The 72,089-nt window shown below is 41.4% G+C and overlaps 2 protein-coding genes across 2 annotated transcripts in view; both read right to left on the bottom strand.

Moving 5' to 3' along the window:
• Positions 1-25,125: 25,125 nt before the first annotated feature.
• Positions 25,126-39,952, bottom strand: GHRHR (growth hormone releasing hormone receptor; the record flags this gene model as incomplete). The annotated part of the gene is made up of 12 exons (XM_084204716.1): positions 25,126-25,248; positions 27,140-27,181; positions 28,610-28,739; positions 29,230-29,321; positions 30,853-30,922; positions 31,028-31,088; positions 32,615-32,768; positions 33,641-33,773; positions 35,259-35,356; positions 37,954-38,054; positions 39,231-39,338; positions 39,880-39,952. The coding sequence occupies 12 exons, from the start codon at positions 39,950-39,952 to the stop codon at positions 25,126-25,128; spliced, it is 1,185 nt and encodes a 394-aa protein (XP_084060842.1).
• A 31,373-nt stretch (positions 39,953-71,325) lies between these two features.
• Positions 71,326-72,089, bottom strand: part of AQP1 (aquaporin 1 (Colton blood group)) — an 18,326-nt gene continuing 17,562 nt past the window's right edge. The window contains exon 4 of the mRNA XM_084207910.1: positions 71,326-72,089. This exon is cut by the window's right edge and continues 1,183 nt beyond it. The gene's annotated coding sequence lies outside the window, so the exon portion shown is untranslated.

Below are 72,089 nucleotides of genomic sequence, written 5' to 3'. Positions count from 1 at the left end.
GAACCCATCTCACCGTGTCTGGGCAGAGACAGACAACAGCCGACCTGGACAGACACCAGAAAGGATTTCTGCACCAAATAAATGTTGTTAAATATTGGAATGTGCTGCCCAGGGAGGTAGCATTCCATTCTAAAATTTTAAGACCTTTAAATGAGACTGAGAGAAAATATCTTCTTGGAAAAAGAGGGACAGAGGTTGTGGTGTTTATTTTTAGAGGTGCAATTCAGGTCCTCTCTCTAAAGGTTCCAGAACTGTAAATTTAGGTGTTGCAGTCAAGACCTCCATAAAGGAGTTGGATGTTTGAGCTCCTCTCCAGGTACATAAATATCTCCAAATTCCTTTAATTTCTGATTAAATTAATACTGGAGTCCTCATCCCTGGAGGTGTCCAGGGAAAGCCTGGATGTGGCACTCAGTGCTCTGGGCTGGGGACAAGGTGGGCATCAGGTACAGCTTGGGCTCGATGCTCTTTGAGGGTTTTTCCAACCTCAGTGATTCTGTGAAATTCCATCCCATGATCCTTTCTGAGGCTTTTTGTCTTCCTGACCCCAGCATGAAGATGAGGAAGTGTTTGATACTGTCCTTTAGCCAAGAAGTGGTGGCTGACCATGTCCAAGCTGCTTTGACAGGTGTGCTGTGAAGTGGAACCCTCTGGGAAAGGAGCCTTTTCCTGATATTCAACCTAAACCTCCACAGAAATCACAGGAAAACTCTGTTTTCTTTTTTTAAAAGGCCAATTTGTCTTCCTTCATAGTTAGCAGGGGAAAAAAAAGAGTTATTTTAGGACATGCTTTGTTTTATCTATTTTAAATATTTATTTGGCAAGGGGTGAGTAGGTCACACAATCCACTGAATCTCCACTGTCAGAGGGAGTCAAAGGTCAAATATAAATATTGAAACTATAAATATCTACACTTTGCATATAAAACCCATATTCCACATTGAAAATCAGCCAGTCCTCTGGTTCCCAAACAGCCAATCTTGGGGGAAGCAGCAGGCAGCAACCACCATCAGCCCTCCCACTACCAGGAAAAGTTCCTTCAGTGGAACTCTTCCAGCAGGCAGCTCCCAGGAGCTGATAAATGCTTCCTTTGGGACATGCCCACAGCCATCTACATTTGGATGGCATGGAGCAGCCAAGTGTGTGATTCATATTTATGTGCTGTCAGGATTTAAAACCCAACCATTTCTCCCAATCCAGTGAAAAGACATACAGAAAGAAAATTTTTGCTGGAATTATATGTTCAACAAATTGAGGCATTTTCTTTTTTTCCTTTTTTATCCAGTAACTAGTGGTGAGATTTGAAATTTGTCTCAGCCAAGGAGAGCTAAACCCACGTAAACCTTTCCTAACCACTAGGCTGAAGTCTGGTGGGTTCTATAATTCTCCTGATAATTTTTTTTTTGTTGTTATTCATGCTAATTACCAGTTACCCATGCTCAAGGAAGGAATAGGATTTGTGGTTAGCTGATGCACCCAGGAGACAGGGAGCTGCATGTTCACCATGCTCTGATGAATGCATACATTACACATATTAATTGGAAGTGGGACTGAAACCTTGCTCCCTTTCCTCCAGTAAGTAACTGGCCTCTGGGGCTCAAAATCACATTTACTAATCTCTCTCTCTCTCAGTGGTCCAATTCATGCTGAATTATTTCATGCAAAGTGGAGCAGCTTGAGGAGAGAGTGGAAACATCTGCTTCCCACACACCAGACGAGGCCCCAGGAGCTGGGAGCCTTTTGGCTGGAGGATCTTGTGCACACAGAGGGTTCATCTTTGGGATTATGCCAGGGTTTCCACCATCAAGGGGGAGGTTCTGCTGCCCAGGTAAAGGGTGGCAGCATTTCCTCCATGGAAGAAAGGATTCCTCTCTGTTTTGGGACTTATTTTTGGTTTGTGTGTTTGATTTTTTTATGCAGACAAAAGATTAAGCTGTTAAATTCCAGGAGCATACATAAATGTGAATTCCCCACAAAGAGAAGGCAGGTCCTTACACTTCAGCATAAACCGCTAAAATCCTCCAGAGCAGTACAATTCCAGGGACAAACCTTCTTCAGAGTTACTTTTTGGCCAGCCAGCATTTTCCTATGGGCAGGACTGGCTGTTTTAGCTCTCCTCCTCCTGCAATTCCAGCTTGGATGCCTCTGGATTGTGCTCAGCAGCCTGGCACCTGAGGGCACTGTCACAAGTAGCACATTATCCACCATCCCACATGTGACACAGAGTGATTTATTAACTCTCACACAAGAAGTGTGTGGCAAATGGCAGGGCTGAACCTTTTTCCTCAGCCTTAATGTCATATCTTATCTGATGGACTATGCTTTCTCTGAAGGTTTAAATTCTGAAAGTTTTGACAGCCAGCTGCCTTTCAGCTACAATTTAATGTCTCAGAATTCAGTCATGCACATATTGCCCTGGTCAAATTCTGATTTGTGGTATCAAAGACAATTATTTTTCATTTCTTGCTTCCTGGGGAGGCAATTTGTAATGTGAAATGTAACTTGACTGTCCTATTTGATGTATTGATGGCTCCTTTCCTACTTCACCTGGAAAAGATTATTATTTTCCTAAAACATTTTTCACATGCAATAAAATAGAATTAGTCCTCTCTTTTTCTCCCCCTTCTTTTTCTTTTTTTTTCTAACACAGCATACAAGAGACTTCTCATTGTGGTTACTGAAGCTTGAAAGAGAAGAGCAATACCTCCAACAAGGCTCGAGCCCTCAATGGAAATAAAAGTAGCTGAGCAGGACTATTTAGACTAAAAACCCATGCAGTTACACTATTAATTTTATTCTGTGTGGGAGGGTTCAGTCCTCAAAAATTAAAGCCACTCTAATAAAATAGTATGATTATTGTTATAAATCTGAACAAACCAACTTGCCCTGCCTGGATCCAGTCAAACCAGCTGATTTACAGACTTCAGGGTAGCAAAATCCTAAATCAGGGGCAGGGAGAAGAAAAAACGTGGCCAGCAGGTAGAGGGAGGGGATTCTCCCTCTCAGCTCTGCTCTTGTGAGATTTCACTTCCAGGTCTGGGGTCCCCAGAGTCAGAAGGATGTGGAGGTGTTGGAGAAAGTCCAGAGGAGGCCCCAGAGATGCTCCAAGGGCTGGAGAACCCTTTTATGACTCACCTCCGAGGGATAATGAGTGAGGGTCTTGCTGATAGATCCCCTGGGGGAATTAGAGTGAAACAAAACTGAGTTAAAAGGCAGGTTTATTAAAAAAAAAAAAAAAAAAAAAAAGAAAAAGAGTTGCAATGGAAAGGAGGTATTTGGATGTTATGGATCCTTTCTGTAAAAAATATAAAAAATAATATGAATATTTATGTAAGAGGAAGGAAGGAAAGGAAGGAAGGAAGGAAGGAAGGAAGGAAGGAAGGAAGGAAGGAAGGAAGGAAGGAAGGAAGGAAGGAAGGAAGGAAGGAAGGAAGGAAGGAAGGAAGGAAGGAAGGAAGGAAGGAAGGAAGGAAGGAAAAGAAAGAAAGAAGAAAGAAAGAAAGAAAGAAAGAAAGAAAGAAAGAAAGAAAGAAAGAAAGAAAGAAAGAAAGAAAGAAAGAAAGAAAGAAAGAAAGAAAGAAAGAAAGAAAGAAAGAAAGAAAGAAAGAAAGAAAGAAAGAAAGAAAGAAAGAAAGAAAGGAAGGAAGTTAGGTGTAGAGTGGCCTTTCTTCCTGAAAAAAGAAAGAAAGAAAAAGAAAATAGTGCAGATGAAAGCTAGCACTACCCATGCATCCAGTGGCAAGGCTTGAATCTTGTTCTGTCATTTAAAATACACAAATTTAGTTGTCTAGACACAGATATTTACATATGTGCGAAGTATCTGAGCGCTCCTGCTGGCCAGTGAAGGTCTGATCGATGCTGAGGACTCAAGAGGGCTGTCCCAGGCACCAGGTGGAGGATGGAACACCAGGATCAACCTCCCAGCACCTCCCTCAGCAGGCTGAGCTTGGTTTTTTTGAGTTCTTGGTCCCTTGGGCCACCGGTGAGTCACAGTGTGGATGACTCAGGGTGGGCATCTCCAGGGCCACTTGGCACCTGTGTTATCACAACAGAATCAGGAGTGGGGGCTGGACACGGTGTCCACTGTGCATGAGCAAGAGGCTGTTTGGAGAGAGGGATCAGAGCTACAGCCTGTCTGCTTTCACATGGGAAAATATTTGCAGACCATTTGCCTCTTTGGGGTTGAACAATTTCCTTGTCCAGCAGAGCACGGAGAAAAGGTCACTCTGATTTTGAGATAATGGCTGCTATTATCTACAAGAGGGACAGGATGGAGCTCTTGCTTTGTGTATTCCAGACCATAAATTCCAGAGGGTACATTATTCTGAGAGTTTCTTACAGGGAGGGATACAAGGTTTCTCTTCTCTAATGAGCAGTGAAGGAAAGGAAGTTATGTAAGAGGTAAAAAAGTCACAGAATCACAGAATGGTTTGGGTTGAAAGGGACCTTAAAGCTCATTTTATTCTATCCCCTGCCATGAACACCTCCCACTGTCCCAGGGTGATCCAAGCCCTGTCCAACCTGCCCTTGGACACTTCCAGGGATCCAGGGGCAGCCACAGCTGCTCTGGGCACCCTGTGCCAGGGCATCCCCACCCTCACAGTGAGGAATTCCTTCCCAATCTCCCATCCATCCCTGCCCTCTGGCAGTGGGAGCCATTCCCTGTGTCCTGTCCCTCCATCCCTTATCCTCAGTCCCTCTGCAGCTCTCCTGGAGCCCCTCCAGGCCCTGGAAGGGGCTCTGAGCTCTCCCTGGAGCCTTCTCCTCTCCAGGTGAGCACCTCCTATTGTGATGAAGGAGGGAATGATGAATCTGGCTCCATCTTATCAGAAGGCTAATTTATTATTTTATTATACTATATTGTACTAAAGAATGCTGTACTAAACTATACTAAAGAATACAGCAAGGATACTTACAGAAGGTTTAAAAGATAATAATGAAAACTCCTGACTCTTTCCAGAGTCCTGACACAGCTTGGCCCTGATTGCCCAAAGAGTGAAAACAACTCCCAGCAGAATGCAATGGAACAATCACCTGTGGGTGAACAATCTCCAAACACATTCCACATGAGCACAACACAGGAGAAGCAAATGAGATAAGAATTGTTTTCCTTCTCTCTGAGGCTTCTCAGCTTCCCAGGAGAAAAATCCTGGGCGAAGGAATCATGTTCAGAGAATATGAATGCCCCAACCCCCAGCTGTCCCAGCCTGGCTCCAGGGCAGAGGGGCTCCAGCCCCTAAAGCATTGTATTAGATAAATATTTATCTCAAATATTTGAGACACATGGTATTCCTAAAGAACATTTATCCTTCTGCTACCCAGTCACTCTCTAGTTTTCACTTTCTGGTTTTGGTAACTGCTTCTAAAATCTAGCACCAGCTTTTAATTCTTATCTCACTTCCTCCTGCCTAAATTTTTTAACTCTGGAGTAACAACCAATCATAGTGCCAGGGATTCACGATTCCTTGTTGATCTGTATCACAACAGGAGGACTCTCTGGAGAAATGTGTTTAAATCTTGAGTCTGACATTGGCACGGTTTTGGGTAAATCCCCTTTTGATTTTGTCTTGGTTGGTTGAAAATTCTCATTAAATTTAATTTGTTTCGTGTCCATATTTCTGTTTCTAGTCTTAGGTGAGATTTATTTATGCAAGGTAGGCTGGTTGCCTTTCAAAGCCTGAACTATTCATCCTTTAAGATAAAAAATACCTTCTTACATGCCTATTTTTCCCCAGTGACTCTAAAAAATGGAAGGCTTGCATAGACTGAGAGATGTAACTCTTAAATATTTATAATTAGGTGAGGTGAATTTCATGTTTTATAAGTAGGACCTCAGGCAAAACCACTTTTAATATGTTGCTTATTTAAGTGGCTTAAATTGAGACCTCTCATGATAAAATTAGTTGTGATCAATTAACATACCAACCTGAATCCTTCTCTAAAGCTTGGGGAAGCATAAGATCTTGTGGTTTGCATTTGGCAGCAAAACCAGGAAAAAAAAGAAAAAAAACCCACAACTGTGGAAGTTTTGGGGTTTGTCAGCTTTATTTTCTGTCGTTTATGTGGTCAATTAACAAAGAAGAGCATAACAGAAATATTTTTATTTGTCCTTTTTGCTTTGGGATTTCGGCAGGGACACACTGCATAAATAGAATTATTTTATCAAAGAATATTTTATTTTATAATTTTTTATTTTACAATCATTTTATAAAATAATTCTTTAGGCAAGCAGGGCCTCCCTTGGAGAAGGAATATAGGCATCCTCTGGAGAGCTTCCCAGCTGCTTTCCAATGATCTTTTTGGTTTTGTGCTTGGCTGCAAGGAAAATCTAGAGAGCGTGTCTGTCAGGGCACGGCTTTCATTGAGAGGAAGTTGAAGGAAATCAGGAGCCAGGCTGCACACAGAGCTTCCAACCAGCCAGCTGAGCTCCTTGTTAGTGATACATGACTCAAAATGCACAATGACAATTTGGGAGGTTCGTTACAGCTTCAAATTTCATGTTTGTATGATCTCCCAAGCGGGTGTTGTTATTCCTCCGTTAGCCTCTTCAATCATTTAACAGCACAGAACAAATAAATTGGCTCTTTTTAGGCTACTTGGAAGATGCTTGACAGGGAAATGCCTGATTTCCTGGAGCAGCATGTGCTATGGATAAACAGGCGTGGAAATGGCTCCATTTTCTCATGAATTAATGGCAGGGGGAAGAGCTTTTCTGGCATTCCAGGCTGGGAGCAGACCCTGGGCTTTTCTCTCCTGTGCCTTCCACAAAAGACAGTCTGGAGTGGCAGAAGAAAGGTGGCAGGAAGAGTCCCTTCAGAGCAGAACTCCATCCACTTGATTAATGTGTGGAGAGATGATTTATGCTGTATATTAACAGCAACAGCTGTTTGCCATGGTATTTTTAGCGGCTGCATCTGCAGTGAAGTCCTGACCACAATAAAAATCAAGCACCCACCCTCAATATCTAAAATATTACGTATTTTAGAGAACACCTCTCCCATGCTGGGTTTCTGTTGTGCTTCCTTGCTTCAGCTGTCCCTGACTCAGCTCTTCTGAATGAGAATTGCTTTCATTTTCATCCAACTTTCCCTCTGCAGGGAGGAAACCATTCCAGGCTGTTCCACCAGGGAGAGAAAACTGCTGATGTTCAAGTGGTTTGAGCAGCTCTGTGTTTGCTACCAGCTGACAATGAGTCCTGCAGAGCAGTGACTGTCAGGTGATGGACAGATATTGCAGCCTGGAGGAGATGAACACGTAGGAAAACAGTCAGACAAGGCAGCAGATGAATAGATCTGCTGCTCCCTGATTGTTTCTGCTGCCAAGATTACAAGTGTAAGAGACTGACTGATTGATTATCTTCCTCCTCGATACTTAATGGTTATAATAATAGCTGGGGTCAATCTGCCAGCAGTTGCTCATGAAAAGTAATTAATCTGGTTCATACCCTCACCCAGGGGGAGATAAATTATGGATGTATCTTCCTCTGGTTGTCCTTTGCAGAATTTCCTGGCTTCTAAAGCACTCTCACTCCAGACAGAGAGTGAGGGTTCCTTTATTGAAGGAAATAGAAACTTAAAAATCTGTGAAAGCTCAGAAGGAAAATGTCAATCACCTAAAGGTGAAAGCAATAAACTCGGAGTCAACTCTTCACATCCTCTGCATTCACATCCTCTGGTACCCAGAAGGAATTGAGCTCTCTGTATGTGCCACTGTTCTGCACTACAAACTGCTCGTGGGGATGAGCAATCATCTTTTGAAAAAAACATTGTTTTTTGGGCAGACAGGTGAAACTGAGTTTATTTCATCTAAAGGCAAAGTGTCTTTTGAAGTGAATTTGTCAGAGGGTTGGGCTGGATCATCACTGTAGGTCACTTCCAGTGGAGAAATTCTATTCTGTTCTATTCTATTCCAGTCAATTTTTGAAGCCAAATTTGTACCTGGTCAGGGAAGATACAGAGACACTTTCAAAAGTCAGGTGAATCTCCCTCTGGGATGTGGCCAACAGAAGCTGGATGAAGTAGAGATGGGAAGTTCTGGATTCCATCTCCCTGGATTCCATTTTAATGACAGTAGAAATGTTCTGCACAACCAGCTGAGATCTGATTCCTAACTCCAGGCTAGCTAAAAGAAGGCAAGAGAACTTCCCCTGTTTACTTGTTTTGTCTGCACTAATTTATTTCCATCACTCACTGTGACTTTCTTTCTGTCTCTGAAGGTTTCCTGAAAGCATTCCTGACACCATTTCCCACAGCCTCCCCTGAGGCAATGTCTAAAAGTTTCAGTGATGTCTAAATTGGGGATTTAAAGCTTGCTCCAGCAATTAGCCATGTAGGTTTAATTGCCATGCACTCAAATTTATGCATCATCTGTTATGCACCTTTGAAAAATCTTTCCCTCCACCTAAGCAATAAAGATACACAAAGACTCTCTTCTGCTTTCAGCCTTTAGCAGCTAAGAGGACTAAACACTACAGAGATGTTCTATGGGGCCATGAACTTTGATTAATTCCCCTGTAATTTGCATATCTAACTAAACAGATTTCCTTCATCATCTGAGCTCTGCCACCAGTTCTTGGGATTGTGTTTGATTCTCTTTCCAAAGCTGCATTTTAACTTTAAAATAAATATTTCATAAAAGAAGATGCTGCTTCTTCAACTTTTGCTGTTCCAGTTCTTTCAGGTTTTGTTTTTCCTGAGACTCTGAAATGCTTGAAGTCTCTGTGGTTTTATTTCCATTCTCTTGAGGAGACACTACAGAGAGAGACCAGAACCAAGCCTTGCCTATGGCTTCTAACCTCCAGACAGGCATTAAAAATAAAATAAATTTTTTCTCAACTCTAACACTGAAACCCTGTTTCCATGGCAACAGTGTCACTGGGTGTGGGCTGAGATCAGTTTTTGTGGGGCCCATTCTAGCTGGCCATTCTGCACTGCCCTTGGTCTGCAGAGCTGCTCCTCTCACATATCCTCACTCCTTTCCCTGGAAGTTGAAGGTGGTTTTCCCCCCTTTTTAACTCTGGGATGCCAAAGTCATTCCCACTGTCACTGATGGTCTTGGCCTTGGACAGAGGCAGGTCCATGTTGGAGCCACATTGGACATGGGGGAATATCAGTTTATCTGAGTCTGGACTGAAGGCACTTGAGACAGCAGTTCATGTTCACACTCAGGTGTTTATTATTTCTTATCAGTAAAATAGTCTCACTGCTGGGAGTTCAGCAGCTTTTCATTAGAAGGCACAAAATGCCCAACAATCTCTTGTGCCAAGGCCTTTTAAGACTGAACTGTCCAATTAAGAACTGACACCTGGATTATTTTCCCTTTTAACCCAATAACTGATCCCACAGAGCTGCAATGTGGACTTTTCTCTCCAAGTACAAAACATCACCCAAACCCATGGAGAAAAAGGAAGATGGTGAAGAAGAACAACCTGCCTCCACCTCTATCTTGCTTCATATTTATTTCTATATTCTAAAATCCCAAAGTCTAAGTTTTCCACCCTGTGATATCACACACTTCTAACCAACTCCACACCCACAATCCCAGTGCTATCAATCAGTTTTGGAAGCCTTCTCCACATCCTCAGGTCAAATGCAGTGTTCTCTTGTGGGTCTGTGCCTTTAAAATTCTCAGGTTTAAAATTCTCAGCATCCAGGATTAGCAGGGGAAGCGTCACAGCTTCTCACAGAAGCCACATCTGTAACCCTCACCACCAAAACCTCATGTGCAAACCCAATTTTCATATGAAAATTGATACAACTCATGCATGAAATATACAGGGAAAGAATGTATGGAAAAGCTTGTTCTAAGGCAACTTTATTTTAGAGAATAACAGAACCTAGACAGCTGAAATCCTGAAGAATTCATGAAGCAGATTATAAGGTTTTCTTTTTGTTTATGTAAAACTTTATTTCATGAACACTGACCAAGCAGAACTGTAGAGAAAAGCAGATTGGAAAAATCAGTTCTAAGGACCATGTTACACATCTGCTTGATATTTTCAGTTTGCTCTCTGGAAGAATTCAGAGCATGCAGCAACAGGCTTCTCCTCTTCACAGCTCCACAGATCTGAGATGTGAGGGGAGTAAATTAAACATTTCACCTGTTGAACATGTCCAGAGCTGTCTCCTGAGTCTGCTGCAGAGGAGACTGAAATAAGCAGCACAGCGAACAAGAGGGGCAATGGAAGAGGATTTGATGCTTCTCAGCAAGTTCACTGTGTTTCACCTGCTGCAGAGAAACTGCCTGATTTTCTGTCTGATGTGTAGATCCATCTCTTCTGGTTTTCTTTGGTGGGCAGCTCCATTTGCCATCTCTTTTTCAGCTCCTGTGCTTTCAGTATTTCACAGAGTATTTCCTGTTCTTCATTCTGCTTCTCCCTTAACTTTCCTTCTCACTCTTGGTACCCTGCATGTCTTTTTCCCTTAGAAAGCAGTGGGATACTGAAAGGGTGAAGGGTGTGGAGGATAAATCCCATGAGGACCAAGTGATAGAGCTGGGGGTGTTCATCCTGGACCAAAGAAGGGTGAGGCCAGACTTTAGTGCTCTCTACAACCACCTGAGAGCAGGCTGTAGCCAGAGCAGGGCAGTTTCTTCTCCCAAGTCCTGAGGAACTTGGGAGGACTTGGCCTCCAGTTCCATCAGGGGAGGTTTAGATTGGGTATTAGGGAGAACTTTCCAGAAAGGGTTGCCAAGCAGTGGAACAGGCTGTACAGAGAAGTGGTTCAGTCCCCAGCCCTGGAGGAGTTTAAGAGACACAGATGTGGCATGTGGGGATGGGTTTTAGTGGTGAGCCTGACAGTTCTGTTGGACTCAATGATGTTAGAGGGTTTTTTTGCCCCCCTCCTAAATTATTCTATAGAAAAGATTTATCTCACTTTCAGCTGCAATTCAGTTACAAAAAATCACACATGTACGCAGTAGAGATAGGATTCAGCTGTGATTCTTGAATTGGGATTCAAATGCTGCAATTTAGACACTCTGAAAGTCAGATGCCTAAAAATTAAACTTCTAAATTAAACAGAGAACAATTTAAAAGCCACTGCTGTGTGATAACACATCTGCAGTGTGGTTCATCTCACTGTTTTACACATTTTGCTTAGGAAAAAATAACCAGCTACCTAGAGGTGCCTGTATACCCTGCTGACTCCCTAGGAAGCCTCTGACACACACCTTGATCTGGATAAGAGAAAATACAACAATATGGGACAGCATTTAGGATCCAAGACAGGTTTTTAACAATCATCAGATGTCCAAAGTTTAGCCATTGTTTAGTTTTGCTGAAATATTGTCAAGAGGATAAGAAGAGGGAACATATGAGACAGAAGGTCTGAGATAGTGATTTTTAAACTTTACATCCTTGCAAAAGGAAGAATACTCAGTGTTTCTGAGCTGCCTTCCCTGGCTGACTTTTACCAGGAAGAGCTTGAGTTGCACTCTGCTTCTTAGGCTTGATCTCATTTATATTTCATACTTTGGCTCAAAGATCCATCCTGAACCTTGGAGCTGAATTCCTGATGCACCTGTGCTGAAAATGGCAAGGCAGCTTTGGCCTGACTGGGACTTTTTTCTGGAAGTTTTGGTGACTTCTATCTCAGCCAGATTTTTAAGCACACCTTGCAAAAGAGACTGTTGGAGTCCTGGCTGCTGGGAATTTCAGATTTCTGTGCTGCCAGGCACTGACCCCCCAGAGAACACTGCATTGACCTGAGGTTGTGGAGAAGCTTCCAGAATGGAATGACAGAACTGGGATTGTGGGTGTGGAGTTTGGATAGAAGTGTGTGATACCACAGGGTGGGAAACTCAGAGTTTAAGGGTTTAGAATATGGTAATGGATATAAAGCAAGATGGAGGTTTTAGAGTGGAGGCTGGTCGTTCTTCTTCACCACCTTCTTCTTCTTCATTTTTGTATTCTCCTTCTTCTCCTTCTTCTTCTTCACCTTCTCCTCCATGGGTTTGGGCGGTTTTGTGTAATTGGATAAAAAAATCCCCATTGCAGCCATGGGTGGTTGGTTATTGGGTTAAAAGTGAAAATTTCTGGTTGGTCAGGGAAGACACAGAGATTCTTTCAAAAGTCAGGTGAATCTCCCTCTGGGATGTGGCCAACAGAGGTTGGATGAAGTAGAGATGGGAAGTTCTGGATTCCGTCTCCCTGGATTCCATTTTAATGACAGTAGAAATGTTCTGCACAACCAGCTGAGATCTGATTCCTAACTTCAGGCTAGCTAAAAGAAGGCAAGAGAACTTCCCCTGTTTACTTGTTTTGTCAAATTGAGGTTCCATTTCTTAATTGGGCAGTTGATCCTTCAAAGGCCTTGCAGAGAGAGAGATGGGGCTCCATTTTTAGTTTGTGAGAGTGAAGTGCTGCAGAACTCAGGGCTTGTGAGAGTGTGACAGAGATAAGACCTGATAAACATCTGAGTCCCAACACGAAACACCATCTCTCACATTTAATCCTGACCTTGGAGAAAAGAGAAAAGAATTGTCAGAGAGCTGCTCCCCAGCACTAACAACGTGCCCAGAGCTGAGCTGAGCCTGGGGCTCCCCTGCCAGCATCCCTCTGGCCCCACTGCTGCAGGGCTGACTCCTGCTCTCCAGCTGGGCACCCACAGCACAGCAGCTCGTGCCTCCTGGCCCTCTTGGGTTATTTATCCAGGCTCCCCAGCTGCACACCCCACAGCAAAGGGCTCTCACTCTGTGTTTTCCCCCAGCACGTGTCAATCCCTGCAATTCCCTGGCTTTCAAGGTGAGCACAGAGCAGCCACGGAGGCCTTGGACTGCCCTGCTGCTGATTCCTCTGCACATGTCTACCCAGTGGGAAACCAGCTGCTTGCTGTTTGCCCAATTTTGCTGCTAAAAGCCTTGTTTTCCTCATCAAAAAAAAAAAAAAGCCCTCAGCACTCAAAATCTCAAGAGCCTCATGTTTTTTATGAGGATCTTTTATCAGCATATGTTCCATCGTTGCTTGTATCTACTCTTGCTGATGGCACTTGCTGGCACAGACTGGTTATAATCTCTTTATTGAGATATTTAGCTGGTTACAGCTCCTGGAGATATTTTATAAGTGCTCAGGTAAACAGACATGCAGGGGGAAAATGATGTGGGATTAGAGAATTACAAAATCATGGAATGGTTTGGGTTGGGAGGGATTTCCAAGATCATCTCACTCCAGCCCCTGTCGTGGGCAGGGACACCTTCCACTGTCCCAGGTTGTTCCAAGCCCCATCCAGCCTGGTGTTGTGTCACAAGCAAAGCTAATATTGAGCAGATACCTGTTCCAGCTGCTCAGAGGAGCCCTAAGGAAAATGCCAAATAAGACATTCATAATTAGTCACAGTATGAAATTGCATTGGATTGTTCAGATCTGACATCTGCATCTGAATTTTAGTTTTTCAGAGAGATCAAAGATATCAGCATGGACTTGATAATCTTTTCTCAAAATCAACAATCTGTGAAAAACACCTTGTTTTGATTAAGGGAGGATTTTTGACACCCACATTGAACTGTAATGGGAACACTTCATTTCTCTTTTGTTGTTTTATAATTCATTGCTCAAATATGTGGCTATAAAGAAAGACAATTGGAGCACTCATAGAAGAGTAGTACATGACCAAAAGCTGAGCAGCCCCCTGTGAAGCAAAAAAAGCAGAAAAATTAGAGGAATTTAACTTCCTGTTGTCTCAGTCTGTCATTACATGAGTCACCAAATATTCCTGTCCATCACACATCAGAAGCTGAGGTACCAATGTTCTGGCAGTTCTCTTGCTGGGTACAGAGGTAACAACTTCCTTCTAAAAGCATCTGAATTGTTGTGAAATAGCTGATAAATGCAAGCATCAGAGAGGAGAGGAGGGGAGAAAGGCAGAAAAAATAAAAAAAAGAGAGAGAAACAAAAAGAACCCAACATTTTAAATGTGAATGGTGAATTAATCCAATTAAATGTCCTCCACCGAGTCTCTGGGAGGAAAGAAAATTACTGGTGTTTCAAAAGCTTCTACTTTATTAAAAGCCACTCTATTTTTTCTCCAATGCTTTTAAAGCAGAGACAGATGGAGATTAAAATATAACCAGTAGTTAAAAGCTACTTTCCTTTTGTTACTGAGGTTCTGAAAGAGCACTCAGAAAACAGATGCATAAAGCTGAGGGAGGAGGACAGACAGCACTTGCACCTGGTCACTTCAGTGTATTTTGTCCTGTTCCCATGTTTATGTCATGAAAAACAAAGCAAGTCCCATGTGCCAGGAAAACAGGTAAGTACATGCTTAATTTAATACTGTAAAAAACCTTCAGGATTGTCTGGGCTGTTAGGTGAGAGAAATCAAGGTGTAAAAGAACATTGGGTGTATTTAATCTCAAAATAAGCCTGCAGCTGCACTAGTAACCAAGCCTGGGGCATTTTCAACATGATCAGAAGAGCTTCTCCAACACCCAGGGCAGAAAGCAGGGAGAGCTGGGCTGCACTTTCTGATCTGTGACAAAGTTGGCTGCCCCAAAAAAAGGCTGTTGAGCAGCAGTGGAGCCAGGACAGAGAGATGGGATGAGCCCAGTGCCTGCAGGGCCCTGGGAGTGTCCTGGAGGTGAGCCCTGAGACATCCTGTGGGATGCTGACACATCCCAGGGCAGAGCTTGTGGATGCAGGAGGTGCCCTGTGGGTGCCCAGCAGAAGAGCTGACTGCTAAAACTGGTCAGAGCTGCTGGGAAACAGCTTTGAGGAGACTCCAGGGTGGTCTTGAAAACTGTAACTTTCAGAGAATTGGAGGATGGTTTGGGTAGGAAGGGATCTTAAAGATCAGCTCATTCCATCCCCTGCCATGGGCAGGGACACCTTCCCCTATCCCAGGTGCTCCAAGCCCTGTCCAGACTGGCCTTGGACACTTCCAGGGATCCAGGAACAGCCACAGCTTCTCTGGGAAACCTATCCCAGTACCTCACCACCCTCACAACAAAGAATTTATTCCTAATATTCCATCTAACCCTTCCCTCTGTCAATTTGAAGCCTTATTTTTGACCTGTGGAGTGTCAGGCACCATTTCCTGCCATGTGTGCTGGGGGGGCCCATCTGCCAAAACATCTACAGCTGATCCAGGTGGGATTCCCTTGAAAGCCCAGGAGACCCAGCAAGGGGAGTCTGCTGTGCCATTCATCTCATTTTTATACTTAAATTTCTAAAATTGATCAGGTAAATCGCACCTCAAAATGTTCTGTGCTGTCTATAAAGACAGCCTGGGTTGCCTGGACTGAATTTAGGCACCTACTTCTTAGACTACTAAATATTGTCAGATGAATCCCATCTCTTTGCACCTTCCTAGATGGTAAAAAAGGGTAAAAGTTTTATTCTCCTATTAAAAAAAAAAAAATGAGACACACAGCTCCTCTGACATCTCTTCAGCAGGAAGAAAATAAAAGGTAGCCAACAAAAGGGAACTTTGGGATATTTTTCTGCAGTAGATGAAAAATGTATTTTGATTTTAAATGTTTACTGCATTTCCTGATTAAAAATATTAGTGCAAATTTAACATTAATAAAAATGAAACCAAACGAGGGCTTTGGAATCATATAGAATTAAGCATGAGTTCAGCACTGAACATGGGAATGGGTCAATCTGGTTCCCACAGCTGGTGTGGACTGTTGCCCAAAGATGCAACAACCCTTCAGAAACATAACAGGGACTCTAAAATCAGTGAAAATAAAATGTTCATTTTCAATAAAATGTCAATATTTCCAAAATGCTCCATCTAGCTCTGGGTATGGCACTAATAGGAAGTTACTTTTGCCAATACTTGCATTGTTGCAGCCCTTTTTTTATCAGGAGAAAATTGCAAAAGCTATTTTCAGTCAGAATGGGAATGACATTTTCTAATCCCCTTTATAAATTCTAAGAGCTCTGGAGATTGTGACAGTGGTATGTGGAACTATTTCATTAACATTCACCATTCCATAACATCCATCAACATTCATAAAACCTCTTCTCTTCTCTCTTCTCTTCTCTTCTCTTCTCTTCTCTTCTCTTCTCTTCTCTTCTCTTCTCTTCTCTTCTCTTCTCTTCTCTTCTCTTCTCTTCTCTTCTCTTCTCTTCTCTTCTCTTCTCTTCTCTTCTCTTCTCTTCTCTTCTCTTCTCTTCTCTTCTCTTCTCTTCTCTTCTCTTCTCTTCTCTCCTCTCCTCTCCTCTCCTCTCCTCTCCTCTCCTCTCCTCTCCTCTCCTCTCCTCTCCTCTTCCTCTTCCTCTTCCTCTTCCTCTTCCTCTTCCTCTTCCTCTTCCTCTTCTCTTCCCCACCTATCCACAAAAAAATCCACCTTTTTTTTTTCTTTAATGAAACCTAAAGATGTCCAACCACCTACCAAAATCAGAATCCATCTTCACTTCAGGTCCAGCTTTTATCAAAACTGATCCTGACAGAGGTCCCTATAAACCTATAAAGTTTTTTCTCCAAAAATCCACTGAAATGTATTTAAATAACATAAAATCTCTAAGGAAACAAAATAGCAGAGAACTGCTGAGGTTTGCCACAAGAGTGTAGTGTCACCTTGGGATTTTTAGAGCTGACATCATAAATGTGTTCACTACTGTCACAACAAAGTGACCAAGGGGACACCATGAATGAATTTCCCACAGCTGAGCAGCCAAGCAGCTGTGGCAATAAGCCCAGGCCAGCTGTTAATTTTTTTTTTTCTTGGCATCTCAGGTGGATTTAAAGCTTGAATTGTGCTCTGTGTAACCACAACAACCCTGCTGTCTGCACTGAGCTCCAGGCTTGTCAGAACCCAGGACATTCCTCTGGCTGCCCTCGAGACCCTGGCAGGGGGCTCAGAGACCTTGGCACAGAGTCAAACACACCTGAGCCTTTGATTTTAGCCCAGGGAAACAATTCCCAACTTTGGGTGAGGAGTTACAAGGCACAAGGGTTTGAGTAGAATGATAGTGAATTTATCACAGGGTGAAAAAGGAGAATTTTGGGGATTTAGAATGGGGGCTCAAGAGGTAAGATGGAGAAATCTTCTTCTTCTCCTTCTTCTCCTTCTTCTCCTTCTTCTTCTCCTTCTCCTTCTTCTCCTTCTTCTTCTTCTCCTCCTTCTCCTCCTTCTCCTCCTTCTCCTCCTTCTCCTCCTTCTCCTCCTTCTCCTCCTTCTCCTCCTCCTCCTCCTCCTCCTTCCTCTTCTTCCTCTTCTTCCTCTTCTTCCTCTTCATTGGTTCAGAGCAGAGACAGACTGTCTAACACAGATGATAGGTATTGGAAAATTATTGTAAATAAAATACACATAGTTTTTAGTATAAAAAAAGGCCAACACCACCCCAAGGGCAGGGGCTGTGCCACAACCCGACCTGCTGGACAGATCTCAGCAGGTCAGAGAGAGAATGTATGAGATAAGAGAAAATAAACAGCCTTGAAAAGCAGAGCTGAGGAATCTTGACTCTTCTTCAGTTGTGGGGCTGGGAAAAAAGAGACTTTCCAACACCTTGGGGGTCATCTCAACCACAGAAACCTGAGACAGGCTTTTGGTCCCACAGACCATCCCCTCCCAGGCACTCCACCAGCAATGCAAGGGAGTGCAATTTATTCCCACCATGCCTGGATTTGTGCGTCTGCTGCTATGGAATATCATCGGGTCCCCAAGGGTGGGCTCCCGTGTGGCTGGAAAAGGGAAGTGACTCATCTTCCACTTGGCTCTCAGTCACCAATGTCCTCGAAATCAGCTCCCAGGCTACGTACTGGGTGGTCCAGGAGACTCTGTGTCGCCCTGATTTTTTAGGATTTTCTAAGCCTTCTGATGTTTACATTCTTGTAGCAAACTTTCTCACACAGTTTTTGTAAATAACTCATTGTTTTGCATTCTTTTATGGAAGAGGAGAAATTTGATGGGCTGTTGGTTTGTCCAGTGTCATTGGAGAGGTGGCACTGTCACCCTCCAATCCACTGCCACTTTTGGAAATCTATAAGTGTTGGAGTCAGAAAAATAAAAGTCCCTTTTTTACCTTAGAAAGAGCAGTGAGTCCTCATCATGTTGTCTCGTGTCCTATAGTGACAACTCTGGGTTTTATTCAGGGATGAGTGGGAGCTCCAGCCATGCCTAAATCCACACCTGGGAATCTCCCAACCTGCACAAGGCTTGGCAGGCTGGCCTCAAGGATTCCTTGGGCTCATTCCACCAAGGGATGTCCAGCATAAATAGGTGGCACAACCTTCCTGAGGGACTTCCAGGTATTGTATTTGTGGGGTTCCCAAATGAAGGGAGCAATGATGCATCTGACTCCATGTTTTTAAAAGGCTAATTATTATTTTATGGTCCTATATTATATAAAAGAATGCTATACTAAAACTATACTAAACTATACTAAAGAATATAGAAAGGATACAGACAGAAGGCTAAAAAGATAATAATGAAAAATCCTGACTTGTTCCAGAGCCTTGACACAGCTTGATCCTGATTGGTCATTAAGTCAAAACAATTCACATGAAACCAATGAAACAACCACCTGTTGGATGAACAATCTCCAACTACATTCTAAAGCAGCAAAACACAAGAGAAGCAAATGAGATAATATTGTTTTCCTTTTTCTCTGAGGCTTCTCAGCTTCCCAGGAGGAAAATCCTGGTCGAAGGAACTTCTCCAGAAAATATGACTGCCACATCCAGGTGCTTTTGCAGCCATAAAATTGTCTAGATTGGAAAAGAGATCTAAATCATCGAGTCCAACCTGGACCAGCAGCAAGGGAAAGAAAGATGTAACGTCCTGGCTGTAGGATGGAGAGTGGAGTTTATTGGTGTGAAATGCTGAGGGTGTCACTGGAAGGGTGGTGAGATAATTCACCCGCTGGATGGAACATCTTAATTGGTGTGTGCAGAGGGAATCGGGCAAAAGGAGAATCCTGTGCCACAGGGATGGGCTCTGGGAAGGTCCTGGCTGCCATCTAGTGGAGTAGGGATGTGTCTTTTAGACTAAAATAAATATATAGGTAGCGCATATAACAGAGAAGCAGTTTCTGATCTGTAGGATAAATCTCGTCTTTACTCGAGAAAAAAGGCATAAAAAATGAAGCAGCCTAGAAACCAGTGAAACTGGGGGCAGAATCATGTTGTAATTGCAGGAAACAAGGGATAAAAATCAGGAGGTAAAAGAACTCCTTGTCACTCTTTTCTGGAACAGTTTGCGTCCTCCCTCTCACCTCCGTGGAAAACCACACGAGGGTTTTCATTCAAACTAAAGAAATTTGGGCCATTTTCAGAGTAATCAGCTGAAATTTCACTTCCCCCACCCCAATGTGTGGTCTACTGTGTGCTCTTAGCAATACAACTGCACTTTTTTTGCTAGGAAAGGGGGCAGATGTTTTAACTGGAAGTTCATTTTGGAACTTTCTGATCAGCACTTGGTTCATGCTGTCCATCAGTGGCTGGCAATGATCAAAACTCACACCCAGAGAAGAGGGGAAGCTCAGGGCAGGCAGGATCTGCTTCCCAGATTCTCCCTGGGCATTTTCCAAATTTTTTCCTGGGCATTTTCCAACTTTTCCATTCATTTCTCCAACCTTGTCTTGAACCCACTTAGACTTTGCCTCTCTGGCAGTGCTTTCAGTGTTGGGCAGGGTGTGAGGGAACTTAGCAAGGAAAAACCCTTTCACTTCCACCCTGACATTGTTTATAATACTTTGAAATACTTCATTTTCCTTTAAAATGCTTCATTTTCCCTTATTTTACCTTTTCACTGTAGGTCTCAGTGGCTAAGAAAACACAGTTAACACAGAATAAAGAGAATATCTGGTGGTTGTTTTCCCATCAAGCTGATTTGAACTCAGACTTCTGTTCTACTCATTGTCATTATCTGTTCACCCAGGAGATGGAGAAAATCCTTAACTTGTTTAGACACTCTGTGGATGAAGTGTGGGTATTTCTCTGGTTTCTAAAATCCCTTCAAATCATCAGAAATGAACTCTATTGCCAAAACCAGGTGTTTCTACAATTTCCTGTACACCTAATCCTCTGGAGCATGGGGCTTTTTCTGGCTGGAAGCCTGAGTTATGAAAATAAAGCTTGTGCTTAGGAAGGGGAGGAGAGGCCCTACCTCACCCTCTCATCATTTCCTAAACTTGATTTAGCTAAAATAGCTGGATATAAATCCTACTCCCAGTTTAAAGGTGTGATTTTAGTTTGTCCTGAACCACAGAATTCAAGAATGTGTTGGAAGAGACCTTAAAGATCATTTAGTTCCAACCCCTGCCTTGGTCAGCTCTGCAGAGGCCCAGCTACAATTTAGATAAAATGGTCTCAAAAGTTAACTGAGGGTTACAGAGGTAATGAATAAACACAGATCCATTGCAGACATTTGTGTTAAAAAAAAATAAAGATATATTGTATGTGTTCCCATCACTTTAAGAAAGGTATTTATTGTCCACTTTGACCCAGTGGTTTTGTTCAATCACATCCAAAATGACATGAAAATCTTATTGATCCATAAAATTACAAATAATATTTTAGCATTCTTTTTTCATATTGTTAGATTTTAATATATATTAAAAATTGGTGGCATTTGAAGCAAAATATAGTAGAAGCAAACATTCCAGCCATTTAATTTATGTCATGAAATATGAACACAATGTATTTTTATTTTCAGCTAAACAACATTATGTTCTGCAAGCCTAAAAATCATGAAATATTCATAGAAACCGCAATTCTTTTTTTTTTTTTTAAGCTCTTTGTATATGGGATTTTCATAGTGTGCCATAAAACAATTTCCACTGACCAAAAACTTCCCCATCATTCTGACAAATTTTGCAGTGGGCAGAACCTGATGAAAAGCTTTGTCCTTTAGGGACAATGGCAGAACTGAAGAGTGCCATATTAACATCTTAATTTGATTATACCAGAGCAGAACTGAAGCCAGACAGTGATGGTGTAAATGTGATTGTGTCTCCTGCTATCAAAGCTGATCTCAATTTCAGTTTCCAGAGCTCTCCCTGACCAGCAGGGAACAGCAGGATCATCACTAAAGGATGTTCCAGGCTTGTTCCCAACCCATCACAGACAGACAGTGACATCTCCCTTTTCCTACAGGCATCACATCACATCTGGGATCTTACATGGAAGAACTTCAGCTACAAATTGGTTCAGGTAACAAATGATGCCAGTAGAATTTTTATTACAATAATCAATCTAAAGGACCTTTGGGCCACTTTTAATATTTTTATGTTTTTTTTCTTCTCTAGTGTCCTACTCTAAGGTCAGTGTCATCACTGTGGGACATCCCTTGGAAGAGGGACCAAGGGTTTGCTGCACCACAGCTTGAATCATAATTCAAATAAACAAGGTATTGAGCAGTTATCCTTGCTTTACTGAAAATTGAAATTATTTCATGATATAAAAACAATAATAGTGACCTCTCCTTGATGTCAGATAAAGACAGAAGGACCAGGAGTATTCTCTGATAGTTGTTATGAGATACACTATTTTATTTTGTTCATAAAAAATATATACTGTTAGTAGGAGAGAATTTGCCATTCAATTTAGCAGTTACAGTGTGTTGGGAAGCATGTACGGCACTAAGCTAGACAGAAAAAAATCAGTGTAAAAGGGTTATTGCCTGACTGAGGGAAGATGAAAAAATAATGACAAAACTAGTGGGCAAAAGCCCAACAGAAAATGTCACCTGAACGTGAATGTAAAAGAAACTAACCAAGTGCTCCCACAAAAAAATGGGATATTTCCATTCAAAAAACTAATTGGAAGGTATTGCTTATTTTTAGGTATCTGGCAGGTGTTTTTGAGGATAGGAGCAGAAAATTTGACCAATATCATACAATGAGTTGTGGTAGTACATTATTTTGAGCCCAGGTGATTTAACTTACACCTAAGCAGGCAGAAACTTGAAAATTAACAATTTCTTTTACTTCTGCAGCCTGGAGTGAGATCAACTCTTACCCCCAGGCCTCAAAGCAGCTTTTTATTTCTGTCTTTATTCATTGCATTGTAAACCCTGTAGCAATTTGCACACCCTGGGAATAATTTTCTGTCTTCAACTCAGCTTTTTGTCACTCTGGCCCTGCTTCAAGTGAAAGTAAATAATACTTGACCAAATTTATTCTTCAAAGTTTAAGGAGTTTCTGCTGCTTATACTTTTCATACTTGTGTTATCAAACCTTGCATGTGACAGACAAGAACATGTAGAAAAATAATCTTATGTGATAAGTGTGCACATGCTCCTAAACTCATGTTAAGGCCATAAAAATAATCTAAATTCAATGGAATTCCCATCCTGAAAAGCTGAATTGCTTCAACGTTTGAATCCTGCTCAACATTTTATATTCAATATAGGATTATATTCAATATGCAATCCTAATCTCTATGTCATGCCTTGTCATAACTGATATTAATACTCTAATTAAATCATTTGAGTCATATCTTGTGATTTTAACCACTTCTGTTTCCAGTTTCAGCCATCCCTGAGAAAATATTCCCTGGATAATAGCTAGGGTTTATTTCAGGAAGAGACAAAATTATATCTTTAAGATTCCTGCTCTTTTTCATGCTAGAAAAAGCTGAGATGACTGGAGAAGGACAAAGACTCGGTGTGTAATAACCCTATTTAGGGGACAAAGGATGCCACAGGTACTGGAATGTAGCCAAATAATTGCCATTATAGATGATACAAAGCCAATGGAAATTATTTGGACAGACTAACTATTTTTGATGCAGAGGAATTTGGGGTCAATCCCTTAATCCAAATTTCTCTAAAAGCAGAGAACAGGAGCCCTGAGAAGTCCCTGTGTTCATGTGTCTTCCTATCTGTTACTAACCCATCCTTTTAAAGTCAGAGTCATCATGGAAACTCCATTTCAGAATTTCAGGGGCAAATTACAATCCAGAAGATCCATTTGATATGGTTAATATGACACTTTAAAACACTCTTTGAGACAGGGAGACCAGAAAGTGCCATCACACATTCAGAAATCAGCTGAGCCTCACAGCAATTGATCTGTTCAGCAGAAGAAGGAATTTTATTTGGTTTTTATTCCTTTTTGTCTTATGCTTTTAGAGCATGATGGTGTTCACAGTAAATTTGCTCATTTTCCCACCAGCAGCAATGCAGCAGCTGCACGAAATTTTCTATCTAAACATTTATGGGGAAAGATGGATAAAATGTATCTGTCCTGCTTGAGTTATTATCATTTTAGCTGATAGAGACCATGATCTTTGGGAGGCTGAAAAACATTCCTCTCCAGGAAAGAGCTCATGTTTGCTGGTTATGCCACTTTTCCACCAGAGCTGGGTGTGGTGGGACACTGAAGGCCACGTGAAGGCTTCTCTCTGTTAGTCCCTTTCTCTCCACCCAGATCAGCTTGAATTCTTCTGGATAATGGAAGGAAACCAGTAAAAAACAATGTCTTGGGCTCCACATTGTAAAATGTGTTCCAAGGGGTCACTTCAGAAATGGAAATAAACAGCTTTTCCCGCCCTCAGGTCTGAATCCAGTGATTGCTGTAATTTTCATGGGTAGAAGAAAAACAAGGAAAAAAAAACCACTTTTTTTTTATTTGGAAGAGGAAAATCATGGGCAGTGAGCTTTTATACAAAAACTAGGTGAAGCAACATTCCATTACTTCAGGTTTGCTGTAATTACCTGGATTCAGCAAAGGGAGATTTGTGTTTTTTAATCAGACTTGGCAGCTCACTGAAATGCCCAGAAGAGCAGGGTGAAGTGTATTGATGCAATGATCCTCACTGGCTGGTACAGCTTAACTTCCTTCACCCCTTTCCAAGCCCTGATATTCCCATCAAAAAGTTTAATCAATCTTTTAATTTACAGGTTACAATCACCACTGTGGAAAAAACCCCAAACCAAAATAAAACAAAACCACTCAAGTACAAACCCTGGGATTCCAAGTTTATTTTCAAGCTTCTGAATCTTTTACAACACTGGAGAGCAAAAACAGTTCACACATAAGAAAATATTTAGCGATATTCTCAGCAGTCTCCCAGTTCATCTCCTGGGGGTCTCATTCTCTTTCTGTGCAAAAGTTGGCTTTTTCTTTTCATTTCCTTGAAAAGAATTTCCTTAATGATTATTATATCGAGCCTTGGCCTTCCCAATGCCTCCCTTTCCTGCTACTTGGCTGTCAGGAGTTTTCTAACCTGTAACTCCTGAACTATCAGAACCTGAGAGTGTTTTATGGCAAAATTGAATCTTTTTGCTACTAAAGAGACAATGTAAAAAGACAACATAAAAGGGCATTTTCTGGTGCAGTTCAGCAAGACTTTGGGCTTCTTATTTATATGTCTATGGAATCAGAACAGGGAACAAAACTTGAAGAAGCTGGATAGACTCCAGCCCCCACTAAATTAGAATTGAATTCTGTTTTCCAGAGGTGGTCATCTATGGTGTCACTGGAGGGGGCTACTGGTGTCCATTCATAAGTACTTTGTGCTCTGTCACCATCATATTTTCTGAAAAATCCCTTTGCCCAGGAGTCTTCTCTGGGAAGCTGAGAAGCCTCAGAGAAAAAGGAAAACAATTTTTATCTCATTTCCTTCTCCTGTGTTTTGCTGCTTTGGGATGTGGTTTGGAGATTGTTTATCCCACAGGTCATTGTTTCATTGGTTTCATGTGAATTGTTTTAACTTAATGACCAAACACAGTCAAGCTGTGTTGGGACTCTGGAAGGAGTCAATAGTTTTCATTATTATCTTTTTAGCCTTCTGTCTGTATCCTTTCTCTATTCTTTAGTATAGTTAAGTATTGCATTCTTTAATATAATATCATAAAAGAATAAATTACCCTATTAAGAACATGGAGTCAGATTCATCTTTCCTCCCCACGACGGGGGACCCTGAAAATACCACAGTGCTCCATCAGTGAAAGTGTAGAAGTGAACCAGAACAGGTGATTTTTATGTTTGCTGTGGTTATGTTTGCAGAATTACCACTGAGAGGGTTGTTTTGTGTTTAGAAGATCAGTCAGGGTTTAATCTGTCCTTGAAATGCTTGTCCTGCAGAAAAGCCCTATGGTCAGAATTGGAGGATCCTCCTCCAATTTGCTCAGGATTAACTGCAACTGTTACATTTGGTAAAATTTTGTTTGTTTGCTTGGATTTTTTCCCCTCCAGAGCCTGAGGCCATTTTCAGCACACAGATGGGGCCATTTTCAGCACACAGATGCGGTCATTTTCACCCCAGAGCTGGAGGGCACAGTCCACCTGGTCCTCCTCCACACTGGCACCAGCCCGTATCTCTTCCCGTGCCACCTCCGGCCGATTTCCGTTTGCACCTCAAGAACAATGGAAAAGGCTGTTTGGTGCTTGAATTCTGCTGGGGAGCAGACAGTGGGAAAGAAGCAGGACAGAAAGAGGGGCTAGAAAAGAATAAATCTTTTAGACATCTCTGGCCAAGTTAGTTTCCTCTTTAGCTGACAGTGAGAAGTAGAATCCTGTCTCAGCATGGCCAGCTTTCTGCATGGATGAAAACTTCTCCTGAAGTTCTATCAGTACTGAAATTGAGGTCTCTAACACTACAAACCATTTTCTCCATTACTAAAATATCTTAGCTCTTTTTCATATATCTTCTCCTTTTTTTCTTTTATTTTTCCTATGAATATTTATTCTACCATCGATCTCAACAACGTAGCCTACACAATGAAATATATTTTCTCCACATTGCCTGCTCTTTCTCAGTTGCTAAGGGATGTTGTCTTGGTTCCATCTGCTTCTAGAAAAGTATAATCTGCAGCAAGTTTCTTAATCAGCATTCTCCAATTTGTGGCTTGGAAATAATGCTGCTTTGGCATTTGAGATGATGAGGGGAATGCCAGCAGCAGTCAGGAGAGGTTTGCTGTGTGTTGTTGACAGCTGTGTCATTGTGTGTCGTGTACTGGCAAGTTCACAGGAGCACAGAGAGGGTCCAGGCCACCCACTAAAGCTTCCTGTCACATCTGATTCTTGTTAGGAATGTGCCTCCCCAGATGTTTCATAGGGAAGGGAATTTCTGTATGGAAGTGCTGTGTGTCTGGGAAGTTGAGCTGGATGTGTAGCTGTGGTCTGTGGTTAGAAGGGATTAAGGTTGTGAATAAATTAATGACAGGATTTTTATCTAAACACAAGCATCATTAGAGCAGCCAGTAATTCATGGCCATAAACTCAACCAAAAGGTTGAGAATGTTAATATATTTAAAAAATATTTAATTTAGTTCTTCAGAAGTTTCTGATAGAATTCAGAAAGTTTCACCCACAGTACATGTAGGTGATTAAATATTGTTGGAAAGCCTAATCAGCCCTTGACTTTAACCTGGAAAATGAAGGTTTAGTAACACAGTCCAGGGAGTCTAGAGTGATCAGGGGCAGGATTCATCTCCTAAACACACATTTGACACTCCAGGTATGCCCTTTCTGGGGAGAAGGGTGAGCATACATGGAACAGGATTCTCCTTTGCAGGAGCTGCAGACAGAATCCAGCAGAGTGTTAATCTGAAACTGAATCCCAGTCATATTCCAAATGAGAAATATCAGCTACTCTGGAGTCAGAAAATGAGGGAAAATCCCTAGTTTCAACATATTCTAAAATATGGAGGATAAACTTTCACATTTTCTGTATATTTTCACTTAAGATGCGTTATTATCACATCTAGACTGGACATGGACACTAAGTTTAAATGAAAGGCTCCTCTCCCATCAACAGTAAAATTCTGACTTAAACATTCTAAACAGAAAATCAGATTTACAAACGTAAACAAATACTGAGATGTTTCATGAGACTATTAAAATACTAAAAAAGTATATTTCACTAATGGGGAAAGCTGTGCATTTGAATTCTTTCCAATTTAAACATAGACCTTCAGTAAATGGAGATCACTTTGCATCACTGAAGAAAGTTGTGTTTTCAGATTTAGACTTAGCAGGAGTGTTCCAAGCCCTGCTATAGGATAAAAATGTGCAGAGAGGGTCAAAAATACTTGGCAGAATAGCAAAGTAGTAGAAGTTCATTTCTCCACTAGATGGCTTCATTCCCATGAAGATCATTGAAATTAAATTCATCAACATTGTTATCCACATAACAATCATAAGAAAATTAAAGATTTGGTTGTGTTTTGTATGAAACTGATTGTTATTATATATTTGCCACTGAAGGCAATATTATAGAAGATATATGTGATACAGTTTCCTTACCTCTTGGTTCAGGAAACAGTAGAGGACTGCTACAATAAACCCCTGAAAAAGACCAGGAGAAAAACTTTAACACAGTTTGAAAAAGCTACTTGCGTTATCTGACTTCATGTTGTGTGAAGTAGTGAGTATCACTATATGTGGAAGATTGAAAGATAATTTATGGATCTCCAATAAAGCTGGACAGCTTTAAAGATAAACACCTGCTCAGTGGCATTTCATCAAAATCAGGCCCATGCTATGAATTCACAAATGTGATTGATGGTTATGGAAGTGTGGTCCACTCTCAGCCCAACTCACTGACAGCTGGTTCTTTATGCACTCTAAAGAAAGTAAAACAGAGACTGCAGAAGGAGATCCATGGATGGAGCTCACACAGCTCTCCAGTCAAATCCTGTGTCTCTGTAGACTACCAGATGAGATCCAGTTCTGGCCTATTGAATGTATTTAAAACTCTGAACTGAGATAAATCCAGGGCAAATCCTAGGAGGCCAAAGGAGCTGCATGACCAGATCCTGGCTCAACACCTCAACCTTTTATTCCATTAAATCATTCATTAGCTCAGTGAAGGTCCCCTCCCTGTACAGAGGGTCAGGATTGATGGACAGGGTTTGTTGGGCAGGACTGCCACAATGGATTCAAGCCTCAAGAGGAATAAACCAGCACAAAACTCATGGAGTGCTGGGATGCTCATGAACAATCCCTGATTGTTCCATGAACCATCCCATGGAACCATCCAGGGAGAGATCTGTTCCCTGGGGAGGTTTGGTGGCATTCCCACAGCTGCTGCTTGGGACTGAGGTGCAGCACAGGGAACAGGAGGGGAGCAAAGGGAAATTGGGTCCTGCCCAGCTCATAACTCAGGCAGCAAAGCCGCCAGGAGGGGACACCAGAGCAGGAGTTTTCTTGTCAGCATCAAGCTCCTCAAGCTGCCCATGCCCTGTGTGCCAATCCAGAGGAGTGGGGAGCATCAACCCAATATTTGCAGGATGGGAAGGGATGTGGCATCCCTTGGGACAGCAGCCTGTGTGGGCCTGGTACACCCACCAGGCACTGCTTGATGCTTATATTTATTTATCAATTTAATCTTTGACAAAGAATTAGCAAGGCAGCTGGACCTACAACTTTGATTGGCTCTGGAAGATTTAAATCAGCCCAAGTCAGCTTGAATTTGTTAGTGAAGTGAGGGAAGGCAGGTGGACAAGTACTGGGAGCAAGGAAGAGTTTCCATGCTTGACTTTGGCCCCCCATCCGATTTACACACTTATCTGAAATTTAGTATTTCCAAAATCTGGAGGCCAACCAGGATTTGTCACCTCCTCAGAAATTTTAACTCAGCAAAGAACCAGGAACTTTGTGAGCTGGTTTCAGGATCCGAGGTTTCTTTTTGTGCAATTCTTATTGTCATGAGGACACAAGGCTAAAACAGGAAAAACTGGTAAGAAGGAACCAAAGGATCTGTGGTCATTTTACCTGAAAAGAGCCAATGCAGAGCTCCAAATAAAGCCGAACCCCCAGGCTGGTATACTCTGGAAGGAAGTTGAAGACAATGTAATGGGTTCCAAATAAAGGAATTAGCAGCAGAGTCGACCTTGAGAGACGTCTAGCACAGGAGATGAGAAGAAATAAGGTAGTATTATTTTTCTGAGTGAAAACTAAGGCACTCAGTGTGCCACAGTAGTGAAGTGAAAAAGAAACTAGTATATATAAAAATATATATAAAATATAGATAAATATGCTGTCTTCCTTTGCAGTTCTCATACAGAGTGTGGCAGCTACAGTGGGTAGTTTTTCCTATCTTAAATAAGAGTTTTAATGCCAATTTAATTAATTTCATTGTCTCCCCATTGATTTTAATTGAAAGGCTGGGCTGATCTGAATACATTCCATTTGCCAATATGAGGTGACTTGAGTCTCACCTTTTGATTATTTTCCTTTGGAATGGGGTAAGGTTGGGAATTCTAAAATTCAATACCAGTTAAACTGAGCCTGTGACACTGAGCAGGTACTTCTCTGTTTAGAAAAGACAACATAACTTTTTATTATTATATTAAAAATAATTGAGTTTTTAAAAAAATTATTCCATACATTACCTGTACTGAGAAGAATTATTGAAGTTGATTTGTCTAGGGTCTAGTTTTTTCAGCAAAATTCTGATGATGTTGATAAATAGGACAAAATTGACCTGTTCAGAAAATTTGAATGGTGGGAAGGAAGAAAAAGAAAAGGTTAATTTCTGATGTAAAACTTTGCAGAGAAAATCTGTTAAGTTTTAGTTTTTATTTTAGTTAAAATGTAATTTCTGCAGTTTTAATGTAAGGTTGTTAATGCTATTCCTGCTGGCAGCATTCAAGTATTTAAATAAGTTATATTCCTTCTTGAAGATGGCTGAAGATGAAAACTTGAGACTAACTTTGTTCAGCAAAATATTTTCATCAATAGCTTGTGTGACTCTCTTTTACCTTTTGTAGCTCAAATCAGTTGGATTCTCCTTGGAGACGAATATTGTATTAAATTCTGGCTGATCTCTCTGGGCACTGTTAGTAGAATTTTTCAGCCTAAATACCTCTACAATGAGATATTTCCATCAGAGCTGATCACCCTGCTCTGCCTTTGCAGTCGGTGGAGAACCAGCCAGGAGAGTGAATAGAGCTTCAGGTGGGCTTGGGGGTGGCTCACCTCCTCCCAAGGCAGATCCTTGTTTTAAATCAGGTGAATCTGAATCTGAATCTGAATCTTGCCAAAAGTGCATATTTCCCTTTGTTGGTTCTGAAGGAGCCCTTGGGGAGTATTAGCTCAGCTCCAAAGCAGTTTGGGTCAATCCTAATGTGCAAATCAATTCTTCTGCAGTTGTAATTTGGCACAGCTTTATGCAAAGTCTGTGAGGCTGCTCAGTTTTTCATGATCAGAAGGATTCTCCCCATGCATTTTTGGAGTGTCTGTACACACCAGCTCTTCCTTAGGTGGGGCTGAATGTTTAATTTTGTGTAACAATGTCCTCACTTTACCAGAAAGTCCAACCTCATTCTATCCATTAGTGATGCTCTACGTGTATTCCAGCAGAAGAAATAATAGAGGTAGAAGGACATGAAATATTTTATTATTGAAACACAGTGAGCTCTGGCCAGCATTCAACTTGAGATTCTTCACTCACAATGTTTGTGTGGATCTTTAAGGTCCCTTCCAACCCAAATTCTGTGATTCCATACCCTTCATTTGCATGCTTCTGTCCTCCAATTAAATTAAGCTTTAATAGCTGATCTTAAGGTCATCCATTAACTGCTTTCTCAAAAACTGCTTGGGTTTAATGACTTGTGGGGGTAAACATTTATGATAATCATTTAAAGCCCATCAGTTTATTCAATAAATGCCAGGCTCAAGAGCTGTTATCAGTTGTCAGCTCTGAACAGAAACCTATTTCCCTTGACAGTTTTGTATTAAAATTAATGTCTGATTCTGAGCTCTTAGGCTAAATTTTTGTTTTCAAGTATAAGGAGTGTTTAGTCCACTCACTTGCTATTAATTTCAACTAAACTGACAATTCTAGGAAAGTTTCTATTTGTTTGAAAGATGAACTTTTTAGTTAGCATTGCACACGGGCAGTTAACAGCAGAAATTTACCATTCCTCTTCCTACAACTCGGCAAAGAAACCCAATTTTAATACAAAAGCTTTTTTTTTCTGCTAAGTAATATCAGCAAACTCAGAAGTACCTACCCCCACAGAAATTATAATTGGTCCTTTGATTAGCCACCAATAAGGAGAGCCTTGATTAATATCCCAGCATCTGTGAACATGATAGTAAGTTTAGAAAAAGATGAGTATGTAATCACTGCAATCAATTAAACATATAACCCAAGGATATAGAATAATGTGGGAAACAAAGACTTACGCTGTGTCTTCAAAGTAGAATTTTGTCAATATCCATAGAAGGGTGAAAAGTGTTGGAAAACCTGTCAGACATTTCAAAATAAGGTATAATTAGTCCAAGCCTTGTCCACTGAAACTCTGCAGCAATGACACACATCAATAATTTTTGAGAGCTGGATTTCTCTTTTGGGGTCAGTTCCTGTAACAGGAATTGTTTTAAATACAGTCCTTAAAACACAAAAAGTGATTCTGTTTGTTGAGTTGTCAGACCTTTCTTAATCTTTGGTGGCAACAGGCATGGATTTCCCTCCCTGAAGCAGTAAAAAATTCCTCTGGCCAAGTGCATTCACCTGCCATAGAGGAGTGCTCTGTTTTTTCCTTGCCACAGCACCCACTTGGTTTCAGATTTCTAAGTCTGAACAATTCCATTTATTCCGGACAACAACAAAATCAGAGGGGAGATGTTGCTGTTTCACTGCCTGTCCTGTTATTCAGTGGACAGAGCTGCTTCATTCATATGATAGCTCAGTGCAAAAGATGGGCTGTAGAAATACCAGGAATAAAAGATTTCCTGCTTAGGAAAAAAACAATTCCCTTTCCCAACCTGTGTAACCATTGTGCACTAACAGGAGCAAGTCACATTGAACTCTGGTGTTTGTGATAATTCCTTAGAAGTGTTTTCAGTGGGGTGAAGAAGGTTAAGACTGGAGGATGTCTCCTTGTGCATTCTCAAATATAATTGATTTTCCACCCCTTTCACAGGGGCTTTATTGCCATAAAAAAATACTTGATTGCTTCTGGTTAGTAGGCACATAAAAATAAAATGGAAGCAACACCCAGCTTAGGTACTTGTGTTAGATCAATTGGGTTCCACATCCAGTATTTTTAATGGGAATGGATCATGGAATCATAGAATCATAAAATTGTAGAGTCATAGAATTGTAGAACCATGGAATTATGGAATCATGGAATCATAGAACCACGGAATTATGGAATCATAGAGTCATAGAATCATAGAACCGTGGAATTATGGAATCACAGAGTCATAGAATCATAGAAACATGGAATTATGGAATCACAGAGTCATAGAATCGCAGAACCATGGAATTATGGAATCATAGAGTCATAGAATTGTAGAACCATGGAATTATGGGATCATAGAATCATAGAATTATGGAATCATAGAATCATAGAACTACGGAATTATGGAATCATAGAGTCGTAGAACCATAAAACCTTAGAACCATGGAACCATGGAGTCATAGAACAGCCTGGGGGAGAAGGCACCTTAAAAATCACCTGGTTCCAGCCCACAGGGACACCTTCCACTGTCCCAGGTTGCTCAGATCCCCATCCAACCTGGCCTTGGACACCTCCAGGCATGGGGAGTCCACAGCCTCCCTGGGCAACCTGTGCCAGGGTCGCACCACCTTCAGAGTATGGAATTTCCATGTCCCATCACTCCATTCCTTGGGAAAAAACCCTCTCCAACTTTCTTGTACCCCCTGGAAGTTGCTCTGTGGTCTCTGTGGAGCCTTATCTTCTCCAGGCTGCACAGCCTCATTTACCACCTTGCCTTTTACCGATTTCCTGTAAAATCCATACCTACCCCAGCCAAAGAGAACCAGCCACCAAAAATATCTTCTTCCATGAGAAAGGGATGAAAGCAGCAGGCAGTTTAAGTAGAGAGCCTCTACCAGCAGCCACATGAAATTGGTCATCATGAAGTAGTGGCAGAAAACCACAGAGATCTTGCATTCAGTCTGGGGAACAGGAAAGGCACAGTTTAGGCATTGCCTGGAGATACATCTCTTTGGTTTGACCATGGAGGAGACCTCTGTGACACTGGCTGAGTTTTACCAAGAACAAGATCTTTAAACTGATGTTTAAACTGAGAGCTTCAAATGTAAAATGGATTTCTGAGTAGCAAGGCTTCAGCCATCATAACACCTTGGAATCCCCTCTGCCTTTTGCTTTCTATCTCTCTGTGTTAGAAATGTAACTCGGGCTGCCAAGCATGTGAGTTCTCTCACAAATTCACTGCCTTGAGTGTACCTTCAGTGTCAAATGCTCCTTGAACAAAGGTTGAAGGGCCCATTTTTCTCCTTATGCTCAGCTCTAAAATTCTACATGGGTGTAAGCAATGCAGAACTATCCCATAAACCTCTGCTTGAAAACCATTGCTAAGATCTGGGGCTGGATGAATGCTAAATTCATTGCCTGGTACCTTGAGTGCTTTGTGCTTTACAGAGCAGAGCTTCCAACCAGAACAGGAAATCCAACATTTCCAGAAGCTTTAAAAGTTGTTCTTTGATGCACTCAAAGATCTTCAATTTTATACCTCAGATTATTGGAACATAACAGTGGAATGATACTACTTTGTTGCTATGTGAAAGTCCAAAATTCATTTAGAGTACTGCAACATCACAAATTGATGCTTTAAGAATATAGGAGACCATAATGTACATATTCATGGAAGCAAAATATACTGAATGAAAGAATTATATAATTTTCATTACCAGGTTAGAAGGGAAAAAATAATAAATAGTAAAAAAGAGGCGTGAAAAGTGAAACCATAAATAAATGGTACATAAAAACATCAAATACCACAATATCCTGCTTTTCATGTGCTTACTGTAGAGAAGCTGCAGTGATCAATGCCTTCCTCCTGGAAAAGGACAGCATCCTTAATGAAAATGGCAATAGCCTTTAAGATGAAAGTAAAAAAGAGCTGTACATGGATATAATTCCTGGGACAGCGAAGCCTCCTGGAAGAAAAGAAGAGAGGTCCCTCTGAGGTAATTAACTTACTTGTGCTGGCAGTAAATAAAATAAACAATAAACCCTTGTTTTATCTCAGGCACTTCCAGGCCCATTTAGGAAGAACTTTTTGATCCACTGAGCTCTTTCAGAGAGAGGCAGAAAATTTCCTCATGTGAAGCAAATCAGCCACAATCTACATTTTAATCTCTTTACTTGTTAACCAGAACCATAGTTTTTTTCCTTACTTTGCCAAAGTTATTTTGATGAATTAAGTAAAAACACAGAAGAGCTTTAAAACCATTTGGCACATCTACTTTAAATTCAACTTGCACATCTACTTTAAATTCAATTTACACATCTACCTTAATTACTAAGATTAAATTTTTGCTGTTATTATATACAGATTTTTGAAGGAGATATACAGCTTCAGCTTCATGTTTTCATTTGTAGATGAGGACTTGAGTTAATAACCAAAAAGTTCCACTAAAAGCCAAATTCAATCCAGACCCAGTAATCTGAGGATCACCTAATCTGAAAGTTCACCTGGAGTGTGCAGAATTTTATTGCTGACCTCAAATGTCAACCCCATTGTTAATTATGACTTTTTCCTCCCTATTACTACATCTCTTTATGTCCATTGTTTCTTTCTTTCCCCTCATTTGGGCTGGTTTGTTTTCCTGAGGTCAGAGTGGATGTCAATAAACATATCTGGTGGCTTCCAGACATGAACTAGGAACCAGCAGAGGTCAAGAAATTTTCCCTAGAGAGCCCTGATTCTCACAGCATAATAATAAAACTCCTGCCTTTTTTTCTTTTTCTATTTTTTTTTTGTCTCACAGAAATACAAGAAATAAACCAAAAAATTAATAAAATAAATCCCACATGGTGGCAAACATTTAACCTACATGAAATAATAAAATACTTTAAATACTCCTAATTACACCTGCAAATAATTATAAATATGTATAAAATACCTAACTCAGTAAGAAAGAATTCTCACCAAATGTGACCAAGTTCTGAAACTCTGAAACTAACTTTAAAACATGTCTTTAGTGGTAAATGTTTCAATTGTAATCTATACAATGCCATAGGAACATTCATTCAGAATCAAGTCCTTTGTGTATATTCTTATTAAAAATTCCCTGGAGCCATAACAGGCAGGCATGCATAGTTTATGAAAAAAAATCTTCATTCCAGCCTAAAGCAAGTAAATTTTTCTGTTGGCTCTTCAGGATCAAAGTGAGTTGCTGAGTTTTGCCAAGAGACAGCCTGGGTTCATTTCCCAGATCTGAATCTTCTTATTCCTGGCTTTGTCTGATGCCTTTTAATTTCCAGCTTCAATTTCATATTATTTAACCAACATGGCTGGAATTTTTTGTTTTTATTCACCTGAATTACTATTTCTATTATTTTGTTTTGTCCAATGTTGTCTTCCACAGTCTAAGAAATTAAGAACTGTGAAAAGAATCTTGGTTAGAGGACACCTTTACCTGAATGCAATCAGAACTGTCACAGCAATGATGAGGGAGGTGATGGACACGCTGTATCCCACGGTGTAGATTATCTTTATAGTAGAAAAGTAGGATTGCTATAAAAGAAGAGAATGATTTGTCACACAAGTTGCTGTTAAATGACAGGTTTTTTACTGATCCTGTCAGTTCTGTTTTGTTTGGTGCTTCCATTCTGTTGACATCCCTGACTGCCTCTCTCCCCATCTTCTTTCCCACAGCAAAATTCAGCTTAAATCACTCATTATGTTTTATTTTGTGTAGCCCCATTCCATAGCTGTGTGGATACAGCCCAATCTGATGCTAGAACATGTATTGATCAGGGTAGTTTGAAGCTCATCCACAAAAACATAAAAACCCACATCAGTCTTCAAAAAAGCATTGTTCAAACCCTTACACAATTTTTATAAATGTTGTGTTCTATGCCATGTTTTCTCCCCAGCAGTAGCAGGACAATGCTGCTGGCAGCATGATGAATACAGAATTCTGTCAGCCTTTCTCAATTTTTCTCCACTTTTCTTACTCTCTGCTTCCCTATTTCCATTTTTGCTGTCTATTCCTCTTTTCAATTTTTATAGCGTTGTGGTGGGTTGTTTTGTTTTTTGGTGTCTTTTTTTTTTTTTCTGGGGTTATTTCTTTTCTCTGTTTTTCTTGCTGCCAAACTCAACTGCTGCTCAGTTGGAATGACAGTCAAAATCCATTTCAATTTAAGTGGCTCCTCTATCACAATCCCTGATTGAGGATAAATTGACTTCAGCTATCACAGATTAAAGCAGAAAACAGAATGAATAAGCTCTAGGCTGCAAATCTAACTTCAGTCTCACATGATCTGTCTCTGGGGTCCCATTTCAATGCTTTTATAACCTAAAATTTGCACAGCTGTGCAGTGCATTCCTACAGTTCACTTGGGGAAGGGGAGATGCTCATTTTGAGCCTTAAGTGGAATTTTAGGCATTATAAGACTGACATTTATTTAATTTATTTAGGTGCTTAAAAATTAGCTGCCTAAATATGAGTCTGTAGTAGAACAAGAAGAGCCTGACCACAGGGCTGAGCTGTTTAATTATTAATACAAACCTGTTTCTTCTCATCCCTTTTCTTTTATAGTTAATGAAGGAAAACACTCTCAGAAGACAATCCAATTCTTAAGAAAAGCAGACCTTACTGGTTTCTGTGACCCACAAAAAGGATCTATCACTACACCTGCCTTAGAAAGAGCAGGTCATAGAGTTATAAACCCTTGACTGGTTTGGGTTGGAAGGGACCTTAAATTTCATCTACTTCCAACTCCTGGATTAGTAGAGTGAAACCTTTTATGCCAAGGACTTTGCATGCAAGTGTGCAGATTTATGAATATCCACAGTCTGATCCAATGGGCTGAGCTGTTATTACTGGTCAGAGCAGAGCAGGTGCACCCTGAATTTGCCTTCCAGTTCAATTTTATCCATAAGAAACCAGATTATCCTTTCTGAGAGCGTGCCTCAGTTGTGAATGCAGTAAGTGGGGACAGCCAAGAGATATCCCTGGAAAATTCCCACCTGATCCTGACCAAAGCAGTAAGACAGATCCATGGTGCAGAGATTGGCTCCAACTTTCACAGTATTCTTTTGAGACTGATGAAGTTAAATGGGGTGGAAACCAGGCATAATGTTTTTTTTTGTCTAGTGGGTGAACTGTGAGCTCTACAGGATTACCCAAATCCCTGACTAAGCACAATTCCAGCCAGAGCTCACTGAAGTACCTCAGAGCTCCAAAGATTGTCAGGAAGTCTGGATGCACCACTCCATGAGAAACATCAAAACTCTGCTAAACTGACCATAGCTGGCAACAAACCAGATGTGTAAAACAGAAAATAATCAACTCCTTAAGTGGATAGACCTATAACTGAGGAGCTTCCTCTAGGTAGAATAATGGAATAATCACAGAATGGGTTGGGAGAGATCTTAGAGAACGGCCAGTGCCACCCCCTGCCATGGGCAGGGACAACTTCCATTATCCCAGGTGCTCCAAGCCCTGTCCAACCTGGCCTTGGACACTTCCAGGGTTCCAGGGGCAGCCACAGCTTCTCTGGGCACCTGTGCAAGATCTCCCCATGGTGATATGAGCCATGTTTTATCCTTGCCAATTAGGGGTCAGTCACTATATTTTCCCTGTGAACATAACCTCAATATATCGCCAACAGTGAAAATCTGGCTGAAGAAATATGTCAAATTCTGATCTGCATTAGAGAGATTACAGAGATTTTGGGGCTTTTTTCCATTCTTGAATTAGAGATTTCATGCAGGATGGAACACCCAAACCCCCTCTTTTCCTGAGATATTGTTAAATTTGTAACAATGGTCTTTCAACAGCACATTTTCTGTACAGATGCTGTGATATTACAAATTCATCTTGCTGACTATTACTGAAATGTTTTTGAAATGTACATTTTATAAACATTTTGTGCTCCATCTTTGTCTGTTATACTTGTGCATTTGCAGCTGGCTTTGTTATTGTTACACCTGAATGATAAAACATTCTTAGTTATCTTACAAAATAAGTGGCCAGACTAAAAATTGGAATTATATCCCAGACTTAGAAATAAATTTCAGCTTCTCTGAGTTTTCCTCTTCAGGAATAGAAAGGAATACTATAACATCAGCACACCACTCACATATATTTATGTAATTAAACTTACTTCTTCAAGAGGAATCTCATCTTCTACTGGACAGGCCACATGGTAGGGAGGGAATGGGTCAGACCAGCCCTTTTTTGTGCAGTTTCTTTTTATCATCCCAGCTGAAAAATAAGTATTTAATTTTCTCAATGAAGGACCAGATAATATAGAAAATAAAAGCCAGGAGAAGACCTCTGGCTGGTACAAAGTTGTACCAGGAGAAGAGGATCATTAGCATCTCACAGAGTCAGTAGGAAAATTTTCCTGTGCACATTCAGGTCATCAGATCCAAAACTTTGTATTTTATTTATAAACAAACAGCAGGAAGAAGGGAGAGGACAAAGGTGACAGGGTAGAGGTGGGAAGGACTAAGGAAGGAATTATATCAGGCACACTGGAGAAGATTGGGAAGCGCTGCTCCATAAATTTCTGCTCTGTATAGCACTCACCCTTCCACCATATCCCTTCTCATTCCCACCTCCCCTGGGGCTTACTCTTCCCTAGCAGATCAGAAGCTGGGATAAGCAGCCCCTTCCACAAAGACAGCACACTTCACAAAAAGTATTTATGAGTCAGATGAAGGAGAAGTCAAGAATCCCAGGGCAGGAAATGAATCTGCACAGATGAAAGGGATTTTCCTTATCCCTCGTTTATAACTAGCATGTGTTGGATGTGGCTGAGGTTGGGCTTTGCAGTTTCTTTTTCTTGTGGAACTGCCAAATCCAGGTCTTTCCTGGAAGGTGGTTTGCTCCTTGTGGGCTCAAATTTTGTTACTGGCAATGCTCACCCAGAGTAGGGGGCAGACACAAAGGCATTGGTTTGCAGTTTTGCAGCACATGTGCTGCTCCAAGGACTAAATTCTGCTTTGAATCTCCAAGCTGGGTCTTAAAGAACAATCAAATTGTTCATTCCTATGCCTTTCATTTCATCCCACACCAATCACAGCATAAATCTCAAGAAACCCCAAGCTTAAGTTCTGACCTAGACAGCCTCCAGATGAGCTTTGTAGGAAACTCACACAACAAACTGATCCCAAAGCACATGGAAACCAAGGAATCACTCCTTGTATTTCAGTATATTTTAGATTCAGCCTCATCAGAGACTATGGAAATCAAACCCAGTTATGGATAATCCTTAAAATATGAGAAGAACTGCTAAGATCCCTCAGATCCTCCTAAAATCTTTGCAGTACTTCTCTGATCCAGCTCATGAGAACATTAAATTCTCTGTCTTCACCCTCCCTTTTCAGAAATGCTCTTGCCAGACACACAACAGGAGTAACCATGGTAGGACATCACCTGGCTCCTTCATGAAGTGAAAGAGGATGTTTGGACATGGTAAGGCAAGAATCTCACCAGCATCTGCCTCTGGCCAGCACAGCAATTTGTCCCAAGTTCTCTTGCAACCTCAGACAGAAAGTGAAATATATTTTTAAGAATGGTTAAATTCGAGCAAAATAAAACCCCAAACCTTTTTAAACTCTGCCACTCCACCCCTTCCATATCTTATAAAAATAGTTTAGCCACAGTTTTTATTATGAGAAATAAACACCCCCAGAGTGCTATTTAATCTGCTTTAGTTAGACCCCTGTGTTAGACTGAGGTGAGTTTTCAGAAAGAATGCAATAAATGAAGAGTGAGGCTGGAAGAAAGATCAGATCACTATAATTGTTCAGGGGTTGCCCTATTTTTAAAGATCAACACACCCTCACAAACAAGCAAGCCTGATGCCAAGGAATTGGACAAGGTCACAAGGATTCACTCTGATAAATATTTGAATGTGGAGGACTATGGAAAAATTAAAAAATGGGAAGGAATGGGAGCAGATGGAAGAAGAGCTGACAGGACAACAGCACATGGGACCATAAATTAAACCCTCATGTCCTTTGGCAGTCTGGCCATGTCCTGACTCTGGTCCCTTCCCTCTCCCTCACACATGGATGGAGACCTGGTGATGTTGCATTTCCATGCTCTTGTGGGGCCTCCAGACATTCAGCCTCCTTTTTCTTCAGCTCCACCATAAAATCACATTCTGGGTGGACATTCCCAGCAACCTGCAGGGAGGAGAGTTTGGGGGATTAGTTAGAAAGGGTTGGATGGGCTCTCATCAGGCAATAAGTCCAGAACTACTTTTGCATCTAAAAGGGTTTAAGGACATAGAAGAGTGCTTAGGGTTTCCATCCAAAGGCTGCTACTGTCTCTGCACAAGGTGGTAGTCACAGCTCTGCACTGGAAAGTTTATCAATTCCTCTGCCTACATTCAGAATAAAAGATCCCTTTGCTAGAGCCTGAGTTTGAGTGCAGGATTCATTTACGCCCTAACTTTAGCTAGACCCTGTTAAATATAGTCCCTGAAGGGCACACTGCCCCTGGTCAGGCTAATTTTCTTGCCAGTGAAGGGCTCAGTGCTGCAGGAAATGCTGCAGAACCTGTGCACAGACAAACTCCTGCCAACCTCCAAAGAAGCATCATCATGAAATCACAGACAATTACTGCAAAAATGTCATCTGAAAGAGCTCCTCACTCCAAAAGGAGTGAATCTGTTCTCTCCCTTCTGCCATCTGCCTTTCTTTACACAGGGTGGGAGGCAAAACTCCTTTATTTGGGAAAAAAACCATTCTGCATCAAAGCATTTGTTGGTTTGGTATGATGGTGTAAAGAAAAAAGTGACACCCAGGGTTTTAATAGCAGGAGACATTCAGTTGTTTAGTCCTTATTTAGACTTATATGGGAATCACAGAAGGATCCAAAAGCATCCAGAGAACTTTGGGCAGCAGAGGACAAAAATCTGCCCAGGCTGTTACACCCAGACTGCTGAGGATGCACCTACTGGGCAAGAGTGCACAGGACTGTTTCACACAAATTAAAAAATATGTGCTTGTCCAGCCTTAACCTCTGTCCCCAGTCCCAAAAGATGAGTTGTGGTCAGAGACACTCTGACTTTTACCTCTATGCCCTGGCCAGAGGTGCTGATGTGCTCTGCATGTGTGAATATAGACACAAAAACACAGAGACAAAACAGAAAATGAACCCATGATGAGACTTGCATGGTGAACAGGTGGCTGGCATATGGCTCAGTTTTCTTCCACCCAGAGAAGATTAATATTCAGGGAATTTGGAAAATAACTCTCTGGCTTTCAGTTCATTCAGAGGGCAGATTGTATCCTTTCCAATAAGCTTTTCTTTACCCTCCATGTTAATGTTCATGTCTCATGTTAGCCTGCAGAGCATTTGAACTGCATATTGACCAAAAATTCAAGGCTCTCAAGCTGGTGGAGAGCAGTGGATTAATTACACAATATTTATTTTTCTGGGGTTTGGGCCCTGGTAGTTAAAAATGCTATTATCTCCACATGCTTGCTCTGCAAGATCATCTGCTTCCCATTTACTGCACTTTTAGGAGGATGTGGTTTTCCTGCCAAATTTGCAGACAGCAGTGCCGTGGAACAGTTTAAGGCAGCAGGGAAAAGCAGGGCTCCTTCTCCAGGCTGAATGGAGTTTGGTGAGTGCGAGAGGAGGGGAACGGTGGGATGGATGGATGGATGGATGGATGGATGGATGGATGGATGGATGGATGATGGATGGATGGATGATGGATGGATGGATGGATGGATGGATGGATGGATGGATGGATGATGGATGGATGGATGATGGATGGATGGATGGATGGATGGATGGATGGATGGATGATGGATGGATGGATGATGGATGGATGGATGATGGATGGATGGATGGATGGATGGATGGATGGATGGATGGATAGATGATAGATGGATGATGGATGGATGGATGGATGGATGGATGATGGATGGATGATGGATGGATGGATGGATGGATGGATGGATGGATGGATGGATGGATAGATGGATAGATGATAGATGGATGATGGATGGATGGATGGATGGATGGATGGATGGATGGATAGATGATAGATGGATGATGGATGGATGGACAGATGATGGATGGATGATAGATGGATGGATGGATGAATGGATGGATGGATGGATGGATGGATGGATGATGGATGGATGGAATAGAGCATAGACATTGCCCTGCCCCAAGAGGAGGAGATCTAACACGTGGGATGCCCCAGGGATATCATCCAGATCAGTAAAACCAGGGGGTCTAGGGAGACCCTCCATTTCTCTTGACTAAGAAATGCAATGTCAGGCAGAATTACAGAAAATTGGCATCTGTCTGGAAAAGCTTTGCTGTCTTGATGCCTCTTTTTATGCCAACATATATTATTTCTCCCCTTTACTCACCCTGGACACTGACTGCAGGAAAATTCCCTAACCATGGTGTATGACAGCTATTGCAAGAAGTAGCTTTATTAGTCAGTAGAGAAAACAGTCAAACCATTTACTGAAAATCTCTTTTACAACATTCTCTTGGTTCAGTGAACTGTGCCCAGAAAAACCTCAGCAGGAGGAAATGCATCCATTTGCACTATTCTGAATTATTTCTCCTGGCAAAAAAGCATTGCTAGATTTTGCCTGTCAAAACTGTCTTTGCTCTCTGAAATGTTCATGGCAAGAGCACAGCTTGTTTGGCTCATTCACCAGTCCAGGAAACTCCAGGAAAGTCTTTTTTTCCACTTTTACTTTCTAAGTCTCCAGATTGTAAGAACACTTAATTCAGCTCATGCATCTCAAATGAAAAGATGAGGCTGCTCAAGTACCAGGTATTTAAATTGTTGCCTCTTCCTTCAAGAAGAACCAGCCTTAGGAGGTGCTGTCACAGTTTATTTTCAAGTCAGCACTAAGCACTGCCTGAGGAGACCCTGAGTGCCAGATCTGATATGACAGAAATTCAGGTTAAATAAACAAAAAACATATATTCTACTCCCAGGCTGTGTTTTAGGTATATTTATCACCTCAAAGCACTTTACCTCTAGCAGACCCCCAGTTTAAGGAGATGAGAGTCAGTCTCTTAAGCATTCCAAACCTCTCCAGGAGCTGAGTTCATGTTTTCCAAAGAAAGCATATGAAAAGTTAAACCACCAACAAAAACAGAGAGCTGCTTTTCCACCATTTCATACTCAAATGAGGGTTGTTCACCTATCTTCTAGTATGCAACACATGCTAGGAGATTTTCATTATGCACTAACACATAGACTTGGTTTTGATCAGTATATATTGATATATAATTTTATATATATATAAAATAATAATAATTTACAAAGCAACCCAACTTTGTAGAAAAAAATTCAGTTTCTCTTGGGTAAATAAGGCAGGTTCTTACAGAGACCTTCAGTCATATTTTTAACCATTAGCACTGAATCCTACTATTCTACCTAAGAACAATCACACTGATCTGCTCCTACTGCAGGGAAGTGGGTTTGTCACACAGGTGATACAAAGGAATCTCTTGTTTCACATCAGTAAAAAGTCTGTTCAGCCATTTCACAGTGGTTTATTTTCCTCAATGAAGGAAAAAACCCCAGACTGCTGTGCTACCCCTCATGAAATGTTCCTTTCAGGGAAGAGATTCCCACGAAAAAAGAAAGGATGTAGAGGAAGCATGGCAAAAGGAAGATGCTGAAGATGTGATTATTCCTAAAAGTAAAGATAATATCCTGCCCTGATTTGCACAAACCTTTCCTGATACTGGTGTGATCTTGGTTTGCCAATCTCTGTCCAAAGTGAGTTAACAACAAGAGCTCCAAGTTTTTTAAAGGCTTAGGATTTTTCTAAATCTGCCCTAAAGATCCCTGCTGGTTCCACTCTTTTGTTACCTGCAGCATCTCAACTGCTCAAATGCCAAATGATATCAATACTACCACCAAGGCAGATGAAATTGTAGCAAAAAACCTGCAGAATCTGAAATTAAAGAAAAAACTATCAAAACTCAGCTGCTCTGGTGTAACAGCCCTCCTCCAGCTTTTTCTTCTTTGTCACTGTCTTTCAAAGCCCACACACAAAAATAAGAGTTTCTCTTTATGTGTTTCTCTTTACTGAGTGTGTCATAAGAAAGCAGAGAAATAAACTGATATAAAGATCTCACAACGTGGGTCCCTTCTGCTGCTGTTCACACTTTTCATTGCATCTTGCCTTGTTTAACTGGAATCCAAAGCAAACAGAGAGAAAAGAGACTCATAAAAAAAAATTAAAAATAAAACTGTATCCAACCATCTGCTCCCACAAGGAAATGAACAATTATTGAAACACAATGAAGTAAAAGCTTTTTTTCCCATGCAATTACTTACAAGCACTGCCAGACTCAGGGTGTGCAGGGCACAGTGATATAAAGAACAAGAGTTCATGTTCTAAAGCAAGAGCCAGACCTCACTTCTTCAGCTTCTCCTAGCATCTTTCACCTGCTTTTTGGCTTCTCTTTCTCCTCTCAGTTGCTGATTTGAAGCATTTATCTTTTTGCACTGAAGTGACGTAAGAGGGATGTGGAGTGGGAGATAAATATTAACAATTCTCCAGGCTGTGTTTAAGCTTTGCAGCTTTTTGACTTTGCTCAAAGACTGGACTGGATGAATTGAGTGATTGATTCCAGGATTATGGGAATCCTCTATGCTCCTGGCAAGACTCATTTCTTTTAATACAAAGTGGTTTTGGGGGGATGGACAGCTCTAAATGTTACTAATCCCATATTAAATCAACTTGATTGGCATAAAAGGAACGCTCTCCTAACAGTGATTATCAATTTTTTATAATGAAACCTTTTTCTTATATGGGTCCAATGTATCTGGGTGTTTTTATGGAGTGTAATGATCACAGTGCTACACTTTAAAATGCAAAATTAAACCCTACTGACAGGCTTGTGAACACAAAATTTGCTGTGTTCCTGTCTGGGCATTGAGTTGAAGGCAAAATTCACAGAGGATTCTTCCCAGTTTGCTTCAGACTTCTGAAAGTTCAGTGTCTGAATATCAATGAGTCAAGTCCTTTAGCCCAAGTCTAGAAATACAAACTCTCAGCTCATTCATCTCATCCTGAGTTTCAAGGCAGGCCAGCTGAATCCCATTCCAGAAATGCCCATTCTCACTCAGAGCAAAAGGAAAATGTTTTTCGTTTGTCTCTCAGTTTGTACCACCTTGAAGGACTTCAAATACCCCATCAGCATTAGACAGGTGCCAACATTGCAAGATCAGAGACTCGAGATATGAAATCCTTTTCAAATGTTGTTCTCTGCTCTTCTGTTCTCATCTCATGCCATTCCTTAAATTAATTTATAAAACCCAGCACCCAACTTCCCACACAAAAGTCCATCCTACAACCCTGCTTCCACCTCTGGCACTGTTCTTTGTCCATCAACCCTGCTCATCTCTCTTCAATTATTTCAAGTATTTTCTGTCTGCTACTCTACACAGACTGTGGGAATGCTGAGAGCCTGGAAAGAAGCCTCTCACCTCCCAGAGTCACCACAGCTGTGAGGAACTGAAGTTGTCCCTACTTTTGGGAATATCTGTGGGATTGAAGCCTCCAGGTCTTGGTTGTAGGTTGGGTCTGGGAGGGAACTGAGCATATCCAATGCAAGAAAGTGTCTTTGGAGAGCTGAAGTGGGCAAATTTTCCTTGCAGTGTGTGCTTAAGGATTTATCTCATTTTCCCCTAGAGCTTTGTACCTTCCTTAATCATGCTAACTTTCAAAGGCTTGTCTAAAATAAAATTAGAGCTGTGTTCTTGTCAGTTTTAATCAGCTCATTCCAGAGGATGAAGCCCTAGACTGGGACTGGTAAATGAACACTTGTAAATGTATTTATCATGGGCAAATCTCATACTTTTTCCTAAGCTCATTTCAGAAGCTACAGAATCTCAAGAACTGCAAGATTCCCCTGCAGAGGTGCAACATGGAAAAAATTCAGCCCATAATATTAAATCTTCTTTTTCAGTAGTAATGAAAAAAGCTGGTGAGACAAATTAAACCTACAAAGTTTTAATTCACCATCACACATACCTTCAAAATAATATTTGGTGACAATATCCTGTTCTTACCTGGATTTTGCTGATTACCTTGTATTCCCATCTGGGGGGAGTGTAAATATTCAGGTTGTCCTGAATTCAAAGTGCTTTCAGTAGTAAGACTACAACAGTTAGATGTCTTACAAACATTTAATATTATTATAACCCTTGAAAACCTTATAAAACCATTGTGACCAGTGCTGTCATCACAAGCTCGTGCCAGTATTTGGACACATTCCCCTCCTTCCCAAAAACATTGCAGATTGAAGAAAAAAATTCTGACTGAGCATCCATCAGGTTTCCTGCAATGTATCAGTGCTTTAAGGTTAATAACCTTTAAGCTGCACAAATTGTCTACTGACCATGCACCCCACAGCCATTTCAAGCAGTGTTTGAAAAAGGATCATGAACAGACCCATTTCAGAGGAGCAACATCTCCCATTCCACTTTTTTGGTCCATGTATTAGAAAAATAAATTGCCTCTGAGTAAGCTTCTGGTGTCCACATCAAAATTTTCCATTTCAGCCACCACATCTGAAGCACTCTGTGTGTTTATTCAGTGCTGTTGAAGTCATGGCTATAAAAACCACAGAGGGCATTGCCTGCCACTTTTCATCCTAGGAGGGAACACAGAGAAACCCCAGTGTAAGATATCTCAAAAGATTTTCATTTTTCAGGCAGAATGAATATTGGTATGGAGGGATTTTATGCTGAAATCTACCATACAGGAGCTCTGATCACCATGGATCATTTTGGAAAACCTGGCTTTCCTGTGTTTTCAGCCTGATTCTGCCCCTCTGCAGCTCAGACATTCCATTAAAATGAGTTCCTTCCTTCTGTCGCTGTTGTGTGCAAATTTCCAGCTGTTTGTGGTTAAGGAGAAAGACACGTCTAAAGGAAAATAATGGGCTTGTGGGTCTTTTTTATTATTATTATTTCATTAAAATGACTTATTTTTTTTTACATTTAAACAAAAAAAAAGCTTCCACAATAACCAACAGAATTTTGAGCTGCTTAGTTTCACCATAAAAGCACATCTGAAGGACAGGCACAAACTTCTCACTTCCTACCAGTCCTTGAACACCACCACCTCTGCAAGCCTGCTCCCACACTCCTCCTGAGCAGAGGCAGGCACGTAGTAGATCAGTAATTACTGCATCTTCTCTCCACTCATCACCTCCACCATCAACACCCTCCCTGTTCCAGCAGCTCCTCTGCCAAGTTTTCTAGTGGTGGCAGTTTGCCTTCAGGATGGCACAGCTGCAGAGGACACACTGGGTAGGCAGTAAAAGGAGCTGCTTTTCTCCCCCTGAGCTTTCCAAAGGTGAGAACCTGACACTTTCACGACTCTCTAAAGGATTCCCTTGCAGCTTTTTGTGGAATGGTTTTAGTTTCTGTTAAAAGTTTGTATAGCTTACAAAATATTGACTGATTTCACAACAACTTGTTGCCTCCTCCCAGCCCTGCCATCCCTGTTTCTGCACTCTCGTCCCTACACATAGAACAACATCCCAAAACCTACAAAAACCTCTTGGGTTTTTTTAATTCCAGTTTTTCTCCCTCTGCAAGACCCCACCATTATCACAGAATCACAGAATGCTTTGGCTTGGAAGGGACCTTAAAATCATCTGGTCCCAACCTTCCACAACACCAGTTGCTCCAAGCCCCATCTAAGCTGGGCTTCAATACTTCCAGGAATGGGGTTTCCACAACTTCTCTGGGGAAACTCTTGTACTTAAAAAGACATTTACACATAGATTAATCTACAGCTGAAATGTTCAACAGGGTTGGATGGGGCTTGGAGCCACCTGGGATAGAGGAAGGTGTCCCTGCCCATGGCAGGGGTTGGAACTGGATAGTCTTTAAGGTCCCTTTCAATTTAAACCAGTCCATGTTTCATGATTTTAGTTTTCTTATGATGATGGAGAGATGGAGGAAACTGTAACAGTCTAAATTATTATTTCACAATTTAACTAAAAAAAAGGAAGTAACAACTTACTTCATTGACATATAAACCCTGTGGATTTTCCAAAGATAAAGGAAACAATTTGAGTTGAATATTTACACCTTCTGAGATGACATTGCTGCAGCTTTATATTTCCCAAATAACATGCCCAAAAAAAGGAATTAGAATTCAATACTGGGGGGAAAAAAGCTACAGGTGGCATTTTTCTTGAAGTCATTAATGCAACCAGCAGTGTCCAAAGTGAAAATGGAGCTAGGAATGCTTCTGTGGGCTACCGAGATCACCCTGATGGGCACAGACTGCTGTGGTGACATCTGTAATACTGGGAGCAAATCTACAGAGAAATAAAAGGAAATTTCCATCTCTAATGGTGTCTGACAGTCTCTTATTGCCACGATGTTTCTCTAATACTATTGAAATTTAGAGGGAAGGTGTGGGAGGGGAGGGAGGGGAGGAGGAAGGCTGGGCCTAAGTCATTTAACCACAGCTCCAAGAATAGGTGGTTTTGCTGTGCAGACGTGAGGGACGAATATTTCGTTTCCCAGGAAAAAAGGGAATGTTCAAAACTTTACACAGCCCAGAGCTCAAAGAAGCATTATAAGTGAGGCCCTGAATTGTCATTTTTTAAGACTGGAAAATATGCGGAGTCAATAATTAGGCAGTCAAATTAATTTTTCTTTGCAGTATAAGAGGTTGGTCATTTTATTCCTTTTTGCTCATATCATGTATGAAATGGGCTGATGGATTTCAACTAAAGCTGCTTAAACAGCACAAAATGCAGAGCATTAATTCTTTATCATGTGAAATTAAATCTGTTTAAGCACTAGAATACTGGGGCCTGTACCAGTGTGCTTGATTGGTTTTATTTCCACTGGGATAATTTTTTTTATCTTGGCAGCAAGGCTATGGCTTGAAGCACACAGTGCTCCAGCTCTTCTTTCCTCTCCCATTTCAACTTCTTTTGGGCTGCTCCCTCTCTACCACAGCTATTTATGGGCATGGCAGGGAACTGGAGCAGGGAGCTGATCCAGACTAGAAATACACATATTTTTTCCCCCAGCAGAATCAGTTCCCCAGGGCACCTCACAAATGCTGGTGGTAGAAGAGAGAAGGCAGCCCCTGGTAGGGGAGTGGGGCCAGTTTTAGGAGAGGGCAGGTGCCCATCAGGTGATGTTTCCAGACAAACAGACTTTGCCATTTGAGTGCTGCCTTTAACATTTCTCTTAATGGGGTAAAACAAAAAAACCCAGAAGTTTTTGGATGTTGAAGTACGGGAAGATGATTACTGAGTGGTCCAAAATCTCTCTCTCTCTTGCTCCTCTTTTAATTAGTTTGTCATTAGGACCTTTCAAGTTCTAAAGATGGTCCTTAAGTTCACAATTCCTCATTATCTGCTGGCCATACTCAACCAGTGCCCTATGTCAGAGAAGGAAAATAATTCACTTTCTACATTAAGAATTTCAGGATAAAATATGACAGAAACAGCTGCAAAAATCAACAGGCCTCCAAGAAAGCACCCAAGGGTTGAGGTGGTTACACAAGGTGAGTAAATGATGTCAGTGATGTCACAATACCAGAGAAAGGGCAAAATTATTATTTTTAGGGTGTATAAATGAGGGAATCACTTATCTCCTGCATAAAGTAATACTTATGGTGGTAAGCAGTCAAACTGCTGGAGCAACTTGGCCAGTCTAAGATAAAGCCTTCTTAGGAAGTATTTTTCAAGAAAGCTTTGGATGTGCAGGAAAGAATCCAGAGGCAAGCAGAGAGTTTGAGGAGAAGCCAGGAAAATGCAGAGTAAGGGGAAAGGTCGAAAGGAAAGCAATGGTTTTGCCAAAAGAGAAGATGAAGTGGATCCATCACAGAACCACAGGGTCATGGAATGGTTTGGGTTGGAAAGGACATTAAAGATCATCCAGTTCCAACCCCCTGCTGTGGGCAGGGACATCTTCCACCACACCACAGCGGCATGACACATCTCATATTTTTAAAGACCTTTGGAAAGGGAACAGGAGTAATTTTGCTGTGTCAGGTCAGGCAAAAGGACACTGGCTAAAGGTGCAAGAGGAAAATTGTGGATGGGATGTCTGGAAAAAGCTTTGTGTCAGTAAAAATTGTTAAAATCTTTAAAAAATGAAGACAAGAAAATGCAGAATCTCCATCATTGGATGGGTTTTGGAAAACATCAGACAAACACCATGGGAGTGATGTCTTAGACTGCCTTGGGGCTGGACAATGGCTTGGTTGATGTCTTGAAGTCTTTTCAAGCTGTTTTCCTGTATTTTGTTGGAATTCTATCAGTCACAGAAGATCAGTCCTTGAAGCGCTGTGCCAACAGAGTTGTCTTTAGGGGTGGGCAAAGTGAGTAGAACTTGACAGAAGAAAACAGTTTATAATAGTGTCATACTTCCTCTTCCACACCAGGAATCAATTTCCTAGTTGAACAGGCAGAAAAGCAGCCATTAATTATTCTACTTTTTATTTTTTAAGTTCAAAAACTAATGAGAGAAAAGACAATTTTTCTGCCCATTTTTTTTCTAGACAACAGATTGAAACTGTCACTACCACTCAGGTCTCTGAGATAAACTTCAGTATGAGCTCCATTGTGCAAATGTTCCAAACCTTGTAAAATCACAAAATATTTTTAATGAGCGAATGAGTAGGAATAAGATATAAAAGGGATATTATTTTTCTAAATTAATGGAACAATTCCTGGCAAAAAAATAGGTCTTAGGGGAAATTGGAATGTTTGCCACGCTCTCAGTAAGGAGCAAAACCATTCGATCTTGAAACACCATACAGAACATCACAGATAGTGCTAGAATATTAATAATAAATTAAAGAGACCCACTGAAACAGTCTTTAGGGGCCTTTATCTTTTCCTTGAATAGAGTAGGATTGAGGGTTTTTTTTTCCCTAACTCTTCTCTAATAAACTGTTGCTATCCTGGCCAGGCACTAAGCAAAATTCACTCAGGAAGGAACATTTGTATTTAATTAAGCAGGTGGATAGCAATTTCATTACTTAAATTATAACCCTGTTCTCTTACAAAATCACGTTTATTTCTTTCGAGCCATTGCACTGCCAAATTTTACTTTGGGAAGGGCACTGGCTGTTCTTTTGATTGTATCATTGGCCAAAGGTTAAGATAATCAGTAAATCCCTGAACATCATAATCATGGGAGAGGTTGAGAAAAAGTGGGCTGATGAAAGACACCACTGAGGCTTTTTTGGTCTTTTTTTTCCCCCTGACTAATGACAATACCAGAGTACTTTGCATTCAAAAATGGAATTCATTAACCATGGATGCTGGAAAAGTCAGAACTCCGTGGTTCTGCTTCACTCTCTGTGCTGCTCATTAACAAATCCAAATCTTTTTAATGCAAGAACACAGAGTGCAGCCATCTCATGACCTGGGGTGAGCAATGTGATGAGACCTATAAAGGATGGCTGAATAACTTTCTTTTGGCAGTGACTTTTTTTACCTTCCTAAAGGAAAATTGCCTCCTGACACATTGAAAAGGTCCTTGTGGAATTCAGTGGTGCACCCAGACATCTGGGATGGGATTCAGTTACCTGACCATATGTGCTTATTGATATTTGAGCTGCTCTGGTTCATCCTGCTCAGCTTCCAGCAGGACAGGAATAGCACAGGTGTTCCCTGAATCCATCAACATGGGTGTGTTCAATAACCTGGCATTTCTCAAATGTCCACATCATGTTAGGACAAGCACATTGAGTGCCTGGGTCAGAAATTTCTCCCTCTGCACACGTATGTTTAGGTGCTGAAAAAAAAATCCAGATTTCAGTCTGGACCTTGTCTCTGCTGGGCCTGGCTGAGGTGGAATTAATTTTCCACAGAGCAGCTGAGCTGTGTGTTGGTGGCTAGAAAGGTGTTGGGGACACAGGAGCATTTTGGCTACTGTTGAGCATCAACCTGTTGGAGCGAGTCCGGAGGAGGGACCAGGATGATCAGAGGGATGGAGCAGCTCTGCTGGGATAATTGGGATTGTTCAGCCTGAAAAACAGAAGGATTTGGGTGACCTTGTTGTGGCCTTTCAGTACCTGGAGGGAGCCTGCAAGAAGGATGAAGAGAGATTGTTTACAAGAGCCTGGAGTGACAGGACAAAGGGAAATGGCTTCAGACTAAAGAGGGGAACTGGGTTTAGATTTTAGGAAGAAATTGCTCCCTGTGAGGGTGGAGAGGCTCTGAAACAGGGTGCCCAGGGAAGCTGTGGCTGCCCCTGGAAGTCTCCAAGGCCAGGCTGGAGAGGGCTTGCAGCAGCCTGGGACAGTGGAAGGTGTCTCTGCCCACGGCAGGGGAGTTGGAATGAGATGAACTTTAAGCTCTCTTTAACCCAAACCAATCTGAGATTCTATGATTTTCTCCAACATTTCTCTCTCACCACTAGGTAGAGTTTGGGCAGCATCTTGGGAAAGGACACAGTCAGGACAACTGATCCAAACCTCACTTACAGGATATTCTGAGTTGGAAAGGACCCACAAGAATCATCAAGTCACACTTTGAACTGAATGGCCAGTATAGGGATTGAACTCACAACCTGGCACCTGACCAGAGGGATGCTCCACACCATATCACATGTGCTCAGCAATAAAAGTTAAGAGAAGGGGCTGGGAGGGCATTTGTTGTCACAGCATTTGTCTTCCAGAGTAGCCACCAAGTGTACTAAAGCCCTACTTCCCAGGAAGTGGCTGAACAGCCCTTCTGACACCAAGCAGAGAAGAAATCTTTTGTTTTTCTTTGTTTCTGCATGAGGCCTTTGCTTTATTGAGCAGCCTTTTCTTGACATGTGACATTTATCCATTTTATTTCCTTCCCTCCCTCCCTTCCTTTACTGCTGAGGAGGGGAGTGATAGGGTGGCTTGGTGGGACCCTCACATCCAGACAGGGTTCACCCATCACACTAATTTAAAAGTTCATATGATATGCTGCTTCTAGAATAAATCGGCATAAGAAGAGTCAAAATTTGGGTCAGGTCAGAGACCAACCTCTTGCTCAGAGATCTTAATTTCTAGAGACTCAGTAATTATCAGGCATCTTCACACAGCACCCATCACAGTGGGTGATGGGACTGGAAGGAAAAAAAAGCCCAATAATGAAGTCAGTGACACCCAAGTGGTGATGGGGGTGTTAATGATGAGTGGCATGAGATGAGTTAAGTGAACTCTTCTCTCTTGGTGGCCCATGGGCCGCAGACGAGCTCGTGCCTGTGGTTATTCTGCAGAATTTCACACTCTCACATTCTGGGCCAAAAAGTAAGGGTTCTGGTTGAACTGGCTACAGTAGTGATGAGAAAAGTAAGAAACATATTATTATTTTGATTGCACAGTAGTAGCTGAGTAATTACACAACGTGGTGATTCAGGACTGGCTAAAGAGAAAAGAGAACCATAATTAACTCCTCTATCTTGCAACACAGACCCTTATTTGAGGAAATGACAAAATAACATGGAAGTGCTCTCTCTTCACAAACCTAAGGGCCATAGAAATAGTTCTCAGCACAGACAAATTGTTCACCTTCAGGAAAAACTGGAATGAAAGATTTTGAAGGAAAACAGCAAGGAATATATACAAATAAAAGTATAGCTGAGTGTGGAAATGGTTCAGCTGTGATGATTATGATACATTTTCATGTTTGAGGGAAAAATAAATTCTATCTCTTTTCCAACGAGATTCAGTATCTTTTCATGCACAGGTTTGGACTGCTTTTCTAGAAAGATCAGACAATATTTTAATTTTGAAGACTGCATATTTGAAATCCTGAAACCAACTTCAGGGCTCAGTAGAAAGACAAAAGATGAAATTAACCCAACAAAGCAAACCTCTGTTTCAGCCTCTACAGAGAGATCAGGATATTTATGATCTGATTGCCATATTTTATCTAACCCTTGAATAGCTCTATAATTTAGCAGGAGTTTACAAATACTCAAGGTCTTTGTCTATGAGAAATCCGGGGGTTTTTCCCACAAGTTCTCCATTGTCCCACTCCTAAGTGCTATCTTTAAAACTCAGAATTGATCACTGCTCTTTTTGCTTACTCCTTAAAGCTCCTGGTACCCTCCAGAAGTTTGTGTCTTCCTGAACTAAAGCCCTGTGTAAGGATAGAAACAATCCATATTTGCAGCAGAGAAGAAAGGATGAGACAAATTTCAAATTTTATTATATTTTAATAATTCTGTGATAAACAGAGAGGGGACAGCTCACCATGACTTTTTTCTCACTACAATTTAGACTAAGGCATATCTGTACCTGTTTTCTTTACAAGGAATTCCTTATTCAGTTTCCTGGGATGCAAGCAGATTTTGGAAGTTTACTGGAAGAACCAAGAGACATATTCTCCATCTATCCCATTATATTTGCTGTATTTTGGTGGTTTCCTATAATGGATAAACAGAAGAAAAAGCAAAATGTAGCAGCTGTTTTATTACACAATCCTTCATAGACACAGGGCATAACAAAAGAAAAAAAAAAGGAAACAAAACCTGGAAAAAAAAAGCAAAAAAGCAAGTGTCACTTGGGTTATCCATAATTATGAATACCAGTTATGCAAGACCCCCTCTAACTGCAATAACAGCAGTAACTAGGTATTTTAACCCTAATCTAGCACTACAATGGAGATTTAATTCTGCAACAGATGGCTGTTCAACTACAGAGATCTTCACTGACAGTGATTCACATCCTCCCCTTGGCAACCAACCCCACTGCCTGGTTTTCCTTGTAGTTATGAAGATTTTTTTGTAGTTGTGATGTTTTTCTTAATATTTGGTCTGATCCCTCCCTGCTGCCTCGTAAACCCATTTCTCCTGCCCATAATGATGAGAAGGAATAACTGATGCTTGTCTCTTATGTAACATCTATTTTAGCCATCCTCAGTCAATCACGAATCTTCCTTTCCCTCTGGAATCACACGCCCAGTTCTTTAAGGCTTCTTCTGGATCTTGCTTGCTTACCCAGCTTCTCCATTCTTGCAGCTTGGTATGAGCTCACTCTGTCCCTCTGCTTCATTTAATAGCAGAGTTGCAGTGTTTATAAGAATATTGTAAACAAAAAAAATTTTAAAAACTGCCAAACTAAATGTGACCAAACGGACCATGACAATTCTGCCAAAGATTGGCTGTAGAGAGTAAGAAACAACTTGGGAGAATTTTCCACCTTTTCTGCAACTCTCCAGTCCCTCCTGCTCACAGAAATGGACAGTTCTTATGGAACTATGGGATTTCTACATCAAGTAGTTGTCGGAGGGGTTTGACATTTTCATTGTAAAGAAAATGGCTCTACCCTTTTTTTCTCCCAGCTGATCATAAGCCTACAGCAAGATTTTCAGGGAAAGAGTGATAAAGTTCTGGAATGGCTGCCCGGGGAGGTGGTGGAGTCCCCATCCCTGGGTGTGTTTAGCAAAGCCTGGATGTGGCACTGGGTGCCAGGGCTGAGTTGAGCTGTTGGGGCTGGGCTGGACTGGATGATCTTGAAGGTCTCTTCCAACCCAGACATTCTGGGAATTCTGTGAAGTTAAACTGCAGGGAGCATCTGGGTTATGTGGTTTTCTAAGTTTTGTTCCTCATAAAGACAAAAGGAGAGGGCTGAGAATGACTGAGCCATCTCACTGGAAATGGACAGTGTGACCCACTGACCTCTGAAACAGCAAAAGTCATCGAGCTTCCCCTTTGTTCTCTGCTCAGAACAGGGGAAGTGTAGTAATTTCCCTCTCTCATTCCCCTCTTGCTGTGTCAGGACAGCCACCCAACAATCAAATCACCACATCCATGCCAGGGTGGGGAGAGGCTTGTTACAGGAAGAAATCAAACAACTGCAAACAAAGCTGAGTTGTAAATTTAGCCAAAAGGCCTTGTCAGAAGCAGGAAAGCATTTATAAATCTGCTTCACTTCTGGGAAGCTGGTGGTATAGGATGTAGGGTGGGCAGAACTTGTGCAATAGCAATTGTTATCTGGTAGGTTCCTAGAGGATGAGCAAGGAGGCTCAAAAATTTCTTTTTTTATCATGTGGTGGCAATTAAGTGCAGTGATCAGTGTGAGTGTGCATTCCTTGTGTAAGAACAATGCAAATGAGCAGGGAAATGTACTGTCTTGCCCTGATGAATGCAAAGAAACACCCATTTCCCCCCATGAAGAGTAAGAAAAAAGCAGAAATCTGCCTCCCAAACTAATTCACCATTTCAGGCAATGCCCCTGCGTGCATCTCACTTCAGTTCCAAGTGAAGTCATTCCTGACACCTTGGCCCTGCCCAAGAACTACGTGTGATTTTCACACCAAAGTGACTCCATGATGTGAAGTTTGGATGAGGATAAGAGAGCAAAGTGTCGGGAACATCTTGATTTGTGTGACACAGGACAGAAGAATGTCCCAGCTGGAATTTCTGTCTCCAGAACTGCAGCCTTTGATGTTGACAGCAGGCATCTCACCACGGTTATTAGATCACTGCTTGCCTCTGATCACACCCATTAATGTGGGGTTGCTGAAACTCTGAATATCAGCCCAGAAAGAAGTGGTGTCCTGTGGATAAAACATATTATAGAAATTTTTGTCCAGGTTTAGCACAAAGTACAACACAGGCCCTCACTCTCTTTCCGTTCTCTAATGGGTTGGAGAAGACAACTGGAAAAGAAAATAGAAGTCATGGTTTGGGATAAGAACAGTTTAATAATTGAAACAAATAAAAGATAATAGTAATGATAATGATAATTATTACAATTATTAATGATAATTATTATAAATAGCAGAGGAAGACAGTGCCATAAAGCCCAAAAAGACAAGAGATGCACAATGCAGTTTGTCACCACCCAAATTGTTGAAACCCAAATTGAAACCCAGCGATATTGAAACCACCCAAACCCATCCCCTGGCTGTGATCAGCCCCACTTCCCCCAGTTTATGCACTGGGCATGGTGTCCCATGGGATGGAACATCCTTTGGCCAGTCCAGGCTGGTGTCCTGGCCATGCTCCCCTCCAGATTCTTGTGCAGCTTCTCGCTGGCAGAGCATGGAAAGTCCTTGATTTAGGGTGAGCACAACTTAGCAACGGGCAAAACATCAGTGTGGTGTCAACATGATCCTCCTGCTGAATCCAAAACACAGCACTGAACCAGCCACTAAAAAGAAAATTAACTCTCCCTGAGCCAAACCCAGGAGATTTTTGAAAGCCTTTTAGATAAAAGGTTAAGTTTTTTATTTTGCTGTTGGATTGTTTCTCCCTTTTCAGTACACACATAATCACTTCCACTGAGGTCATGAGGGCTGACTTTTGATTATTTCATTTTTCTTTTTCAGGAAATATTTGATTTTCCTTGAGTGTTACTATTGTGTGCATTGCCCATACTTCTATATAAACCTTTTTCCAAAAACTATGTGACTAATATTGGTTGGTTTTTGGTGTTTTTTAAAGTTAGTTTTCTTCTTGCTATAGAATAAAGAGCTTTTTCATTTTTCAGTATTTGTTTTGTTTTGTTTTTTGTTGGGTTTTTTTTTTTTTTGGTTGGTTGGGTTTGAGTTTTTCTGTTGGTTTGGTTTGGTTTTTTTGGTTTTGTGTTGTTTTGTGTTGATTTTTGGGGTTTGTTTGTTGGCTTGGTTTGGTTTAGTGTTTTTGGGGGTTTTTTGTTTGCTTTTTTTGGCTTTTGTGATTTTTTTATTTTGTTTTTTTTTTAAATTTCTCTCTTCTGGAATCTCATTTGACCAGAAAGACCCAGCTGTGAGTGCAAGGTAACTCACCCCTCTGTGAGAATCTCACTCCCCCTGACAGAGCACATGCAGGACATCAGCACTGCTTGGGTGACAATTCTGGGAGTTTCAGAGGAACTGTGTCTGCTTGTGAGTAAGTCCCTCACTACTGAATCTATCTTCTGTGAATTAGAAAAGGTCAGGAGTTCATCACACTTGACCCAGGCAAAAAGGCAAATTTGTGACTAAAGATGAGAGTTTGAGCAATAATTCTCCAGAAGGTGAAGAGGAACAGTTGTGAATGAAGAGAGGGAGCTATTTATGAAACAATTTTAATTGTAAGCCATCAGTGACATCAAAGAAGCATCTGCTGAAGTGAAAATTGTATTAAAAAACAGCAAAACTATATCAGTAGCATCTTCATCTCCTCTGAAGCACTTCTAAAATTGTGAAAGGGAGAGTTATTTAAAAAATCCACAAAAGGCTCCAGGACAGCAGAAGTACCAGATGACAGTGTTATCAGAGACAGTCAGGCATCTAAATACTCAAATACCTACTGTTTCTTTTTGGCTTTTCTTTTCTCTGCTTCCAACTTGGACAAGAAAATTGGAATAATTCAGCTCAAAGCAAGATTTTATTGTTTCTTCTTTTTTTCTTCCTTAATAGCCCACCAGAGAAGAGCTGGTACAACTTTCAGAGAGTACCATGTTGTGGTGCTTTCTTTATAGTCACCACATAGAATATTTTCTGAGAAATGAAAAAGTAGAGGATATCTAAATTTTTAAAAACCAATAATTCTTCACAATGTGAAGAAAGAAAAAAAATACCAATTTGAGTGGGACACCAGAGTATCCCTTTCATTAATTATACACTAAATTGTTTGATGTAGATCTTGCTAAGGCATTGCTCTGCCTTTTTAAAATATTAAAATATTAAAATATTAAAAATACACACAAGACTACAATGCAGCAAGGACCAGTCAAATCAAAGCTAAAAATATTTGCTATAACTTTATCCAGTGTAATTATATCCATTAAAATGACAATAAGTACTACATGAAAACTGTAACTCAGAGTATTTGCAGGTCTTAAGGAATTAAAGTTCACAGGAACTTTGCATGGTAATAAAATGTTGGTTTTGCAGTTTTCATATAAAAATTTTGAGACAGAGCTTGCTAGTGATAGAGTTGATGTAAAAATACAATTATTTTTCACACAAAACCCCTGTCCCAGACAGAGACAGGAAAACACAGGCAATGACTCTTCACAGGCATTCAGAACTGCGAGTGAATTAAGGTCCCAGAAAATAATGATGAGATCTGAGTTCCTAATTCAGTCCATATCTTCAAAAACCTCACTTGAGAGGAAGAAAAGTACAACTTGTGTGTTTGTCTTGTACATTTATATTTAGGTGCATGCTGCAGTGTGACACCAGTATACTGTTAAATTCTACAAATATTCCAGGTTTGAGTGGTGGGGTTTTTTTGGTTGGGTCTTTTTTTTGGTTGCTCTTTTGCTTTATTTTGGTTTTTTGTTTGGTTTTTGTTGTTGTTATTTTTTAGGGGCTTTTTACCAGTTTTTATTTGTATACTGTTTCTTTTTTCTTCAGGATAACAAATATTGCCTAAAATGATTTGTCTGAGACATTGGTGGCTGGACCAGGAGCAAAACCCTTCCTGCACTCTCACTTTCTAGACATTAGCTCATGTTATTTGAAAGCTTCATGCTGCACCTTCTCTGCTATCACAGTCTGCATTATGCTGTAAATTGGGATGACTTGGCTTCTGCTCTGCTTAACTGGACCCCTTATCACAGCCCAAAAAAGCTCTTGCTGTGTGTTTTCCCAGAACACAACAATATTGGCACAGCCCCAGGCTGGCACTCTGCACCCTGGCTGGGAAGTGAGATCTGTAAATACATCCCCATGCATGCTCCAGAGGCACTGAAAACTTATTTGAGATGTAAAAAAAACCAAACCCCACCTTGATTCAGTGTGAAAGCACCAGTTCCCACTCTTGGTGGCTGTGAGGTTGAGTCCCTGTAGAAGAGTTGCTTCAAATTTTTAAATAAGGTTTAAGAAATCATTATTTTTTACCTTTAATTGGAGCACATCCCTGGTGGTAGCCCTTCCTTTCCCAGTTCCTTTCATTGCTGGCTATATTTATGAAAGGCAGGCACCCAAATCCTTGTGAGTAGGGATGGAGAAAACACATTGGGCATCCCACCCATGTGAACTTCCTGGCAAGTTCCTTGGGTCTCACTGTCTCCTTATTCTGCTGGTGTGAAGGATCTATTTTTATTTTTATTTAAAGAGCAGAGTCCTTCAGACTGGTTAGTGACAAGCCCTGTCTCTGGCTGCCAAAGGGACAACACAGAGCCACTTTGTGAAGAAGAGAGAGGGGCCTAACCGAGAAGTGCACTTGGATGGGGATGAAAAACATTTGTCAAGCTGTCAAATGGTCTGTGGACCTCGTTGGAGCCAGCCTTGGGAGAGAGAGCAGGGAAATCTCCATCCCCAAAGTGTCTCTGTCCCACTGGGAGGTTGAGAATTGGCCTCTGTCCTTGGTAAGAGCTGGGCAGGGGAGAGACAACTGGGAGAAACCTCTCTGCATCCAGTGCACGGAGGCCAAAATTGTGGAGGTTTCCCTTGGCAAGCTGCACTGGTCTTATCCCCTCCCAGTATCTTCAGGCTGTGTTCTGATTGTCTTCAAAGGGCCTTTCTCTCACTAAATCACAGTGTGTTCTGCTCATCCCTCTTTCCCAGCCAGTAAAAAGGACGCTGGGCAAGAAGCACCCAAAGGAATTTGTTGGAATCCTGGATGCTGAGAATTTTAAATCTTCTGTGCTTAAAGGCACAGGCCCACAAGAGAACACTGCATTGGACCTGAGGCTGTGGAGAAGGTTTCCAAAATTGATTGATAGCATTGGGATTGTGGGTGTGTAGTTGGTTAGAAGTGTGTGATATCACAGGGTGGAAAACTTACAGTTTGGGATTTTAGAGTATAGAAATAAATATGAAGCAAGATGGAGGTTTTAGGGTGGAGGCAGGTTGTTCTTCTTTACCTTCTTCTTCCTTCTTCACCTTCTTCTTCCTTCTTCTTCATGGATTTGAGTGATGTTTTGTAATTGGGCAAAAAAGTCCACATTACAGGCTCCCACGGATCAGTTATTGGGTTAAAAGGGAAAATAATCCAGGTGTCCTTTCTTAAATGGATAGTTTAGACTTGAAACTCCTTGTAACAAGAGATTGTTGGCCATTTTGGCCTTGCTAATGAAAAGCTGCCGAACTCATGGTTGTGAGATTGTTTTACTGATAAGAAATAATAAACACCTGAGTGTGAACATGAACCACTGTCTCAAGTGCCTTCAATCCAGACCCAGAGAAACCAATAGAACTCAAGGCATTAAGTCCTCATGGTGCAGGAGGGCCCTGACACAGCTGAGAACTCTGAATACAAAGTGCTTTCCACTGCAGCTTGGCAAAGCTTTTCCATCAAGTGACTTATCAGCGTGGGCAGCAGCACTTCCCTCTCCCTCCTCAGCCATTGTCAACCTTTCAGTCCCAGCTGTAGCCCAGTCTAGCAGCAGTCATTGCTTTTGGCCACCCTTCAGATTGTTTTAAGCTGTCTGACAAAGCCTTGAAATGACTTAATCCATGGAGAAAACTCTTGAAGATTACATTTGCTGGAGTAAATGCTGGTTTTAGGTTTCCTGCCTCTCCCTTAGCTCAGGGGAGGAGGTGTGTTCCTTGGTGACCTAATGCCAGCAAGCACAGCAAGCACAAGGCTACTGTACCCACCATATGATTTCTGCCTTTCTGCTGCTCAGATTGCACTGATATCTCTCTGCAAGATGCCACAAGTTCTGTTCTGACAGATCAGAGACGTGGTTTTCTTGTTCAACACTAATATTCTTCAGAACTCCATCACTGAAGGATGACACACGTCCTTCACCACTTGGATGTCATCAAAGGTTTCTGACCTTCAATGGAAGAAATGTGAGTTTTGACTTCAGGTAGTTCAGCTTGTTCTATGTCCCTATTAGTTTATCAGCTTAATATTTATTTTCATTTCAAATTCTAAAACGGTGGCTGGGTAAAGGCAAAAAATCAAGCAGGACATCCAGATATTTTCAGCCAGCTGTGAGACAGTAACTTTTACAGCATTTTGTGGAAATGCTCTAGATACAAATTAAGAAGGAAATCCAGGTCTGTAAAATGCTTTAGAGCATCTTTTTCTAACCTGACATATTTAAGAAAAGTGTCTTTCTTCTGTGGAACAAAAATATAAAGGAATTCAAGACAAAGAGAATAAAAACAAAATAAATGGTACATCACTAACAATCCAAGTCAAAACTGTTCAGTTGGGAATGCTATGGTGTATTTTAGCAGGGAAAATGAAAAAGAGACTCCTAATTTTACCTACTCCAAAATATGTGTGTCCTGAACGCATGGATGTGCCAGAAGCCCTGTGACAAGGCTGGGAGCTGAGCAGCCCAGTGCTGTTTGCCTGGTGTGCTGCTGGGTGAAAAACATCTGCTCTGAAAGCCAGTGAGGGAAGATGCTACAGAACTGAGAGAACAAATTCTTTTTAAGGCATTAAGAAAGGTCTGAAACACATCATCATCATCATCATCATCATCATCATCATCACCATCACCATCATCGATGCCTTGCGCAGGCTGCCCTAGAGCAGAGGTTGGGCAGAGCTAAAGAATAAAGCAGGGATTTATCCAAAGGATCTCCTCCATGGATGCACCTTGGGCAGCACCAGAGCCCAGCCAGGGCTGCACCCAAGATGAACCAAAATGGCCCCAAAATGCCCGGCCGGGCACGGGGTCTCTCCCTGGGATCAGCTCTGCTCCATTTGCACCTTGCAGTTCATTGTCCCATCCCAGCTTCAGCCCCTGCAGTCCCACCCTGCTTGTTTTTCTCTCTCCAGCCCACGGGGTTTGTGCTCCTGGCCTGAGATTTGGCTCATTTGTCCTTGGTGCCCAGCTGGAGCAGGAATTGTTTTGTCTCCCTGCTCTGTGCACAGAGCTCACCATCCCCTAATATGAAGCTCAGAGCTACACACTAAAGCAGCAGAGAATCTGAAAAATATAAAACATAAAACTTGGGGTATCATCATCATCAGGGGCAGGTGCTAAGTAAAGAAAGATACCAAGACCAGAGATTTTGTGGATGCCTCATCCCTGAAGCTGTTCAAGGCCAGGTGGAATTGGCATCTGGGAAATCTGGTTCAGCAAAATGTGTCCCAGCCCTTGGCAGTGGGTTAGAATGAAATGACCTTTAAGCTCCTCCTCAACCCAAACATTCTATGATTATAAAATTGGGGCTGGCCCAATGACATATTCCAGTGTGAAGAAGAGGAGAAGCAAATCATGTCAGGTTAAAAGTTGATGAAGTATACCTGAAAAAAAAGATGAAAGAAAGGGAGACATGCAAAAAGAATTCAGCCTTCTGACAAGGGATGTTCTCTGTAGCACAGCCAGCCCTGTCCCATCTCCAGTCTGCTTGGCTGAAGGAACAAAGCAGGACAACCTTCCTGAAAGGCTCTGAAAAGAATCAGAGAGCAGCTCCTGCTGGGGCTCATTTTTCAGTCTCCAGTTCAAACACATCAGGGGCTGTTTGTTCCCACAGTGCAGGCCTGACCTTAAAATCGCTCACGAGCTTTTACAAACTGCAGCCCAGCTGGTTGCAGAGCTGCAGCCATCTGCTTCTATTTTTAAAACTCCAGGTTGCAGATGGTTTTCTTTAGTTACCACTCTTCTGTGATTGCCTTAAACAGAAGTGCACGGAGCAGCAAGGGCATGTTTGCATCCCAGGGATCCTGAGGGATTGAAGGGCAGCAGGGCTGACCTTGTACCAATGAGGGTGTCTAAGGGAGAACCCATTCCTGGGAAAATTCACAGAATTCCCAGAATGACCAGGTTGGAAGAGACCTTCAAGGCCATCCAGTCCAGCCCAGCTCCAACAGCTCAACTCAGCCCTGGCACCCAGTGCCACATCCAGGCTTTGTTAAACACACCCAGGGATGGGGACTGCACCACCTCCCCGGGCAGAACATTCCAGAACTTTATCACTCTTTCTGTGAAAAACTTTTCCCTGCTATCCAACCTGTATTTCCCTTGGTGCAGCTGGAGGCTGTGTGCTCTGGCTGTGTCAGTGCTGCTGCAGACAGAGCCCAGCCCAGCTGAGCACAGGCACCTTTCAGGAGCTGTGAGAGTGATGAGGGCAGCCCTGAGTCTCCTTTTCTGCAGGCTGAGCACCCCCAGCTCCCTCAGGGCTCCTCTCAGGGTTTGTGTTCCCAGCCCCTCTCCAGCCTCATTGTCCCCTCTGGATGCAATCTCAGCTGAAATCTCAGCTCCAGAGGCGTTGGGAGGCTTCAGGCTTCCACAGGGAACCGTCAGGCAGAAGGTGGCACGGCTGAGTGAGCTACCAGCTGGATTTGGATAAGGAAAATTGGAACTTTTATGTCACTGTCAGAGGTTTTCTTGGCTTTAGGTGGCTGTTGGAGGCCACAGACATGGACGGAGAAAGTTTTAAACACAGAAATGTCGCTTACCCTCCTAGAAACATTGTTTTATATATCCAAATTCAAGGTTTCTCCTACAGCCTGGGACCCTTTATCCTGTTCTTCCTACTTCTACCACCATTTGAGCAGATTTTGGCTCCAGGTATCCCCAGGGAATGCCCCCAGTTCTGTCCCAGGTCTCATGTAAGACTGAGATCCTGAAAATCTCTGCAGAGCAGCCAAACTGCCTCCACCAGCCTGAGGCACACATTAATCAGACAACTGTGTACTAAAATTTTAGTGTTCTGCTGGATTTCTATTTCAGTACTGGCAAATAATTTCTGTCTATATCTAGATGTGATGGAGAGGCAGTTGACACAGTTGAATATAAAATCCTTCTTTCTCACCAGACAAGACTACATTTAAAGTCTTCTCCAGTGCTTGTCATTTTGTCAAGGAAATACATTTTATTTTTGATAATTTATATATTTGCCTTTTAGTTGTCAAACTCAGCTATAAGGTAAAAACTGGAGTGTAAAGATCCATGTCAAATATTGCAAATCCTTTTATTTTTGCTGGATTTTTTATGATTTTTTAAAAATATTCTCTTCAAAACTGCAGACCCTGTCTTGGTGTCCTGATTATATAAATCTGTACAGGCATATACAAGGGAGACAGGTTTCTATTACAGTCTATCAGGATCCCATCAATATTGTCAGGGAAGTTTTCAGTTATCCAGTTAAACCTAATTTTATCATCTGAAGAACTTTCATGTTTCACTAAGGGAATTCAGTAGACTTGCAGTGACTTTATTGGGCCTTTAGAAAATCAGCTCACAAGTGAAGTACTTCCTTGCCAACATCTAAATTTATAAGTCTTGGCTTGCAAGTTAAAATACATCTTCCCTGGAATAACAGAATTATGCAGTGTCCTAACATTATTAAAAATAATAATCTGCTTTAAACCATTCGCAGAATGCTGTATGAAGAGATAATGTTTCCTTCCCACATTAAAAAACTGTAATTTAAAATAAAATCCCAAACCCTTAAAGAAACAATAAAAACAGCTGTCCAAATCATGTCTATGAACTTAATATCAGCTGCCACCTGCATCTCCATCAAAACTCATCCAAGAATAGTTTTATATCTTCACTGGGCTAACAAGAGTTGGAGATGTGTGTTCCACACAGACTCATCAGTAATTTTACATAACTCTGGCCCACATCTGTGCTCTTCCAAATGTAAGACTCCATGCCCAGTTTTATACACTTACACCCACTTTTTACTGAGTCACATGGAAGTCAGATGCCAGTCTGAGGATCCAGCCTGGCACAGTGTGGGATCCCACTGGTTTCCATACCTCAGCTACCACTAAACCCCATACATTGCCAGTTAATTAAATCTGCAGACTTTGCAGCTCTTCCATTTCTATTCCATTTTCTTTATTCATGCAAAACATCCAAGTGACTTTACTAAGCAAAGCTCATAAGACTGGGCACAATTTAGATCTTTTATGCTGGTTTATATTTGGAATAAATGCATAGTGGTGAAACCCTAAGGTTTTTTCGAGGCCATTATTAAAATTTAACAATGAATTCAAAGTTTGAATGGGTTCAGGAAAGAGCTATTATGTATCAAGGAGCCAAAGTCAAGGCTTTTTAACAATATCAGACAAAAGCAGTTAATTGGACAAACAATCCTTTAGGGAAAGAAAGAGGCCATTGTTCATGCAGTGGAAACCACAGCATAATAATTAACCACTCTGGATATTTTGACAAAAGGTCAGATGCAATAGAAGCATGAAGGGCTTGAAAATCCATGTGAGAAGTCCTCATGTGACAAGACAAAGTACTTGAGTGAGGACAGAAACACAGCTCAGACATGTGAATCTCAAGTGCCCAAATCAACCAAGTGTTCACACAGGGACCAGGTGTCCCTCAAAGCCAAAAGTTCAAGTTCTGAGCAGATTCACAGCTTCAATCCTGCCAAAGCTTGAGCAGGAGACAGAAATCAGTCATTTCTCCAAGTTCTCCAAAAATAGCCACTCCCAGACTGCACAAAAGGAGGACCACCTCGTTGGAACTCACTTTTGGAAAAGCTCATTTCTGTGCACATGCTGGGCAGAGAGAGGTGACAACTGAGAGTTGTTAAAATGCCACCGAGATATATTGCTTCAGGATATGTTTGTATTTGTAAATAAAATTATCAAGTTCTTGTCTGCTAGAGCCAAGAGCAAGTAGTATGATATGACTTCTAATAAAACAACTAAAATCTACCCCTCTGGTGTGTCTAGCAAAACCAGCACACCCTCCTTTTCCAAGGTGGCTTCATTCAAGCTGCATATGGCAAATCTTGAAAATTCTTGAGGTGTTTTCTTTTTTCTTTTTTTTTTTTTTTCCAGTAGTGAAGTACAGCTCTCCCATTTTTTTCCAGTCTTTTCCATACAAGCCCTGGAAATGGAAATGTGAACCTGGAGTCAGGAAACATTTTCTGTGCATTCTCTAGGCAAAGGTTAATTAAAAATTATGTAAATCTGGCAGTGTTAGAAATGACACAAACGGAAAACAAAAAGTCCTAAGGACAAAAAACCCACCTGTGGCAGATAAATCACAGTCTATCTGATCAGGTATCTTTTATCAATACTGTTTACAAAGAAAGGCTCATTGAGGCACACTTTGAGGAGTAACAGAAATTGAACGACATGGATTAGCAAGGAATATGTGTAAAACTGGCCCATCACAGGTTGGAAAAGGTGTTTGAGATTCACTCCCTTGCCTGGCTGAAGTCTTGACAAGACAGAGCTGAGGTCAGGTCTCTTACAGCCCACATGAAAGCAGGAACTGCCTCTCCCTAGTATCACAGAAAAACCATTTCACTTTGCCATGACAACACAAACCACTGTAAAGCCAGATAGGAATATAATTTAGTTCCTCTTTCACTCCTTGAACAATGTTAAATAATTTTGAGTAAATCAGATCTGGCTCCAGGACAGAAAACACAGTAACACTCTTCCCACACAGCACTGATAGGATATAGCATCAGCCAGGCCCATCATTTCTCTCTCCCCCTTTATTTCATGCCAGGTTCTTCTTGATTAAGCAATAATGTGAAATGATGAAAGAAGAAGAAGTTGGAGATTCTCAAAGGAAATCAAATGTGTGTTGCAGCTTGTTGTTTTTACAGTCACATCTGTCTTTTGGACAGATTGATACCTGCAAGTGCTCCATTTACTTTTCAGGGAGAAAAAAAAAAAAAAGAAAAAGTATGACTGTTTCCAGCAATTGCACTTAACAGCCACTTTTAGTCAAGAGTTTCTGTTTGGCTCCCATGCTTCCAGGAAACATTGTTCTGTTTGCTTTCAATGGCAAAGGAAAAATGAATTATTAAATGGTCCCTCCAGGGTTTTGTCTAGGAGTAAGGATACACCCTTCAGAGCAGGGAACTGAGCACAAGCTGAGAAGAGATTAAATACAGGGATCAGGTCTAATTGATAATGGTCCTTCTCAAGACCTTGAAAATCAAGTGTAAAGGAAAAGGTGAGAAAGAGGTAAAAATTTTCTAGAAATTCTAGAAAAAAATGGGCCAATATTAGCACTACACTGATCATTTTCCACCAGCTTCTCAATTCCTGCTCTAAGACAAGAATAGAAACAAAACAGAGGAAAAGGCACAATGAGGGCAGCTCATGGCAAACTTTAGGGCATGACAGATCAGGAAGTTCAGGAAATCATGAGCAGGGGAGCGTATTGAGTTTCTGGGGTTCTTTTTTTAATCCAAACCTATAAACCTGATTACAAAATGATTGAAAAAGGTGAAAACCTCTAATCCAAACAGGTATAGCTCTGGGGCAGTAGGGCACAGAGTTCAACCAAGGTGAAAGGAGAATGAATCCTTCTGAGGATTATTAAAATCCCCAAACCAGTCACCTCGTGTGCCCTGTGTCACTTCCCTCCATCCATTCTGTGTTCCTGTGTTTATTTTGTGCTCTGCCCTTTCCAAATTCTGGACTATACAGTAATTTATCACAGAATTGCAGGCAGCAGGCCTGCAGAGGAACAGGAATGGCCACAGGCAGGCATCCATGGCTACTTGGGAGTGGTCAGGAGTACAGGACCCTAGAAAGTTTTACTTCCCAATAGCTAAGGGGAACCTTGAGGTCAAAAGGGATTGAGCCTTCTCAGGAACATAATCATATCCCTGCCTCGAAAATTAATTTCAAGAACCTAAAGTGAAGTGATCTCAGGGATGGCTAATGTCTAATTAGCAATTAATCTATTTAAGCAGATTTTGTATTTCATGATTCAGCTTTGGAGAGTCTATAAAATGATGCATTTGCCCCCAGAAACAATTCTGGGCTAATTCAGGTCATGCCAGGCAACCTACATACAAAAATTTGGTACTTTCAAGGGCATCAATCTTGAATGAAACCCAGAATCATTCTTGACACAAATGTTTGCACACAGATGTTTACACAAGCCCAGGCTCAAACTGAATCATAACATCCATATTCCTAATATAATTTATTGTGTGATACTTGGCATGTCCAAACTTCAGCTGGGTAAACGCAGCAAAAACATTGAGATATGATGAGAAACTCTATATTTGTATTATTGTGTTACCCTAATTTTTAAAAACATTAAGCTGTGAATTGTGACTGGTGCAGCTGGTGGATATGGAAGGACAATAGAAGCTTCCTGGAGTGCTGGCTGTCATTATGTTAGGTTTCAATTGCCTTTCTTTCCTTGCACGTGTTACAGGTCTATGTAGAGTGGAGCAAGATGAAATCTAAAATTAAATTTACAGCAGTTACAATGGGGAGGCAGAATACGCATTTAGTTCTAAAGATAGGTGGGTAAAAGTTAGGGCCCAAATCTCCCTAGATTGTCTATAGAGTCAGAGGAGCAGCAGGGGTTTCTCAGGGGTGAATCCTGAGCACCTTCCTCAGGCTTTTTGTAAATTGCCTTGTGTTGGCATAAGCAGAGGATGCTTTGTCACGTGTGCAAAACACAGAGTGGGAAAACCTGCACACTCCTGGGATGGCAACCTGCACTCAGAAAAAGCAAATTGGTACATCTTTGCTTTGCTCACCTTTGCCCAGGAAAAATTTGGGATATTTGGGATGGCCCATACAGGCATTGACAGCCATGTTCCTGGACTTGGGAGTGTTTCCTTGTGCTTTTTCCTTTCCAGAGAGTGTGGGAGTTTGGGATGCTGTGGGATACCTGAGGCCATGGTAGGGGTTTTCTGGATAATCTAGGGAAGCATCCATCCTTTATCATCTTCACTCAGAGGGTGGGGAGGCCCTGGCACAGGTGGCCCTGAGAAGCTGTGGCTGCCCCATCCCTGGAAGTGTCCAAGGCCAATCTGGATGGGGACTGGAGCAACCTGGGATAGTGGAAGGTGTCCCTAGGTGTTCCTAGGGTTTGGAACTGGATGACATTTAAGCTCTCTTCCAATCCAAAGCATTCCTCTGACTCTGGTCCAGGGCTTTTTCCAGATGCCTTCTGTCCTGCTACAGCCACCAGAAACTGATGCCTTGTGCAGGCTGCCCTAGAGCAGACACTGGACAGAGCTAAAGAATAAAGCAGGGATTTATCCAAAGGATCTCCTCCATGGATGCACCTTGGGCAGCACCAGAGCCCAGCCAGGGCTGCACCCAAGATGAACCAAAATGGCCCCAAAATGCCCGGCCGGGCATGGGGTCTCTCCCTGGGATCAGCTCTGCTCCATTTGCACCTTGCAGTTCATTGTCCCATCCCAGCTTCAGCCCCTGCAGTCCCACCCTGCTTGTTTTTCTCTCTCCAGCCCACGGGGTTTGTGCTCCTGGCCTGAGATTTGGCTCATTTGTCCTTGGTGCCCAGCTGGAGCAGGAATTGTGCACAGAGCTCACCATGCCCTGATGTGAAGCTCAGACCCACACACTAAAGCAGCACAGAATCTGAAAAATATAAAAGCTAAACCTGAGGCATCACTAGGATTCTATGGCCTTTTCCTGTCAGAATGTGTGATAAACAGAGGTTTCACCAGGGCACAGACAGCCCCCATCAGTCCGTGGATCAGGAGCTCTCAGTGCAGACATCCCAGGAGCTGGTTGAACAGTGTCCCAGGCTTGCTTTGTCAGGGACATTTTGTCGAGTTTCTGGGCAATCACCTTTTCCCACTTGACATTCGTTAGCAGTTTCAATACTTCTGCTTCATGCTTTTAATTCCTTTGCTGGGTATGTTTCAACTATTTTAATGAGCCCATGATAAGTTTGAAGGGTTCTTGTCTAGCACAAAGCAAAACCATTTGTGCCAGGAGTGGGAGCACCATTAGCAGCCAAAGCCTGAATCCCTGCTCTCAGTTCAGGGTCTAAGTGCTGCAAAAGCACTTTAAAATACACATTAAGCTTCTCCTTCTTTAAGCAGAATGGAGGGGTTTAAGCCTGGAATTCACCTTAAATACTTTTTTTTTCTTATGAGTTTTACTGTAAATTGTTTAAACATTGTCACTATGATTACAAGGTCTAGTGGAAATAGGCCCTGCCCACAGTAGTGGATTGGAATTAGATGATTTTAAAAGTCCCTTCCAACACAAAACTTTCAATGATTTCTGTGATTCTACGAAATACACAAACAAATCACAGTTCATTTACTTTGATTTGCTTGGGGGTTTTTTGTTTGCTTCTTCACTAGTGAAACAATTGTTGTACGTCTTTAATGTATTTTATTTCTTACTTTAATGATCATAAGCTAGAGCAGCTAATATGGTGCAGTCCTATTACAACCCAAATGGACAGAGAGTGGTTTTATCTTCACAGTTTTGGACTTTGAAGCATAAAGAAATGAGCCAAGACCTTTGCAAGGCGTAGGCTAAGGAACAAATTGCAAATTTCACATTTTCTGCACCATTAACTCTTAAATTACCTCAAACTTGTCAAAATAAACTATTTACTGTGAGTGAGTTCTTCAGCTGTTCTGGCTCCCTCCCTGGCTCACAGATTCTGTAAGGTAAAAAAGGGTTAGTTTGGAGTCAATGGAGGCACTGGGATAACAGCAGATAAAATTGGAAAGATATCCTAGAAAGTGGTACAAGATCCTGGCTCTCTGCTTCATTTCTAGGGACAATTTGGAAGCGTTCACTTCCAGTTGAGGGTCTGCTTTGCCTGCCATAAAAACAAAAAACATTCCTTTCCCTAAAGGGCAGCATCAAGTGAAGAATGGAAAAGTAGAAATTGGCACAGTCTTACAGGTGGGCACCTGAAAAATGGTGCAGAAAATTAAATTGCATTACATGACAAATTAAAAATGAAGAATCATGAACTGATTTTGTTAGCACAACTGATTTTGTTTATTTTTAAACCACCCCAAAATCCAATCATGCTCTATGTACATAGGCAATACATGGGATAGCACACCAAATGTAGACAAGAAAGATAAAATATATTCTGGTTTATTTTGCTGGTGATTTTCATTTTTTTTCTTTTTTCGTTGTCCATCTGTTCAAGTTGATGAAATGATCCAACCTATACATATTCCTATGCCAATCCTACCTCACCTCCCAATCCCACCCTGCATCTCAGAGAGTAGAATCCATCCCATTACCTCTGGGGGGTTTTGCTGAATGCTGGAATGTGCTGATTTTCTGTCAGTTCCTCTGGGCCTTATTTCTTATAGAAAATTTTTAGTGCAGAACAAGCATGTCAGCACGTGTCTGTTTGAACTATATTCTATAGTTAGTAGGTAAGACCAGCTAATGCTTTGGGTTACTCAGGAAATCATAAGTAGCACACACACACACAAATTTAAACAGAAAATAATCTTCCACGTCATTTAGAGTGTTAATTTTCTTTCTCATTTCCAGTGTAGTTTATTTCGCTAAGCACTGCTGCAATTCTTTCCACTTGTCTTTATGCTCTTATTTTCTTACAAAACAGTACACTAGGCTTTCTGTATAAAACATATATATAAACATTTATATATATATATATATATATATATATAAAAAACAAAGCAACCACCCCCAAAATGGACTTACAGGTATGTGTTTATCCTCAATAGAAAATATACCATGTGTTCATCTGTTTGTGG

The sequence above is a fragment of the Fringilla coelebs genome (assembly GCF_963513975.1).
Source record: "Fringilla coelebs genome assembly, chromosome: 1".
Lineage (NCBI taxonomy): Eukaryota > Metazoa > Chordata > Aves > Passeriformes > Fringillidae > Fringilla > Fringilla coelebs.
Note: the sequence above shows the minus strand (reverse complement) of the source record. Positions and strands in the feature narration are given on the sequence as shown.